At 35.8% G+C, this 72,089-nt stretch overlaps 3 protein-coding genes, 1 long non-coding RNA gene and 3 pseudogenes across 8 annotated transcripts; 5 read left to right on the plus strand and 2 right to left on the minus strand.

The window, feature by feature from the left end:
* The first annotated feature begins 7,870 nt into the window (after positions 1-7,870).
* Positions 7,871-11,988, plus strand: LOC147291737 (putative disease resistance RPP13-like protein 1 pseudogene; annotated as a pseudogene).
* A 159-nt stretch (positions 11,989-12,147) lies between these two features.
* Positions 12,148-13,894, plus strand: LOC147291738 (uncharacterized). The gene is made up of 5 exons (XR_015121293.1): positions 12,148-12,272; positions 12,356-12,452; positions 13,015-13,096; positions 13,236-13,294; positions 13,428-13,894. It is a non-coding gene; the product is annotated as an uncharacterized LOC147291738 (long non-coding RNA).
* A 493-nt stretch (positions 13,895-14,387) lies between these two features.
* On the minus strand, positions 14,388-20,291 carry LOC147291739 (origin of replication complex subunit 1B-like; annotated as a pseudogene).
* Positions 20,292-20,693: 402 nt separating this feature from the next.
* Positions 20,694-23,571, plus strand: LOC147291740 (retinoblastoma-related protein-like). Its single transcript, XM_086236014.1, has 7 exons — positions 20,694-20,937; positions 21,040-21,233; positions 21,358-22,050; positions 22,215-22,239; positions 22,350-22,462; positions 23,009-23,124; positions 23,210-23,571. Exons 1-7 carry the CDS (start codon positions 20,694-20,696, stop codon positions 23,358-23,360), a joined length of 1,536 nt encoding a protein of 511 aa, XP_086092140.1. The 3' UTR covers positions 23,361-23,571.
* Positions 23,572-35,344: 11,773 nt separating this feature from the next.
* On the plus strand, positions 35,345-39,483 carry LOC147291741 (putative disease resistance RPP13-like protein 1 pseudogene; annotated as a pseudogene).
* A 1,640-nt stretch (positions 39,484-41,123) lies between these two features.
* On the plus strand, positions 41,124-44,438 carry LOC147291742 (uncharacterized). 5 transcript variants are annotated; one of them, XR_015121292.1, is made up of 6 exons: positions 41,124-41,175; positions 42,049-42,144; positions 42,272-42,564; positions 43,350-43,582; positions 43,669-43,840; positions 44,099-44,438. XR_015121292.1 is itself a non-coding variant. In XM_086237656.1 (6 exons), the coding sequence occupies exons 2-5, from the start codon at positions 42,139-42,141 to the stop codon at positions 43,705-43,707; spliced, it is 351 nt and encodes a 116-aa protein (XP_086093782.1). In that variant the 5' UTR covers positions 41,124-41,175; positions 42,049-42,138; the 3' UTR covers positions 43,708-43,840; positions 44,002-44,438. The 5 variants fall into 5 exon arrangements, 3 of the variants coding, with proteins under 3 accessions (XP_086093782.1, XP_086093781.1, XP_086093783.1); XR_015121291.1 differs by having other exon boundaries at positions 42,272-42,405; XM_086237656.1 differs by having other exon boundaries at positions 42,272-42,336; positions 43,350-43,590; positions 44,002-44,438.
* Positions 44,439-45,096: 658 nt separating this feature from the next.
* LOC147291743 (origin of replication complex subunit 1B-like) lies at positions 45,097-48,618 on the minus strand. Its single transcript, XM_086237658.1, has 7 exons — positions 48,405-48,618; positions 48,230-48,287; positions 47,210-47,280; positions 46,600-46,695; positions 46,207-46,283; positions 45,572-45,655; positions 45,097-45,248 (listed from the first exon to the last, which is right to left on the minus strand). The coding sequence occupies exons 3-7, from the start codon at positions 47,261-47,263 to the stop codon at positions 45,185-45,187; spliced, it is 375 nt and encodes a 124-aa protein (XP_086093784.1). The 5' UTR covers positions 47,264-47,280; positions 48,230-48,287; positions 48,405-48,618; the 3' UTR covers positions 45,097-45,184.
* Positions 48,619-72,089: the final 23,471 nt, after the last annotated feature.

Here is a 72,089-nt window from a genome sequence, read left to right on the forward strand (position 1 = left end):
TAGTCATTGGATAATGCAGGTTTCCTGACTCTAGTTGATCTTCTTATGACTGTATTGCTGGTTTGCATTGAAGTTACATCATCAGAAACATGATTATCTACGATTTTTGGATCATTAATTGTTTCTAATGGTTGGTTTGGTATAGGTTCCTTGTTGATGCTTAAATCAGAGACTGCTATATCAACAGGTTTTTCTAATTCTCTTCCTCTTGCAGTATGCATGGCTATAGGCTCTTCTAACTCATCAAAAACAAAATCATTATTCTCAGATATAGCAGCAGGGTCTTCTAGGAACTTAGCTCTCCCTGTTTCAACAAACCTTGTACTGTGGTTAGGACAATAGAACCTAAAACCCTTAGTTCTATCTGGATAGCCAACAAAATAACAACTCACAGTCTTAGAGTCAAGCTTCTTCTCTGCAGGATTATACACTCTTGCTTCTGCCTTGCATCCCCAAATTTTAAAATGGTTAAAACTTGGTTTTCTTTTGAACCACAACTCATATGGAGTCAAGGTTACAGCTTTAGAGGGCACTCTATTTAGAATATAGTTTGCAGTCCTAAGTGCTTCACCCCACAGAAAATCAGGCAAGCCACTAGTGCAAGTCATACATCTCACCATCTCTATTAGTGTTCGATTTCTCCTTTCAGATACCCCATTCTGCTGGGGTGTGCCTGGGTTGGTATATTGTGCAACTATGCCATTTTGTTGCAGAAATTTGGCAAAGGGTCCAGGGTTCCTACCTTTCTCAGTATATTTTCCATAATACTCACCCCCTCTGTCAGATCTCACCACTTTAATTTTCAAATCTAATTGGTTTTCCACTTCAGCCTTGTATATTTTAAAAGCTTCTAGTGCACTTGACTTCTCTGTCAAGAGATAAATGTAACCAAAACGTGAGAAGTCATCAGTGAATGTAATAAAATATCGAAAACCATCATGTGTGGACTTAGGGAATGGACCACAGATATCTGTATGAATGATTTCAAGCAGGTTTTCACTTCTAATTGCACCTTTCTTTCTGTTATTTACCATTTTTCCTTTTATACATTCAATACAGAATTCATCAACTTGACTGTCCAGTGTAGGTAAGGCTTCATTCTTTACTAGTTTTTGCATCCTTTCATGTCCAATGTGTCCTAACCTTTTATGCCAAAGCTTAGATGAGGTTTCTTTAGGCAAAATTCTGTTAACGATAGTTGTGTTGCAGACAATATTTTCAGATTCTTTTAAGCAAAGACTAAATAAATTATCACAAACCAAACCTTTTCCAACTAAATCATCATCCTTATAGATAGAAATTCCAAATCTGTCAAATACAAACCTAAAATTGGATCTAATCAACTTGCTAATAGAAACTAAATTCCTTCTCATAGAAGGTACATAAACTACATCAACTAAATCCAAAATAAATCCTGATTCCAGCTTCAATCTGACAACTCCAATGTACTCTACTTCCACCTTGACTCCATTGCCTACGAACACAGCAACCTCATCCTTGCTTGGCACCCTCTTGCTTATGAATCCCTGCAAGGTATTGGACACATGAATAGTAGCACCACTGTCAAGCCACCACAAATCACTAGCAACATTAACCAAATTAGATTCAAAGCATACTAAAGCATGTTTCAAGTTACCTTTAGTCTTTCTCTTATCTAGCCACTTCTTATACTTGATACAATTTCTCTTAAGGTGACCAAATTTTCTGCAAAAATAGCATTGCAGTCCATTTGGTTTGGTAGCATGAGGGTTGTTGGGTCGATGTGGAGGATTGGAGGAGTTTTGATGATTGGGAAGGTTTGCTGCTGCAGCCTTACCATTGTTTCTGTAGCCATTCCTAGAGCTTGATGCCTTAGAATCTTGCACAAAATTCACAACTCTTTCAGCCTTATTTTTCTTAATCTCCTTTTCTTCATTTACACAAAAGCCTATCAATTCGTCTAAACTCCATTTCTCCCTCTGAGTATTGTAACTACTCCTCAACTGTGTGTACTCACTTGGCAGTGAATTCAAGGCCAAGTGAACCAGATAAGCATCACTCATAGGCACTTCTAATTCTGTCAGTTTGGTTCCTGCTTCAATAATGCTCATGATATGCTCTCTAACACTCTTTTCTCCATCATGTTTAGCTAGTGACAAGGTGTTCATAAGATTAGAAATTTCAGCTTTTTCAGACTCTTTAAACTTAGCTTCAATCGATGCAAGATAAGTCTTTGCATTATCTGACTCTGGTATGCCTCCTTTGACAGAATCAGACATAGATCTCTTCATGATCAGAATTGACATTCTATTAGCCTTAGTCCATTTTTCATATTTTGCCCTTGTTGATGGATCAATCCATTCATCTCCATTCTCAATTGGCTTTGGTGGTGCCTCTTCCCTTAGTGCCAAGTCCAAATCCATCAGTCCAAGAACAATCTCTAAATCAGCTTTCCACTTCTTGAAGTTGGTACCAGTCAAGGTTTGGATGGAATTGAAATTCAAGGAAGAATTTACAACTGAGAATTTAAAAACTAAGTGTTAAACTTAATCCCCAAGAAAAACTTTACTAACACAGTCGACTCACACCTATGGGCTGAGAGTAAACCATGTTATAGCACTTAGATTATGAATATACATGTACTGCCTTATAAAGAACTTCCCACATCGATGGACAGAAGGAAATCCTTTAATAGTCCATGTAAATTCATCTTCTATGCTAGCCATTACCACACTGACCACAGTGAAGTAATTATCACTTATGAGCAGATAAGTACTTCACCTGTCATGTGTTGGTCATGCAATTTGATCAACAACCTGTTGTTTTGGAGACTTCTCAAGTTAACTAGGCTGCGAGTTGCTTGCTTAATTAGTTCAAGAACCCTCCAAAACATTGATCATGCCTGAGTTTACATATATATACAATATCTCGGATAATACAATAAGATAAATAATCATTCTTCATAGGTTTTGATTTTAGGAGATATTACTTGCAACACTACAAGTTACAGAGTCGAAAATCCCAAAAAACAAAACAAACATAATAAAACTGCTGCATAAAACTGTTAGTACAGAAAAATATGATTTTCATGGCAATACAGATTGAACAGAGAAATTCGATTTCAAAAAAAAAAATATGCATACAGTGGTTTTTAACATATAATTTCTCACATATAATCAGATTGTCAATTTTATTTAAGGTTTCTAAACATACAGCCATGCTCTGATACCACATGTTAATATTATAGGCTGATATGAATTGAAACACTTGCCTGAGTTCACCATAGCAGCATCCATGTTGCAGAGCAGTAATTGGTCTAGATCTTCTTCGCACTCACAGCAGCCTCAACACTATCTACTATATGGGGAGTAGCCTTATTTGTGTGTGTGTTTGCTGCGTGCAAAGGGATCTAGTATATATACATCTTTACTGTCCTCAAGAGTTTGAATCCCATAACTAAACTCTTTTAGATATCCTAATTAGTATAGCATACTAATTCATTGTCCTTTAATGATTAGGAATCCCTTTAGCCTTTTATAACTTGTAAACACTTAATCTTATTAAGGCTACAAGGTTCAATCCATATGGAACTCGGTTAATGCTTAGGCTGCAAGTCTCCTGATGCAACTAGGTGACCAAAACCAGAATGGGGTTGAACATCAACTCCAACAAGACATGCGTATGAGATTGAGTCTACTGGTGAGTCGATCATGTCTTAATAAAAAAAGAGCTGCTATTTGCGCGTACACCTTTTTTTTTTTTTTTTCTTTTTTCACACTCTTTTCTCCTACACACCTCCTACCATCTTCTAAAATTTAAAATTTCTTTTTTACACACCCTTCCCATTACCAAAATACTCCAACCTCATTAATCTCACCAAATTTCTCAATACACACCCACCCAACCCAAACACTACACACCCCACCAACACATCCAAACTACACACACCCCACCTCAAATGTGAATTTTTAAATTAAAAAAAAACCAAAGAACAAAAGAAAAAATAAATGTTGAAACCAGCCACCCCGCAAGCCTCTGCTATCCCAGCCCCTCCCCCTCCCCCTCCCTCACCCCGACAACCTCCCTCCCTTCACTTCCCTCACTCGACCACCTCTCTCCCACTCTCCTTCCCTCACCCGACCACCTCCCTCTCTCTCTCTCTCTCTCTCTCTCTCTCTCTCTCTCTCTCCTTTGCAGCACCGACCCTCCTTTTTCTCTCTCCTCCTTGCAGTACCACCTCCTCTCTCTCTTTTCCCTGTAGCACTGACTTAAAAAAATAATAATAATTGCAGGTTCGGCGAACTAGTGCCAAACCTGGCTATTTCGTTCAGCAGGTACCCGTCGAACAATCCTCTTCTATTTGGTGGATGTTTTCCGAACGAAATAGCCACGTTCGGCATTGGTCCGCCAAACCTGTAACTTATTATTTTTTTTTTAAACGTTGGTGCTGCATGGAGAAGAGAGAGAGAGAGATAATAGGGTGGTGCTGCAGGGAGGAGAGAGAGAGGAGGGTCGGTGCTGCAGCCTGCGGGGGAGGTTGGCAAGCTGGGAGGGTGTTGCTGCGAGGAGGGTGGTGTTGCGGGGATGGTGGTGTTGCGCTGGGAGGGTGGTGCTGCGAGGAGGTCGGCGAGTTGGGAGGGTGGTGCTGCGGGGAGGCTGGTGTTGCGAGGAGGTTGGCTGGCTGGAAGGGTGGTGCTGTGATGGGAGAAGAGAGGAGCTGAAGAGGGGAGAGAGAAGCCGGAGAGATGGGAGCTCGGCAAGGCACAGTTGGGATGGGAGGGATGAGAGAGATGAGGTGTATTGGGGGAGGGCTTTAGGGAATTTTTACAATGGGGCAAATGTGTAAAATCACTAATTAAGTGATTAGGGGTGTGCAAATAACAGCTCTCAATAAAAAATGTATGGTTTCGTTTATTTATTAATATATTTTAAGAATGAACAGAGAGGTTGAGATCCAACATTGGGTTGGTGGGTGGTTTGAGAGCAATGGAGTTGAAATTAGCAGCAGTTTTTGTAGGATGCGTGATGCATGATATCTTTGGGTTTTTTTGTTTGTTTTTGTTTTACTTTTTTCTCTTCTTTTTTCCTTTGAAATTTTGTGGGTTTTGGATGTAATTGGGAAAAAAAAATTATCAAAAACATTGTATTCATTATTGAGCAATAAAAAGAAAAAAAAAAGTTTGGATTGAGACTTAGGAACTTTAATAAATTCAGATTTTTCTGTCAAATTTTTCATTTTTAGATCTTAGTTTAACAAATTTCGATTTGGATATGTTGTTCAAGATATGAAATTTTGATCTGAGTTTGATGTTCTAGATCTGAAATTTCAACTTTGGTTTGTTGTTTTATATTTGAAATTTGATGGTCAACACATGGTCAAAAAATGGTCGACACATAATTCTACAGTCACTTTAGATCATGCTGTAGCCAGTTCATCATATTCATCATTTTCTACATTTTTTCATATTTTTGTTAATATCAATTTTTTGGTTGACAGAGTGTCGACATATATGTCAACCATGTGGCGACTCAGGGGTTGACAGAGTGTCGACATGTATATCAGGACCATTTTTGTCTGAAAATGGGCCAAAGAGCCATAAAAATAAAGATAGGAGGGAAGGGTTAAAAAAGATAGAGTTTTAAAAGAGGTTATTTAATGAAATTACCCTATTATAAATTGTCACAGTTCTGCAGACGGTATTGCTCATTTGGGTCAGTTTTTGGGCGTGGGCCTATCATGAGTTTGTTGGGCCTGCTGATTGCATTCTTCCGGCCCTTGCTGAGGTCAGGATTGTGATTGCTTAGGGCCAATTTGGGGTTGAAGTGTGGTGGGAAAAAGTTTATGTGAGGTAAAGCTGCTATGTGGTGGGAAAAACTGTTGTGAGGTAAAGTGGATGAATGTTTGGTAAACTGTGTTTTTAAAAGTGTTGTGAGTGGTAAAAGCAGCAATAGAGTGTTTGGTAAATTTTGATGTAGAAGTGTTGTGGCTATATATAATGACCAAAATGGACATGATTTTATATCGTTTCATAAGTAGAAATATTAGACATGATTTTATGACATATTAGAATTTAGAAATGGTATTTTTTTTGTTGGGAAAGAGAAAAAACTAACATTGATAAAAATATTAGACATAATTAAAAATATTAGATACTTGGGATTGAATATTAGATATTAGATATTACCCATTAAAAATATTAAATATTTGGGATTGAAAATTAATGAGGGGTAGGAGCTGTCATTTCATAAATTGGCTGAGGACAATTTTGGAAGTCAGGGGTGCTTTCCCACACAACAGCTTTGGAAAGCACCTCCCTAGCTGCTTCCTCCCAACCCCCAAAAATTGCTTTCCCCAACCCTTGTTTTTTTAAAAAGTTGCTTTTGGTTTTTTCACCAAATACCTCAAGTTGTATTGTGGTGGAAATAAGTTGTTTTTTTTCACCAAACCTCAACCCCAAACTGGCCCTTGGTATTAAACATTAATACAGAGTGATAAAAAATTACAATACATTTGTCACATAATAACATTAGCGTACATTAATTAGCGTTTGATAAGTCATATTTTTAAAGTGACGTGGGTATAAAAAATAGTGTTTGAGTGTTAAATTTTAAGATTGAAGTGATGTAGTTATATATAATGACAAAAATGACCTAAAAAGTATAGAAGTTTTAATCGAAGAGCACGATACTTTCATACTCAAAAAATCTCCAACTCCAAACCAGCTGACAAATTGAATTTCGTTTGTATGCGTTTAAGATTAAGTAGCAGATCACAAATTAACTATCAACTCAAAATAAAGTTCCATTTCTCAAAAAGTAAAAACCTTTACCACCCGGCTGCTACATAACATAGCATGGGCCATATGTTTTTAATGAGTACCACTGTTTCTTTGCTTTCATCCTCCAACAGCTAGCCCACCGACAATTGCTTCTGTTATTGTAATTTGTGTGGTACACATAATTGAACTAATCAAATAAGTGCTTTGAAACTTATTGCATGGTATATCAATCAAATTAACTGTTTACTATACACACATATAAAAGAATGCTAATTAAAAGTATAAAAAAAAAAAAAAGGAAAAAAAATTAATAATAACCTAGTTTTAATTTTTGTGAAATATTTTTGCCAAGAATAATACATAATACAATAATACATAATGTAAAGTTCAGAAATGTTATTAGAATTTCAATAAAAAGAAATGTTAATTATTAGAAGTCCCAAGGCTTATGCTGGACTCTGATGGAGGATGGATCAAATGTATCTGGCGTTGCGCATTAAAGACATACTATCAGCTCCTTATTATCAGAAAAGAAAAGGCATATTGTCCAAAAAAAAAAAAAAGCAAGTCTTGACTTATTAGTTCTTGAAGGCTATATATGTACTAATTAAATCCAATAACACTGGAAGTTTTTATGCATTAGTGGATTTCATTGTTCTTCTTTATTTGAAAAGGACCTCCATTCGTCTTCGATGAGTTGGATTCCTTCATAATAGAAGAGAGAGAGAGAGAGAGAGAGAGAGAGAGAGAGATAAAACCAAAAGGATTAACCGTGTGGGATCCTTTGAAACTACTTAAACTACTTCATTGAAATCCTATCGATCCTTTGAAAAGAAGAGAAAAATGGCTGGAGCTTTGGTTGGAGAGGCTCTGCTCACTGCTTCCTTTGCCAATAATCGAAGAGAAAAATTGCCTGACAAATTAAATACATGCATAGATGAAAAAAACCAAACATGAACACCAACAAGAGGAAGCTTCCTACCCCCACCATGCATATGCTTAACCGTGTGGGACCTACTGCATTACCAAGGCAATTGCTATATAATCAATTGTAATCTTATGTGTTTGATCGGCTATTTGAAAAATTGGTTAGAATACTACTTCATTGAAAACCAAGTTGAGCTATTATATTGCTCGGTCAGTGATGGCCAGCTGCAAGAGGTCTTGGTTTAAGTGTTAGTCAAACAAGAAAAGACTGAAAGTAATTAAAAATTAGGCCAATAAGCTTCCTAGAACAAGCACATAACCACATATAAAACATTTTTTAGTCATCTACAACTAACAGCCCAAGTCAGTGTACTTGATCGAGCTATATAATCCTAAAACACTTTCACAAACTCCCCCCTTCTGCTATTTGCAAAAGTTAGAGAATACTTCTTTGAAATCATTTGCAAATTAAGAAGACAAAATGGCTGGAGCTTTTGTTGGAGAGGCTCTGCTCACTGCTTCCATCCAGGTGTTGTGTGACAGGATTGCTTCACGCGACTTCATTGACTTATTTCAGAGGAAGAAGCTCGATGATTCACTCCTGAAGAAACTGAAGATCACACTGCTGTCCCTTTCTGTAGTGCTCAATGATGCAGAGGAGAAGCAAATTGTGAACCCTGCTGTTAGAGACTGGCTTGATGAGCTCAAACATGCTGTCTTAGATGCAGATGACTTACTGGATGAGATCAACACTGAAGCTTTGAGATGCAAGGTGGAAGCTGAATATGCTCAGACCCACAAATTCACCAAGGTGTTGAACTTCCTCTCTACTTCTCTTAATCCTGTTTATCAAAGCATGAATGCTAAGATAAGAGAGTTGTTTGAAAGATTAGAACTCCTTGCAAAACAGAAAGGTGTGCTTGGTCTGAGAGAAGTTGTTGGGGGGAAGGTTTCACAGAGAACTCCAACAACTTCCTTGGTTCATGAACCTTTTGTATATGGTAGGGATGGAGATAAAGAAAAGTTAGCAAAACTGTTGTTTTCAGATGATGCAAGCAGCAATGATGTATCTGTCATCACCATAGTCGGAATGGGCGGAGTTGGTAAGACAACCCTTGCTCGGTCCCTTTACAATGATGACAAAGTAAAAGAGCATTATACTCTTATAGCTTGGGCTTGTGTTTCAGAAGACTTTGATGTGGTTAGGGTAACTAAAACCCTTCTTCAGTCGGTCACTTCAAAAAATTTTGATAATATTATGGACTTGAATCTTCTTCAAGTTCAACTAAGAGAAGAAGTTAGGGCAAAGAAATTTTTATTTGTATTGGATGACCTTTGGAATGAGAATTATATTGATTTGAATTGCCTCCAGGCTCCTTTTGCTTTTGGGGCAAGAGGAAGCAAGGTCCTTGTAACAACACGGAACGAAAACGTTGCATCTACCATCAACAATGTTCCTATTCAGTACTTGAAACCGTTGTCGGATGAAGATTGTTGGTTGTTACTTGCAAAACATGCATTTGGAGATGAAGCCCCTAGTGCACATCCAAACTTGGAAGAAATTGGCAAGCAAATTGCAGGTAAGTGCAATGGTTTGCCTTTAGCTGCAGAAACACTTGGAGGTTTGCTACGTTCCAAGAAGAAAGATTTAGAGGAATGGAATAGCATATTAAATAGCAATATTTGGGAGCTACCGTACAATAAAAGTAATATTCTGCCCGCTCTAGGATTGAGCTACCATTATCTCCCGGCCCATTTAAAACAATGTTTTGTTTATTGTTCAATTTTTCCGAAAGACTATGAATTCAAGAAGGAAGACGTAGTTTTACTTTGGATGGCTGAAGGTTTAGTTCCACAAGATGAGAATGCGAGTAAGATGGAAGAGGTGGCTAAGAGATACTTTGATCAATTATTATCACGATCACTATTTCAAAATTATAGCAAATCAAGTTTCACAATGCATGATCTTATTAATGACATGGCTGTGTTCATGGCCAAGGGATTTTGTTACAGGTTAGAAGGGGGGGAATCTCATGAAGTTCCCAAAACAAGTCGTCATTTATCATATGTTCAAGAAGAATTTGATACCGCTTCAAAATTTGAGCCATTATACAGGCTTAAGTGTTTGCGGACCTTCTTACCCTTAAATTTGAGAACATATTGGCAAGAATATTATGTAAGCAAAAGGGTTTTACATGATTTGCTGCCAGCACTAAGATGTTTGCGAGTCTTATCTTTATCAAAATACAAAAATATCAGTGAATTACCTAATTCTATTGGTAATCTCATTCACTTGCGCTACTTGGATCTTTCCTTTACTGCAATCAAAAGGTTACCTGATATAGTGTGTTCTCTATGCAATTTACAGACAATACTATTGTCAAATTGTTCCTGTCTCAATGAATTGCCTAAAGATATGAGGAAATTAATTGATTTACGTCATCTTGATCTTCGTGGAACTAACATAAAAGAGATGCCATTGCAAATGGGTAGACTAAAATGTTTGAGAACATTGACTGTATTTGTTGTTGGAAAGTCAAGTGGGTCATGCCTTACAGAATTGAGGGAGTTACGGTATCTTCGGGGAAGCCTTTCTATTCTAAAGCTGCAAAATGTAGTTGATGCTATGGATTCCTCGCACGCCAATTTGAAGGAAAAGAATGATCTCAAGGAGTTGGTGTTGGAATGGGGTGAGGACACCAATGATCCCCAAAATGAGAGAGATGTACTTGAGAGGCTCCAGCCTCCCATAAATTTAGAGAAGTTGATCATCAGATTTTATGGTGGAACTTGCTTCCCAAATTGGTTGGGAGACTCTTCCTATTCTCAAATAGAATTCTTGTGTCTCAGTGAATGTAGTTATTGTTTGTCCTTGCCACCACTCGGGCAGCTACCCGCTCTCAAAGAGCTTTCTATAAGAGGAATGAAATTTCTTACGACTATCGGTGCTGAGTTCTATGGCAATGGGTCTTCTCTAATATTTCAGCCGTTTCAATCTCTGGAGAAGCTAGAGTTTGAGGAGATGCTTGAATGGGAGGAATGGCAGCCAAGTGGAGGTGAATATCCAGATTTTCCTCGTCTCCAGGAGCTGAATTTATATAATTGTCCGAAGCTGAGAGGAAACTTGCCTAATCATCTTCCTTGCTTGAAAACACTTTCAGTGGTGAAGTGTGTGGTTCTATACGAAAGGGCCACTACAACCCTTAACATGGACTACTTACAACAATATTCTTTTGAAGAATTGAGCTTGGCTGGATGCCCGCATCTGTTATCATTACTAGGTCAGAGAACAGAATTTATGCCCTTGCTTCGGAGATTTGAGATTGGAAATTTTGTTGATATAGAGTGCTTGCCCAAGCAACTGGTGCATAGCAGCAATTGTGTTGTACACTTGACTCTCAAGAATTGTCCAGCCCTGTTGTCGTTCCCTAGAGATGCTCTACCTACTACGTTGGAATATCTTCATATAGACAATTGTAGGAGATTAGAATTCCTTCCTTATGAGATGATGGCCGAATTGACATCGCTTCAGTCTTTGAGGATAAACGACAGCTGTGATTCACTGAGGTCCTTCCCGTTGGGCATTTTTCCCAAACTTAGCAGTCTTTATATCAGAGGTTGTGTGAATCTGGAATCCCTTTCCATTGAAGGAGTTGATGAAAATCTAAACTCCTTGCATATCTGGGAGTGTCCAAATCTGGTCTCTTTTCCCCACGGAGGATTGCCTACTCCCAACCTGAGTGACTTTTCAGTCAGTGGATGCAAGAATTTGAAGTCATTGCCCGAACGAATTCACACCCTCACCGCCCTTCAATATTTGTTCATATGGAATCTTCCAAATGTTGTGTCAATTGCAGAAGGGGGTTTGCCTCCCAACCTACGTGAATTTTTAGTATATGATTGTGACAGACTGAGGCCTTCAGCGGAGTGGGGTTTGCAAGGACTTGTCTCCCTTCAAAGACTCCAGATTCAAGGAACAGACCATCTGTTGGGGACGTTGCTCAAGGAACAGCTGCTCCCTACAACTCTCAACACTCTCTGGATCTGTGACCTAAGCCTGAAATCTTTGAACGGAAAGGGACTTCAACACCTCACTTCTCTTCAAAGCCTACAAATTCGTGGCTGTCCGAGTCTCGAATACCTGCCAGGAGAGGGTTTGCCGGCGTCTCTTTCTTTTCTGAGAATCTACGGATGTTCTTCAACTCTGAAAAAAAGATATTGTGAAAATAATAAGATAGGAGAAGATTGGGCCAAGATAGCTCGCATTCCTTTCATAGAGATAGATGAGGAAGTGATCATATGAGCTCTCACAAAAAGTTCTGGTTTTCATTTCACTCTCAACTCTAAAACCAGAGTCGGGTATGTACCTACCACCCCACCGCTTGTTTTTCATCTGTTAAATCAAAGCATAGGCTTATCCATACTTTAATATTGTTTTCTGAGCTTTTGGGCTTTACTTCTGCAGAGAGCTAGAGAACTCACTGTGGAACTGTAAAGATAATTGTTGGTCTTTGAATGGAGAGGATTGACCCAAGATTGGTCACATCCCCTGCATTGGCCCTTACAATTTATCTGATTTTCATTCAGGTACCTCTTCTATTTTTAATTCTGCTACTTAATTACTTTGATCTTTTGAATTCTTCGTTAATGGGATAGTTTACTCTACATAGATTGGACCAAGATAGTGGACTGTGAAAATAAGACGAGAGAAGATTGGGCCAAGATCATGCGCTTTCATTTCACCCTCAAGTCTCCAATCAATGTCGGGTATGTGAATTTAATCCAATATTGTGGAGCAAGGAGCTACTTTTTTCCCTTCAAAATACTCATATATTTTAAAAATATATTTCGCTGGATATTTTAAAACCAATGTATATCCCCTGTATATTGTTTGAAGACAGAATTTAACGCTTAGATCATATCATTCATTATTTCTTATCAATATTAGCATTATAATATTGGTAATTATTTTCGAGTCTTTTGTAAAACCTGTCACATGCATCTGCAGAAACTTCCATGGAAGCCAAATGAGTTTGAGATAAAAGAAATCTTAATCTAATTTTAATATATTTTTTTCAATAATATAATCACAAAACTTAAACAAAACAAAGTTGAAAAATTGAACTATGTTCTTGTGTTCTTGAGTTCTTGAGTTCTTGGCCCCCCAAAATCACCAAAGTGCTTAATTTAAGCTGGCAATCTGTATTTTGAATTTTTCCTAACCTGTATATAACAAGTTAATTTTTTATTTGTGGTTGCTGCTTTCATGTTCATTTAGCAGTTTGCTAATTTATCTCTCAACTTTTCTGTTGCTAATATTTGCTGTCAGATTAAGAAAAGGGGTCATTAAGTGTTGTTAACATACCCTAAGGTTTAACAAGAGGGCCAAAGTCATCCAATGAAACTTACTTGTAAGTCCTTTTGCAGTCTTATTATAATTTGAAGTTATTGGCTAATATATTTGAAAGAAATTGGGGTTTGTTTTCCTCATTTGGGTTTAATTTTAGCTTCACTAATATTAGTTATTTTCTTTTACTCTTCTTTAATCAGTCCTGGTGGATGGCTTACAGATATGTGCCAAGAGAGATGTGAAGTTAGGAAGAAGAAAGGTAATTAAGAAGGTACTTGGATTAGACTTTGTCTGATTTGCAGCATCCTCTTCTTCTAATTTTTTATTTTTTTGGGCTATAAGCATTCACATTTTTATGTTTGGTTAATAGCTTTTTCCTTTGAGTGATGCAGAGACCAGGAGGATTGAAGGCCATGGAGACCATGGAAAGCAACCCAGAGTGATTCGAATTTGAATTTTGCTGAAGCAAAAGACAGTTTTCTCTGTGATCTCTATGGAAGAAGATAATGGAGGGATTTGAATTTCTTTTAATAAATGATTTTAAGCAAAATATTAAAGTTCAGTTACAACCCCCTCTGATCAAGAGCCAATATGGAGGACAAGAGCTGAAAGAAACTTGCTGATACAGCATGGAAACGTTGCTCAGAAACAGCTGCTTCCTACCACTCTCAACTCTCTTGAAATCTCTACACTGAATCTGAAATCTTTAATGGAAAGGGACTTCAACATCTCACTTCTGTTCAAAAGCTAAATATTAGAAGGTGTGACCGTCATGATTTCCTGCCAGGAGTGGATTTTCCAGCATCTCAAAGGCTAGATATTGATGAGTGCCCGACTCTGGAATTCCTGCCAGGAGAGGGTTTTCCAGCATCTCTTTCTTTTCTTCCTTGAAGTAAATATACCTTGAAAATAAAACGGGAGAAGATTGGAACAAGATAGCTGGCATTCCTTGCATAAAGATAGATAAGGAAGTGATTATATGAGCTCTCACAAAAAGTTCCAATTGTCATTTCACTCTCAACTACCTAATCAGGATCAGGTACCCATATGAGCTTGTTTTTTATTTTTATTTTTTTTATCTGTTAAATGAGAGCTATATGGGAAATGGGTAGTGTAGTCCAATATGGTGGATTCAATGCAGCTACTTTTTCCAACAAAATACTTGTATATTTTCAAAATATATTTCGCTGCTTTTCCAAGAATTTACTTTCAAAGTATATTTTGTGTGTTCTTGTACAATCTTGGACTTGATACTGGGAATTAGGTTTAAGAAGCTGCAACAATTTCTTTTCAATAAAGCTATTCAATTATGTTTCTCCATATGTATGTAGAAATTAATATTATAACGCGTCTTACCGAATTTTTAATAGTGTGTCATGTCCAGGAAATGATTCTCCGTTTTTTGTACAGAGACAGGAGATTGCCATTGCTAACTGCAATCCAAAATATAACTTCAATAAAAACACTATTGCATCACAACTTAATTTTAAACCTCCAGTAGTAGAAGTAAACAGTGAAGGGCATCAGAGAGAGTGGTAAACCAAAATCAAAATACTCTGGTTTCTACTTGAGATACACTATTGTGAGGGAGAATAGTATTTTATTAGTCATTATGTCAATCGTCGTCAATGTTTCTTGCCTAATCATTATCACCTTCTGTGTTAAATACTAAAATTTAAATACAAAAAAATCTGAAAGCACCGAACAAAAATGTAAATACACAAATCATTCAGGGAAGCTTGAGAAGTTCACCTTTTCAAAAGTAGTTTCACCCATTCCTGTTTTATAGAGTTCATGCACCACAGCAGTCAAAAAGATTTTGCTCAGTTTTGGACAAGTTTTCATCACCTGGAAAGGAAAAGAAAAGGAAGAATCAACATTAATATATCTCTCAAGAAGGTAAAAAAAATTATTTTCCATCTTACAAATGCAAAATAATAAATAAAAGTAGTATTGAGTTAAATCTTATCTGTGCATAAATTCAAAAAAAAAAAAAAAAAAAAAAAAAGGAGAAAAAAAACTTAAAACCAGCACCAGTGATTCAGTTGTTAATGCTTTATGTTAATTTGCTCATGTAAGCCATTTATTCACAAGCTATGTTCTTTACAAGAGTGGCAGCTATATAAGATTTAGAAAACGCCAACTGGCCACCATTTTCATCTCTTTTGTAGGCACCATTAAAAATGTGCGGCCATCTTGATCTCATTTATCTCATGTTAAGATAGCAAATTATGCAGTAGTCACTGTTTTATTCAAGAGCTTTGGTTCCCTCTTCTAAGAAATAACTTCATTAAAATAAATGAATTAAGTTTCAACTTTCAACAACAGATAAAATAAGTATTTATTATCAACATAAGATATAATTTGACTCACTTGCCTCATCCTGGAACATTTCTTGTATGGCTGCTTCAACCTCTGCCATACCAACAACTGTTTCTCCTGCAAAGTGGATACATATATAAAATGACAAGAAATGAAGTTTCAGGAACAAAAAAAATAACACTTCTAACAAAGCAAGCACATATTTTTTAAGCTACATGAGATGTTGGTGTTTTCTCATACCAATGCAGCAACAGAGTACATATTTGAAATTTCAGGTTACAAGAAAGAAGAAAAGTTAATAATTCTAATTCTTTGGTTTAAAGAAGAGCTTCATTTTGGAAAGCAATGAGAAAGCTATTGAATTAACGTAACAGGTTGCATGTGTCAAATGAACCAGAGAAGGATTAGGTATCAAAATTTTAATATTTGTAGATGAGGAATAACAAGCACTTACTAGTTCTATCTGGTGATAAAACAAAAATTGGTGGAGACTCTCAGATAAAGGGTGCTTCTTTAAAAAGAAAAATGAAAAACAAAGCAAAACCACAGTAAAAAAAAAAAAAAAACAAGAGATGTTTTAGTATTTAAAGTAGATCTTCCATGAAACCTAGCTCTAATTATGGGACAGTTGATTTTTTTCCAATGAAAGGAAAAGTTAAATACGAGACCAAACTTGAACAAATTTACAATGCTTCAATATTTTAGACCATGATGTTAAAAACAATGAAATTGGACATCACAAAGAAGGGTCAATACTCTGATCAAGTCCCAATATGGGGATGGTGGAGGGGAGAGGCATAGCCAGAATTTCCTTGAGCAAGAGCTGGTATATTTCTAGAACAAAATAATTCAAACTTCAATGCCCCACTGAACATCTAATATGGGCCTTTTATCTAAAATGGACGCAAATCAAGACCGTACAAAGTAATTCAGATTTCTAACTCTTGCACATGAATAGTTTACATATCTTCCCAGTTCCCAGTTTCTAGTAATCAATGAAAGAAGCAGTTTTCAAGTAGAAAGATAATAATCACAATAAGTAGTTTTTACTACCCCAATATCAAGTGATGATCATGGAAGTTTAAATACATTATCTCATGTTTTGTTGATGTGGTCAGGTGAAATGGGAAACCACGATTTAGAACTTGATTTGGACAAAATGAAGGCAACCAGTCATAACAAATAGCTAAGAGAGTTCGAAGGTGTGAAGTATGATTAGAAGCAAAACATTCTCTTTTTTTTGTTGGTAAATAAATGAATACATTAACCAAGAGGACAACGAGGAAGAAAAAAAAAAACACACAAGCCAATACAGGCCATAAAACCAGCACAAAAGCCAGTCCACGTGAAAAAACCCAGTTAACAACAAGCCAAAGCCAAAAACAAACAACAAGACCCAAACTAAACCAAACAAGCAGGCATGCAAGCCTAAAAAAAATTACAACACACAAAGGAGCTAGACAGAGGACTAAGCTAAACAGCAAAGTGAACATTCCATTTTTGGGCAATTGCAAGACTGGTAGGAGAAGGCTTGGGACAATTGCTCTAAAAACTTACCAAACATGGTGATACAATTTAAACAGTCGTTTGAATCAAGTAATGATCATTCAAATCTAGTTTCCTAATTTAAAGGGGTTGTCCCCTCATTATTTCTTTACAGCATTTTGTGACGGAGTCCGTCTGGAAAATCAATTGTAGAAGTTTGTATACCTTGAGAAGCATTATTGGGAGCTGAGGTTAATTTCTTCAATTGATAATCCGTGATTTCTGCGGCACGCCTACATATCTCCAATGCACGTTGGGCATCTCCTGAAATAGCTGCTACCTGAATATGTGTTCAAATAATATCAAAGGCGTGCACAGTGCGAGCATCCACTATGGCCAACTAATAAACAGAGAAACAAAAGTTAAAATTCATGATGAAACAAATAAGATATAACTTACCTTTCTGGAAGCAAATTCTATAGCTTGTTTTTCAAATGCATTAATTCCTTTAAGGCGACTCGAAATGATTTCTTGAAGCTGCTGGTAAATTATAGGGGCCAAAGCGGAGCCTTTGGATTCCCATACGACTTGAAATACAAGGAAGCAACTTCTCTGGAAGATCCATGGTATTGGCTATGCCTGAATATATATATTTATCACAAAGAGGTTAATGTTGCAGTCATCAACGATCTCATTGTCGTCATCATTGTTTCTAGTAGAACCATTTTCCCTTTTCCTTTTCCCTTTTTTGGTATTCGAGAATCCCTTAATCTCAGAAAAGAAACATCATTGTGTGCTGAAAGAATGCAATCATCATTCAATAAGGAAGGAGACATATTGAAGAGAAAAGTATACCTATTACAACTAATTTTGAGTGTGGCTTAGTAGGCCAGTCAAGAATGTTGTATAGATCCTGAAACCAAGAAGGGACTACAAGTATGAGAACTATGTATACTTAACAAATATTCATAGTAAAACTTTGCATATTTTTATAAAACAAATGACTGGAATAGTTGTTAGCAAATACTCACATCACAAAATGCACAGGGTACCAACTGAGACAAATGGGTTACCGACTGGTTTCTAGTCACAAGAAGATCAAGTTCATCAATAAGAAGAATACAAGGCTTGTCATCTTCTTTGCCAATTTTCTTTCCATCAGAAAATCGCTCATTTAGCAAGTGAAGAGCCTTTTTCCAACCAACTCTGTACCCACTTAATGCTTTGTATATAACCTGTGCAAACACAAGGTGTATTACAGGGCTACAAAGGCATGCCATCATGATAAACATAGAGCATCAAATTTAAATGTAATTTTACCTGATAGATATTCTCTGGTGATGCCAACTATAGACCATTTATCTCCACAAAACAGTAGGGTCTTATACTTCCTGCATCAACTTCAGACCTTAGATTCCTCATTACTGTCAATACACTCATTGTCTGCAGTTATACAAAGATAATGGAAGGAATAAGTAAATTTCAGTTCATGCATGAAAAGTACATAAATGAAATCTATAGGCTATCTGAATTAACACAGCTATCTGTTAATAAAAAAAATAAACAGATTGTACCTTGCCAGTTCCAGGAACGCCATGAATGTACAGACAATGTCCCAGACATTTATCATCAGAGATGGCACCTTTGATAAATGCAGTTATCTCCAACATTTCTCTACATAAAAGCAGGTCTACGTGATTAAAATGTTAAAATAATGCACATCAAAGAAAACTTTTAATGGACTGATTCTAACATACTTATCCCTGCAAGGTAAAGACTTTGGCAGTGATGACAACAGAAGTGTTGCCTTTGCTCTCTCAAGAGCAGTCTGTTTGTGGCATCTTACATGCTCTGGGATTTTCTTCATTCCTTCTTTTGAAGTCCCAAAAACCGACCCTTCTGTGAATTCTGTACATACATAATTGACTACTTTAATTTTGGGCAGAAAACAAACTAAAGCCACAAATATGAGATAGAAAGTAGTGGCCATACTGCAACCAACTCATGAGTTTGAGATGGTTTAGCTAGTAATTTTTGAGACTCTCCTCTTCATAGTCCATGTCTTCTTCTGCATCAAAGTCTGCGTCTCTGAAAAGTTTCCAGTTTTCATCACTTCCAGCTTCATCATCATCCTACCAAATGGTTAAAAACCCATAGATTTCAACTGAATTTTCACTCCATTTGGAATTTTGCAGAATTTCAAATACTGATTCTGATTTCATGAAATGCTTACCTCTTCACCATCATCAATTTCAGCGAGACACTTGAAACTGTGCCAATTTATAAAACTCATTCAACTCCATTAAACTAAGAATTAATCCTATTTCTTCAGATTTGGCTATATCACATGAACAATGATACATATTTTTGTCAATTTCTTTCTGCTTCTTTTTTTTACCCTTATGCTAAACATATCACATGAATTCTTATTTTCTTAGTTGCTCTTTTTAATAATTCTAAGAATTGATTAGGAACAGAAATTCACATTCACATATACATCATTACTAACAGAAACAAAATAAAGAATTGAATACAAAAGGTATGATGTCACCATTTCTTGCATGTGATTCTGAGAAAATTATTCTTGCATGCAGGACAATCTCTGTGTCCCATAATTGACAAATTTATTCAAACAGAAAAAGAACCTTTCTTTGAAATGAAACAATCATAGTTATAATCATTTCTTTGATAAGTAAATGAACAATTAAGATATATCATCTATCACCTCAATGTCAGAAAAATCATTTGTGCGATAAATCTCTCTCCTCAAATTATGTGGTTGTCTTCCGGCCGCAGTCTCTTCGGGAATTATATACCAACGTACCCGACACCAATGGCTACCATCCACTTCTTTCCATATACTGCACACCACCAAAAAACAAAAATTAACAAAATCCAAATGCATTATAAACAAAACAACAAAAGCACACATCATTTCAAAATTAAGTCAAAATAAACATCCACCTTTCGATGCGGGCAGCCCATAAATCACTGGAGAGAAGTTTCTCCCTCAAGGTTCTAACCCGTTTCTTCCCATGTGGAGGTGTTGGAAGCTGGACCTCTTTACCCAATTTGTGAGCCTGGCAAAACCCGCAAATCCAATCTCCTTGAGGAACCTCTTTCAAAGGAGGTTTCAAGCATTTCAAATGAAAGTTTCATTATGAAACCCACCTAAACAATCATCACACTCAACCATCACAGCTTTCCCAGACTTAAAAAACACCCTGCATTCCTCCACTTCAACCACTTCATCATCAGAGCTTACAAGCTGTAGACCGTGTAACCACCACCGTCTTCTCGCGGCCCCTCTTCCTCTTCTTTGTCTCCGATTGCTCCGGTGACACGGGAGAGAATGCAAGTTCAACCTGGGTCAAATTTTCCTCCTCTTTATGCTTCTTCGACTTCTCACCCTTGTCAGCAGATTTTGGGGATTTCGCAATTTCCCCCATTTTTTGTTGAATTTGATAACGTGTTTTTCATCTTGGTAAACATTGTAGAAAAAGCAGAGTTATATAGGAGGAAACGACATTAACTAAGAACCATCCTAACTGGCTAAGAACCAATAGACAATGTACAAAGTCCATCACCACTAATCTCTCCTAACTATAAGCCTTAAATTTAGGCCTTGGAATTAATTACAAAAGAACAGAGCTGTAGCCTTAAATTAAGGAACCACAGCTAACAGGAAGAGTATGAAGGTGGTTAATCACAACCCTACCCCTAAGCTAGCTAAGGTGGTGATAACAACCTATATACGTTTCTTCAAATACTCCCCCTCAAGCTGGATCAAGGATATTCATGAGATCAACCTCAAGCTTGATTACCTTGGATTGAACTTGATGTCGAACAAAATGACAATCAACCTCAATATGCTTTGTTCGTTCGTGGAACACAGGATTAGCAGCAATGTGCATGGCAGCCTGATTATCACAATGCAGATGTATGGGCTCGTTGCATTCAACACCTATGACACCTCAGAAGATGAGTTGAAAAAAACAATGGAAAAAATTAATGCTTTAATAGTAGACATTTTAAAGAAGAAGCCTTGTTCAGCATCTGAGTGTAAAAATGAAAATCTAGAGAATATGGATCCAGGTTTGTTTGAAAATTCTCCCCTATTTACAGTGATTGAAACAAAATCCCGGGTTCTTTCGTCATTTTATTAATGATTCTGATATCTGATCCTGTTTAATGCAGATGGTTTGACCTATTTTGAAGGTCTTATGGAGGAACCATCTCTTTCATCCAGTTTAGATATTCTAGAAAAAGATTATGATGATGCAATTCGGAATAAGGGTGAACTGGATGAGAGAGTGTTTATCAACGAGGAGGACAGCTTACTTGGTTCAGGTAGCTTGTCCGGAGGATCCATGAATTTATCTGGTGTGAAGGTATGCTTTTAAAATTGCACTATTCAGGAACATACATGTGGCATTTTAAATGTTTTTTTTTTCCATTGCTTCTGTTTCGTGTAGAGGGAATTTGTTGATAGTTTCATTTATTCTATTATGTTAGAGGAAGTTTGATTCAATAGCCTCCCCAACAAAGACAATTACAAGTCCACTCTCTCCCCATCGCTCTCCTGCATCTCATGTTAACGGTGGTGCTAACTCAAAGATCGCGGCTACACCTGTAAGCACTGCAATGACAACTGCAAAGTGGCTTCGGACCTTTATTTCTCCACTTCCGTCGAAACCCTCAGCCGAGCTGGAGGTCTTTCTGGCATCATGTGATAGGGATGTTACTAATGATGTGATACGTAGGGCACAAATAATATTGGAGGCCATATTTCCAAGTAGTGCCTTGGGAGAGCGATGTGTAACTGGTAGCCTGCAAGGTGCTAACCTCATGGACAACATCTGGGCCAAACAACGAAGATTGGAAGCACTCAAGCTTTATTATAGAGTTTTGGAGGCAATGTGTAGGGCAGAGGCTCAAATACTGCATGCAACTAATTTGACCTCTTTATTAACTAATGAGAGGTTCCATAGATGCATGCTAGCCTGCTCTGCTGAGTTAGTCCTGGCAACACATAAGACCGTCACAATGTTGTTTCCTGCAGTATTGGAAAGGACAGGTATTACAGCTTTTGATCTTAGCAAGGTGATAGAGAGCTTCATTAGACATGAGGAATCTCTCCCAAGAGAGTTGAGACGACATCTGAACTCATTGGAAGAACGACTTTTGGAGAACGACTCCTGGCCTCAGGTAACCTGAAATCAAAGCTGCCACCACCTCCTTTACAGTCTGCATTTGCCAGGTATCAGTCTCAAGTCCCAGAAAGTTGTAAATCTAATTTCTTTGTAGCAACTTGCTGCTTCATCTGTTCTCTTTAATGGCATTATACATCTGACATTCATAAGTGCAGGTAACCTGAAGCTAACAACTGCAATGATGGTATGCTTTTGTTAAAACTCATGTGTAACTGCTACATTGTATTTCTGGTTTGTTTTGAAAAATTCATTTGTATAATTCCCTAATAACATCTTGTTTTACTGGCCAATTAGCTCAATGTCCTGGATCACCTAATGTATCCACTTTCCCAAGTCTCCCTGATATGTCTCCAAAGAAAGTATCTGCAGCACACAATGTTTATGTCTCTCCATTGCGATCATCTAAGGTACTAGTTTAGTTTAGTTTTTTTGAGTCATCGCTATTCCATTTTTTTTTTTCATTGTTCACAAATATGTTGATTCGTATATATGACTTGCCTCTTAGAATAAAAGAAGTCATCTTTTATGCTTAATGTAAAGTTATAATAATATAGATTCAATATATGCTCTAATCATCAGCTTATTTTCTCCACTGTCTCATTTTTACAATAATAACCATTTCCCTTCTCACATTTTGACACAAATAAGATCTCTATGTATTTATGTGTTGGAACTGAATGCTTACTTTATCTTGCTATGGGCTTTTGTGAAGCTCAGTGACATGTTAGCCAATTGTTTTACACAGGCAAATATGTGATGTTAACCAAACAGACTTAGACATGTATTTCCGTTGGCTATAATTTTCAAGTTCTTTTCTTGATATGATCAATGATAATGTAGTAACTATAAGATCCTCTCAATGCATTGGCATTACATTTGATTACTTTCTGTTAAGAACTTCATTGTTGACTATGAAGTTTTATACTGTGAATCTAATTTTGAACCGTCTGCAGATGGATGCTTTAATCTCACATAGCTCAAAAAGCTATTATGCTTGTGTTGGAGAGAGTACTCATGCATATCAGAGCCCTTCAAAAGATCTCACTGCCATCAACAACCGCTTGAATGGGTATGCTTTTTGTTTATCCATGATATTAACCAAGGTATTTTGTGCCAATTAATGATTTCCTCTGATGCGTTGTTTTCTTTTTCAGTACCCGAAAGCTCAGAGGCACACTCAACTTCGACAACGTTGATGTAGGCTTGGTTAGTGATTCTATGGTGGCCAATAGCCTGTACCTTCAAAATGGGAGTTGTGCATCCTCATCAGGTGCACCATTGAAAACTGAGCAACCTGACTCATAATCCAACGGCAAACAGCTGTATAGTTTTCCTCTGTGTAAATCTAGTTTTTTGATTTTTCATATTTCTTCTACACTTTATGTTTATGACACGGGGTACTGAATGAGCGGCGAGTTATTGTAGAATGGCCACCACAGAGCCCCTTTCCCATGTCCTGATGTATGTTAGAGGTAGCAGAATGCTGATTCAATAAAAATTTTGTTTTTCCCTTTCTTGGGTTTCTGTAGTCAGTAATTGTATGGTCATCCTTCTGCTTTGCAAATTTGAATGTTTTACGTAGGAAAGCATTTGAATGCAAGATCTACTACTTTACACAACCTTTAGCATGATAGATACCACCATTAATAATATCCATGGCAGCACATATTCCCTCAACAAGAAACACTCGATTTTAAATTAGTCAGTCTGAATAGGAAAGCATTAATAAGAAGATTAGTTAAAAATAAAATATGAATATAAATTTTGTGGCAATAATAAATCTAACTTTTGAAGATGACTGACCAAAAGACAAACAAATACCTACTTGTCTAGCTTCTTTTCTTACCTTTACTATTAAAAGACTTGGATTATCTGCACAAAGAAAAAAGACTTAAATAATGGGATCAATCAAGAAGAATAGAGCAAATAACCAAGGATTTAATCCAAATGACAAACCTAAGAATAATAATCATGAAATCAAACGGAAATTGAAAGACAATTGCAGAGAATTAAAATTTACATCAAGGAGGACAAAAATAAATCAGTAGTCAGAGAACTTGTTTTGATATATATGAAGAGAACTGGTTTTTAGCAAAGAAGAAATGAGAAACAGAAAGACATCGAGTCTAAATATTCGCTTGAGAGTTTGTGTTGTCATTTCCTTCTTTTCTGATGGAGGCTCTCTTATTTATAGAGTCAAATCTCTTTTGGTGATTAAGCCGTTTCCCAATTGCATCACATCTCTAAAGATATTTATCTTAATTTTAATGATAATTGTATGATTAATATTTAATTAAAATCTCTAAATATATCGATAATATCACTCTAATTGGTTTGTTGATAATATCACTTAAATCTTGATTTGATCTTTAAAATCTCTAAATATATCGATAATATCACTCTAATTGGTTTGTTGATAATATCACTTAAATCTTGATTTTCTTGATATATCTTAAAAGATCTATCAAATTTTCATTTAATGACCTAAAATTACCTTAAACCTAAGGTGTAAAAAATAGGGATTTGGATCCTCTCTTAAGCTTGCTAATCTCCTAACCTGACTAACCTTTTAATTATAAAGTGACATGTGTTTCTTGTAACATCATATGATTTACACTTATTTAAAACTATAATTTTAAATAAAAAATTAAATTTAAGCCACATGTGTAATTAAAGGTTTTGTTGAACACTCTCTCTTCTCCTAAAATCTCTCACCTCCTCTCTGGTGCTCAGAGTCTTTTTTTTTTTTTTTTTTTTTTTTTTTTTTTTTTTTTTTTTTTTTTCGTTCCCATTTCAATTGGGATTGTAACCAATTGAAAATAATTTTTATCTATTTTGCTTCTCCCTGCTTTGGTTCTTTTTTTTTTTTTTTGAATTGTAAGACATGGATGAATTTATGAAAAACAAACAAGATGGAGGAATAAAAACTCCATCTTTGCAAATAGAAGAACATTCAAGAGATTGACTCCATAGATTAATGTATAGCAGTGAAAAACAGTCTCATTCGACGCCGTTTGGGAAATCAAGAAAGGATGATGCTCTACACTCAGTTTTCAACCATAAAGATACTTTAACCAAACACATTGTCGCTTTTGTTCCTAAAATCTTTGCATTCATCTGCTCCATATGCGTATGTAAATAGCTCAAAGTAAAATGATATTTACATGAAATCTATATATATCCTATATGAAACCTAGTGCCTTGTGCGTTGGAGGATGTTATTAATTTTCATTTTTCAGTTTCATATGAAGACTGTGTACAGAGAGAGAAGGGGGGAGAGATTTTACGGGAAGAGAGACCAACAAAACTTTTAATTACACACTTTTCTTATATTTAAATGTTTATTTAAAATTATAATTCTAAATAAGTGTGAACCATACAAGAGACCTATGTCACTCTATAATTAAAAAGTCAATTAGGTTAGAAGATTAGAAAACTTGGGAGAGGATCCAGATAGTCATTAGGTGCAAATTATGGCTCAAACAAAATGGCCAACAACACTGCCAATGTCTCCACCATCATCAACTTCACCATTATCGTCATTGTCAACGCTAACGTTACAATTGTTCTATTTGTCATATTCATTATATAATACAATTATATGTAGCTCGTCAAATGTGGCTTGTATGTTTGAGGGAAAGAAATAAAAGGATTTATCCATTAGTTATTGAAATCGTTAGTACATGTACTATATTCCAATGACATTGGCCTAGGTTGAGGAACATGAAGACATTTTTTTTGGGCCAAAAAGACACTAATGATCCCTATAGTTTGACCGAATTTACAATTTCATTCCCATAATTTATTTTTTGTTATTTTCGTCCTTATAGTTTCATTATGTTAAGGCCCCGTTTGGGATTGCGGTGGAGGACCCAAAAACTGCTGTAGATGACAATTCTCAATTACGTACAACAGTTTTGGTGTTTGATAAAAAAATAAAAAACTGTTTTTTCCCACAGCAAAAACAGAAAACATGTTTCTAAGTGCTTTTGAAATCTGCAGTGACTCACAGCAACAATGAATATTTTTTTTTTACCCATAATACCCTCATTGATTTCTATAATTTTTATTTGTTTATTTTAAATTAAAAAATATGTCTATTGTTAGTTATATTTTATATTGTGATAATTAATTATGATATTTTATTTATACGATTAAAATTATAATATACTTAAAAAAATAATAGGCATACTTATTTAATAATGTTGTTCTTAGAAAAATTAATGCTAATAAAAATTTGTAGCCAAAAATTTCAAAAACAAGTAAAAAAAACATTTTATTTTTACCAAACAAATAAGTGAAATGCACTTTCAGCATTATATCCATTTTAGTAATTATACACAGTCACAACATTTTTATATTAACATTTACCAAACACTTTGATACTGTTTTTAGCACTCACAGCACTTTTGAAAACATAGTTTACCAAACACTCAACTGCTTTATTTTACAGCTGACTTTACTTCACAGCAATACTAAACTGGCCCTTAGTCCAAATTATCAACTGAGTTTATATTAGTTTATTTTTGTGGTAATATAATGAAATTATGAGGACAAAATGATAACATAATGAAACTGCAAATACAAAACTGACAACAAAAGTGAACGGAAATGAACTTGATCAATTCATAGTTTGGATTAAAAGTGATAAAGGAATGAAGCTATAAGGACGGAAGTGACAAAAGAAAAACTATGGAGATGAAAGAGTAAGTCGGGGAAACTTAGGGTGTGTTAATTTGGTAATGCTGTGAAAATAATTAGTTGTGAAGTATAACTAGTTGTGAAACAAAACAGTTTAGTGTTTGGTAAATTGTGTTTTTCAAAAGTGCTGTGAAGCAAAGCAATAGTATTTAGTAAATTTTTATATAAAAGTGATGTGGATGTTTATAATGACTAAAATGTTCATGTTGTAGTTGAAAATGCTTTTTACTCATTTGGTAAAAAAAAGTGCTTTTCACTTGTTTTTTTTGTTTTTTGTTTTTTTTACAAATTAATATTAACATTCATTTTGCAAAAGAGAAAAAGTCAATAAAGATGTATGCCTATTATTATTTTTTAAATATCACGAAGGTCCATTTTGCCTCATTAATTTGAAGGTCCATTTCATTATTAATTGATTCCATCCTAACCCCTTCATATGCACCATGTCTATATGTGAGCCATACCACGACATCTTTTTCAATTTAAAATATTATATATGAAAACATAACTATATAATATTATCTGACCAAAGTCTAAATGGATGCACGAATTAAACTTGTAGCAATGTTATTTCTCAGTTGCTCCATCTCTTGTGCTCCCGAACCTTGGGTAATATGATAATCCTCAATTTGATCTGCCTCCTCACTTAGGATATCATTTGGGCCATCCTCACTTTCATTAAAATGTATATCACGGTCGGCATGTCTTCATATGTAGTTATGAAGTGCCATAGTTGCAATGACAATTTCAACAGTACCAAGTTTGGGATTCCACCAAACTTCCCTGTTAATTCTTTCCAATATTTCCATTGTTCTTTAAATACATCCCACTTATTTTTCAATTGCAATTTAGATAATTCTTGCCCAGTCTCTTTAGCAAAGTTAATCCTCAAACTTTCTCATCCTTCATTTTCAAAGTGAGTAGTAGGACGGTGTCCTACCTCTACCTCCTTGATACAAAGGTCACATAATACAGGTATATTATGCTCATTCCATACAGCCTTAACTCCTGAGTCATTCTTTTCTCTCATCTATGTATAAGTACTTGGTTAATAATTGACTCAAATTCTATGTAGGAAAGCTCACAGATCAGACAACAAACACAAACTAGTGTTAAAAGTGATGATCAAACATTCTTCCGAAAAAGTGCCTTTTGATTTTCTTTTTCTTCCGAAAAGGAACAGTAGTAGTACTTAGGTTAACACGTACTACTTATGGTTTTGATCCAAGATCCAAGATCAACACGTACGTTAAAACAAAAGTCATAGATCTTGACTTGTGGTTTTGATCTTGACTTGTTAATGGCAAATGTGAAAAATTGCTAAGCATCAACAAGTTTATAAGTGCTGCAACTGCTTTCATAAATACATGGCCTTTGAGTTTGATTATCCTCTAAACCCAATCCATTCCAAAAACCCAAATCAAAAAAGGGAAAAGAAAGTTGTTTTTTTCTTTGAAAATTTAAACCCTCATCGATCGTCATCACCAGCCAGGCTTTTGTTTGATTTTTGCTGCTGTTTTCACAATTTTTTACTCCACCACAGAGATCAGATATTTTGTTCTCTCTCTCTCTCTCCCACCCTAGAAACTCAGATCTGATTGTTGTCGAATTTGTGGTCGACACATGGTCGAATTTGTCTCAGATCTGATTGTTGTCAAATTTGTGGTCAACACGATTGAAGTCTATTTTTAAAAATCTACTATCATACAGCCCACCTTTTAAAAAAACCGGTGCTACATTAATGGTGTTATTGTAGCACACTACAATGTTTTTTAAAAATGCCACTTTTTTTCCTTCTTCAATTTTTTTTTTCTTCATTTCAGTGCCAATTGGTACACAAACTACCAAAAAAAAAAAATCATAATTTAGGTAATTTTCATTCCATAAACATGTTAAATAATAACCAACATAAAACACAAAAAATCAAGATGAGACATCCATAATCTTTTGCGTTTTAATAGTAAATATAATTGTTACTATCAAATAGTAACATTTATTGTTACTATCAAATAGTAAAAATCACCTATTGTTACTGCCCGGCAATGAATTTGAAATCTAAGGATTTGAAATACATGAATTTGAAATCCAAATCCAAATCCAAATCCCCAATCCAAATAGGCCCTAATATTCTCATTCACAACTAATTATTCTCATTTACAGCTAAACTAAACTGACCTTAAAAGTCTGCAAAAGTCTTGTGGCATTCAATCATGTCTTATAGAAAGTTTATAAAAGTTTTGTGGTATTAAAAAAGTCATTGACTTTTATGAATTTTATTAATTGTGAAGTTTTGTAGACTTTTGGGTGTGAAGTAAAAATCTCTATTGTTTGTTCACCATTTATCCCAAAAAACTTTCCACAGACTTTTCTCTCCTAACCAAAAAATAAAAATAAAAATAAATAGAGTAACAAAAAATAGCACTGCAGTATTTGTCTCGTCTCGACATGATGGTATTGGAAAGGCATGAAACTTTCCACAGACTTTTCTCTCCTAACCAAAAAATAAAAATAAAAATAAATAGAGTAACAAAAAATAGCACTGCAGTATTTGTCTCGTCTCGACATGATGGTATTGGAAAGGCATGAGCATTTGTCTCGTATTAACATCAATGACTGCCATTGTTGAGTAGCCCAGTTGGAAGGCCCGTAGAATTATCCACAATGCATCCAAGTTCGATCCCCCTCCCCCCAAATAAAAAAAAAAAATCAATGACAACAGAGTAGCATTGCAAATTGGAACTGGTTCCTTTGATTAATTAACCCCCATCTTTCCCATTCTTTCTTCTTCATGCTTCTCCATTGGGCTTCTCAATTTTTTGAAAGATCAATCTTCTATTAAAAATAAAAACAAAGAAAAAAATATCTGGAGGATATCTGGTGTTTTTTTTTTTTTTTTTTTGAAGATTTATCTGGTTGAAGGATGAAAAAATGTGGAGAAGCTATCAGTCTTTGAATTGTCTACTCTATTGGGCTTTCTATCTTTTTTAACCCCTTCCCTCCCAGTTTTATCTTTTATGGCTCTTTGGCCTATTTTCGGACAAAAGTGCCCCTGATATACATGTCTTTTCTCTCCCCCTAAATTTTCAAAATTCTCTCTCCCACCCACATCCTCTTCAGATATTCTTCTCCACAGATCTAAGATCTAAATCCACCCACCCACCCACCCACCCACAAAATCTAAACTAAGAAGACCACCGTAACTGGAGGAGAGCCCCAACCACTGCCTCGTGGAAGGTGAAGAGGAAGAGCGTACGCATTGGTCGGCGAGTGGGAAGAGCTGGATAGTCCGGCGGCCATCATAGTGATCAGGGTCATTGGCGTTGTCCGCGGCGGAGTTGAAGCTTCCAAAGCTTTGCATGTTGGTGGAATTGGAGCAGAGGACGGAGAGGTTGAGATGTCCAAGGCATCCATACCAAGATATAGGAAGATAAAAATCTCAGCAACAAATGACAAGGTTGCAAAATCATGCCTGTAGACCAAATTTGATTTGAGTGGTCTCTTTGGTTGCATTAACTTAGACATGCGTATGAGATTGAGTCTACTAGTAAGCCGGTCCTGTCTTAATAAAAAAAGAGCAGCTATTTGCACACCTTTTTTTTTTTTTTTTCCTTTTTGCACACTCTTTTTTCCTACACACCTCCTACCATATTCTAAAATTTAAAATTTCTTTTCTACACACCCCTCCCATTACCAAAATACCCCAACCTCATTAATCTCACTAAATTTCTCACTACACACCCACCCAACCCAAACACTACACACCCCACCAACACATCCAAACTACACACACCCCACCCCAAATGTGAATTTTTAAATTAAAAAAAAAAAAAAAAACCAAAGAACAAAAGAAAAAAAAAATGTTGAAACCAGCCACCCCGCAAGCCTCTGCCATCCCAGCCCCTCCCCCTTCCCCTCCTTCACCCCTACAACCTCCCTCCCTTCCCCTCCCTCACCCGACCACCTCTCTCCCACTCTCCTTCCCTCACCCGACCACCTCCCTTTCTCTCTCTCCTTCACAGCACCGACCCTCCTCTTTCTCTTTCCACCTCATAGCACCACCTCATCTTTCTCTCTTCTCCCCATAGCACCGACTTTGAAACCCAAAAAAAAAATGGCAGGTTTGGCGGATCAGTGCCAAACCTGGCTGTTTCGTTCGGCAGGTACTCTTCGAACAATCCTCTTCTATTCGGTGGATGTTTGCCGAACGAAATAGCCACGTTCGGCACTGTCCGCTGAACCTGTAACTTCTTTTTTTTAAAATGTTTGTGCTGCATGGAGAAGAGAGAGAGAGAGAGTGATAAGAGGGTGGTGCTGCAGGGAGGAGAGAGAGAGAGAGAGAGAGAGAGAGAGAGAGAGAGAGAGAGAGAGAGAGAGAGAGAGAGAGAAGAGAGAGAGAGAGGAGGGTTGGTGCTGCGTTGGGAGGGTGGTGCTGCAGCCTGCGGGGGAGGTTGGCGAGCTGGGAGGGTGGTGTTGCGGGGAGAGTGGTGCTGCAGGGAGGGTGGTGTTGCGCTGGGAGGGTGGTGCTGCGAGGAGGTCGGCGAGCTGGGAGGGTGGTGCTGTGCTGGGAGAAGAGTGGAGAGAGAAGCCAGAGAGATGGGAGCTCGACAAGGCACAATTGGGAGGGGAGGGAGGAGAGAGATGAGGTGTATTGGAGGAGGGCTTTAGGGTATTTTTAAAAAGGGGCAACTGTGTAAAATCACTAATTAAGTGATTAGGGGTGTGCAAATAGCAACTCTCAATAAAAAATGTATTGTTTTGTTTATTTATTAATATATTTTAAGAATGAATAGAGAGGTTGAGATCCAACATTGGGTTGGTGGGTGGTTTGAGAGCAATGGAGTTGAAATTAGCAGCAGTTTTTGTGGGATGCATGATGCATGATATCTTTGGGTTTTTTTTTTTGTCACTTTTTTCTCTATTTTTTTTTTCCTTTGAAATTTTGTGGGTTTTGGATGTAATTGGGAAAAAGAATTATCAAAAACATTGTATTCATTATTGAGCAATAAAAAGAAAAAAATAGTTTGGATTAAGACTTAGGAATTTTAATAAATTCAGATTTTTTTGTCAGATTTTTCATTTTTAGATCTTAGTTTAACAAATTCCGATTTGGATATGTTGTTCCAGATATGAAATTTTGATTTGAGTTTGATGTTCTAGATCTGAAATTTCAACCTTGGTTTGTTGTTTTATATCTGAAATTTGATGGTCAACACATGGTCAAAAAATGGTCGACACATAATGCTACAGTCGCTTTAGATCATGCTGTAGCCAGTTCATCATATTCATCATTTTCTACATTTTTTCATATTTTTGTTAAAATCAATTTTTTGGTTGACAGAGCGTCGACCAAGTGGCGACTCAGGGGTTGACAGAGTGTCAACATGTATATCAGGGGCATTTTTAAATGAGCCAAAGAGCCATAAAAGATAAAGATAGGAGGGAAGGGTTAAAAAAGATAGAGTTTAAAAGAGGTTATTTAATGAAATTACCCTATTATAAATTGTCACAGTTCTGCAGATGGTATTTCTCATTTGGGTCAGTTTTTGGGCGTGGGCCTATCATGAGTTTGTTGGGCCTCCTGACTGCATTCTTCCGGCCCTTGCTAAGGTTAGGATTGTGATTGCTTTGGGCCAGTTTGGCGTTGAGGTGTGGTGGGAAAAAGCTGCTGTGAGGTAAAGTTGCTATGTGGTGGGAAAAACTGTTGTGAGGTAAAGTGGATGAATGTTTGGTAAACTGTGTTTTTAAAAGTGTTGTGAGTGGTAAAAGCAGCAGTAGAGTGTTTGGTAAATTTTGATGCAGAAGTGTTGTGGCTATGTATAATGACCAAAATGGACATGATTTTATATCGTTTCATAAGTAGAAATATTAGACATGATTTTATGACATATTAGAATTTAGAAATGGTATTTTTTTTGTTGGGAAAGAGGAAAAAACTAACATTGATAAAAATATTAGACATAATTAAAAATATTAGATACTTGGGATTGAATATTAGATATTAGATATTACCCATTAAAAATATTAAATATTTGGGATTGAAAATTAATGAGGGGTAGGAGCTGTCATTTCATAAATTGGCTGAGGACAATTTTGGAAGTCAGGGGTGCTTTCCCACACAACAGCTTTGGAAAGCACCTCCCTAGCTGCTTCCTCCCAACCCCCAAAAATTGCTTTCCCCAACCCTTGTTTTTTTAAAAAAGTTGCTTTTGGTTTTTTTACCAAATACCTCAAGTTGTATTGTGGTGGAAATAAATTGTTTTTTTTCACCACACCTCAACCCCAAACTGGCCCTTGGTATTAAACATTAATACAGAGTGATAAAAAATTACAATACATTTGTCATGTAATAACATTAGCGTACATTAATTAGCGTTTGATAAGTCGTATTTTTAAAGTGACGTGGGTATAAAAAATAGTGTTTGAGTGTTAAATTTTAAAATTGAAGTGATGTAGTTATATATAATGACAAAAATGACCTAAAAAGTATAGAAGTTTTAATCGAAGAGCACGATACTTTCATACTCAAAAAATTTCCAACTCCAAACCAGCTGACAAATTAAATTTCGTTCGTATGCGTTTAAGATTTAGTAGCAGATCACAAATTAACTATCAACTCAAAATAAAGTTCCATTTCTCAAAAAGTAAAAACCTTTACCACCCGGCTGCTACATAACATAGCATGGGCCATATGTTTTTAAGGAGTACCACTGTTTCTTTGCTTTCATCCTCCAACAGCTAGCCCACCGACAATTGCTTCTGTTATTGTAATTTGTGTGGTACACATAATTGAACTAATCAAATAAGTGCTTTGAAACTTATTGCATGGTATATCAATCAAATTAACTGTTTACTATACACACATATAAAAGAATGCTAATTAAAAGTAAAAAAAAAAAAAGGAAAAAAAATTAATAATAACCTAGTTTTAATTTTTGTGAAATATTTTTGCCAAGAATAATACATAATACAATAATACATAATGTAAAGTTCAGAAATGTTATTAGAATTTCAATAAAAAGAAATGTTAATTATTAGAAGTCCCAAGGCTTATGCTGGACTCTGATGGAGGATGGATCAGATGTATCTGGCGTTGCGCATTAAAGACATACTATCAGCTCCTTATTATCAGAAAAGAAAAGGCATATTGTCCAAAAAAAAAAAAAGCAAGTCTTGACTTATTAGTTCTTGAAGGCTATATATGTACTAATTAAATCCAATAACACTGGAAGTTTTTATGCATTAGTGGATTTCATTGTTCTTCTTTATTTGAAAAGGACCTCCATTCGTCTTTGATGAGTTGGATTCCTTCATAATAGAAGAGAGAGAGAGAGAGAGAGAGAGAGAGAGAGAGAGATAATGCTAAAACCAAAAGGATTAACCGTGTGGGATCCACTGCATTTCTCAAAGACTCACAGTCAACAAAATTGAGCTATTTCCTTACCTGGTTTTCCAACTTGAGCTATTTACATATTAAACTACTTCATTGAAATCCTATCGATCCTTTGAAAAGAAGAGAAAAATGGCTGGAGCTTTGGTTGGAGAGGCTCTGCTCACTGCTTCCTTTGCCAATAATCGAAGAGAAAAATTGCCTGACAAATTAAATACATGCATAGATGAAAAAAACCAAACATGAACACCAACAAGAGGAAGCTTCCTAGCAGCACCCACAGGTCCCACACCATGCATATGCTTAACCGTGTGGGACCTTACCAAGGCAATTGCTATATAATCAATTGTAATCTTATGTGTTTGATCGGCTATTTGAAAAATTGGTTAGAATACTACTTCATTGAAAACCAAGTTGAGCTATTAAATTGCTGGGTCAATAATGGCCAGCTGCAAGAGGCCTTTGTTTAAGTGTTAATCAAATAATCAAAGACAGAAAGTAATTAAAAATTAGGCCAATAAGCTTCCTAGCACAAGCACAACCACCATATAAAACATTTTCTAGTCATCTACAAGACTACAACTAACAGCCCAAGTCAGTGTACGTGATCCAGCTATATAATCCTAAAACACTTTCCTAAATCGGAGTATAGTCCAAGTCGCTGATTTGTAAAAAAGTCTTTTAATTAGTTATAAAAGTCTCAAATGTATGGTCTAAATATCTTTAAGAAGATCGATTTATATTGTAAGAGAGAGTACTTTGGAAATGAATGAATGAATAATCAGTGATGAGAAAAATTGAATGAATTATTAATGGAGCCACTGCATTACAAAAGCAATCGTAAAGACACTGAGTTATAATCTTAGGACACTTCTGTTTTTCCAACTTGTTCGCCTAGTACTTCATTGAAATTTTGACCAAAAAAAAAAACGTACTTCATTGAAATCCTATCGATCCTTTGCCAAGAATCGAAGAGGAAAATCGCCTGACAAATTAAGTACAAGCATAGATGAAAAAAACCAAAGATGAGCAACTTCCAAAAGCCTTTTATCTTACTACCACTAAACACCAACAAGAGGAAACTTCCTAGCAACACCCACACCATGTTTATGCTTAACCGAGCGGGACCTACTGCATTACCGAGGCAATTGTAATCTTAAAAGACTTCTGTATTTCCAAGTTGATCAGCCATTTGCAAAATTAGTTTAGAATACTACTTCATTGAAAACCAAGTTGAGCTATTATATTGCTCGGTCAGTGATGGCCAGCTGCAAGAGGTCTTGGTTTAAGTGTTAGTCAAACAAGAAAAGACTGGAAGTAATTAAAAATTAGGCCAATAAGCTTCCTAGAACAAGCACATAACCACATATAAAACATTTTTTAGTCATCTACAACTAACAGCCCAAGTCAGTGTACTTGATCGAGCTATATAATCCTAAAACACTTTCACAAACTCCCCCCCTCTGCTATTTGCAAAAGTTAGAGAATACTTCTTTGAAATCATTTGCAAATTAAGAAGACAAAATGGCTGGAGCTTTTGTTGGAGAGGCTCTACTCACTGCTTCCATCCAGGTGTTGTGTGACAGGATTGCTTCACGCGACTTCATGGACTTATTTCGGAGGAAGAAGCTCGACGATTCACTCCTGAAGAAACTGAAGATCACACTGCTGTCCCTTTCTGTAGTGCTCAACGATGCAGAGGAGAAGCAAATTGTGAACCCTGCTGTCACAGACTGGCTTGATGAGCTCAAACATGCTGTCTTAGATGCAGATGACTTACTGGATGAGATCAACACTGAAGCTTTGAGATGCAAGGTGGAAGCTGAATATGATCAGACCCACAAATTCACCAAGGTGTTGAACTTCCTCTCTACTTCTCTTAATCCTGTTTATGAAAGCATGAATGCTAAGATAAGAGAGCTGTTTGAAAGATTAGAACTCCTTGCAAAACAGAAAGGTGTGCTTGGTCTGAGAGAAGTTGTTGGGGGGAAGGTTTCACAGAGAACTCCAACAACTTCCTTGGTTCATGAACCTTTTGTATATGGTAGGGATGGAGATAAAGAAAAGTTAGCAAAACTGTTGTTTTCAGATGATGCAAGCAGCAATGATGTATCTGTCATCACCATAGTCGGAATGGGCGGAGTTGGTAAGACAACCCTTGCTCGGTCCCTTTACAATGATGACAAAGTAAAAGAGCATTATACTCTTATAGCTTGGGCTTGTGTTTCAGAAGACTTTGATGTGGTTAGGGTAACTAAAACCCTTCTTCAGTCGGTCACTTCAAAAAATTTTGATAATATTATGGACTTGAATCTTCTTCAAGTTCAACTAAGAGAAGAAGTTAGGGCAAAGAAATTTTTATTTGTATTGGATGACCTTTGGAATGAGAATTATATTGATTTGAATTGCCTCCAGGCTCCTTTTGCTTTTGGGGCAAGAGGAAGCAAGGTCCTTGTAACAACACGGAACGAAAACGTTGCATCTACCATCAACAATGTTCCTATTCAGTACTTGAAACCGTTGTCGGATGAAGATTGTTGGTTGTTACTTGCAAAACATGCATTTGGAGATGAAGCCCCTAGTGCACATCCAAACTTGGAAGAAATTGGCAAGCAAATTGCAGGTAAGTGCAATGGTTTGCCTTTAGCTGCAGAAACACTTGGAGGTTTGCTACGTTCCAAGAAGAAAGATTTAGAGGAATGGAATAGCATATTAAATAGCAATATTTGGGAGCTACCGTACAATAAAAGTAATATTCTGCCCGCTCTAGGATTGAGCTACCATTATCTCCCGGCCCATTTAAAACAATGTTTTGTTTATTGTTCAATTTTTCCGAAAGACTATGAATTCAAGAAGGAAGACGTAGTTTTACTTTGGATGGCTGAAGGTTTAGTTCCACAAGATGAGAATGCGAGTAAGATGGAAGAGGTGGCTAAGAGATACTTTGATCAATTATTATCACGATCACTATTTCAAAATTATAGCAAATCAAGTTTCACAATGCATGATCTTATTAATGACATGGCTGTGTTCATGGTCAAGGGATTTTGTTGCAGGTTAGAAGGGGGGGAATCTCATGAAGTTCCCAAAACAAGTCGTCATTTATCATATGTTCAAGAAGAATTTGATACCGCTTCAAAATTTGAGCCATTATACAGGCTTAAGTGTTTGCGGACCTTCTTACCCTTAAATTTGAGAACATATTGGCAAGAATATTATGTAAGCAAAAGGGTTTTACATGATTTGCTGCCAGCACTAAGATGTTTGCGAGTCTTATCTTTATCAAAATACAAAAATATCAGTGAATTACCTAATTCTATTGGTAATCTCATTCACTTGCGCTACTTGGATCTTTCCTTTACTGCAATCAAAAGGTTACCTGATATAGTGTGTTCTCTATGCAATTTACAGACAATACTATTGTCATATTGTTTCTGTCTCAATGAATTGCCTAAAGATATGAGGAAATTAATTGATTTACGTCATCTTAATCTCCGTGGAACTAACATAAAAGAGATGCCATTGCAAATGGGTAGACTAAAAAGTTTGAGAACATTGACTGCATTTGTTGTTGGAAAGTCAAGTGGGTCAAGCCTTACAGAATTGAGGGAGTTACGGTATCTTCGGGGAAGCCTTTCTATTCGAAAGCTGCAAAATGTAGTTGATGCTATGGATGCCTCGCATGCCAATTTGAAGGAAAAGAATGATCTCAAGAAGTTGGTGTTGAAATGGGGTGAGGACACCAATGATTCCCAAAATGAGAGAGATGTACTTGAGAGGCTCCAGCCTCCCATAAATTTAGAGAAGTTGACCATCAGATTTTATGGTGGAACTTGCTTCCCAAATTGGTTGGGAGACTCTTCCTATTCTCAAATACAATTCATGTGTCTCAGTGAATGTAGTTATTGTTTGTCCTTGCCACCACTTGGGAAGCTACCCGCTCTCAAAGAGCTTTCTATAAAAAGGATGAAATTTCTTACGACTATCGGTGCTGAGTTCTATGGCAATGGGTCTTCTCTAATATTTCAGCCGTTTCAATCTCTGGAGAAGCTAGAGTTTGAGGAGATGCTTGAATGGGAGGAATGGCAGCCAAGTGGAGGTGAATATCCAGATTTTCCTCGTCTCCAGGAGCTAATTTTAAACAAGTGTCCGAAGCTGAGAGGAAACTTGCCTAATCATCTTCCTTGCTTGAAAACACTTTCAGTGGTGAAGTGTGTGGTTCTATACGAAAGGGCCACTACAACCCTTAACACGGACTACTTACAACAATATTCTTTTGAAGAATTGAGCTTGGCTGGATGCCCGCATCTGTTATCATTACTAGGTCAGAGAACAGAGTACATGTCATCTCTTGGGAACCTTAAGATTCGAAATTTTGTTGATATAGAGTGCTTGCCCAAGCAACTGGTGCATAGCAGCAATTGTCTTCAAGATTTGTGGCTCTATGATTGTCCATCCCTGTTGTCGTTCCCTAGAGATGGTCTACCTACTACGTTGAAATCACTGTCTATAATAAAATGTAGGAGATTAGAATTCCTACCTTATGAGATGATGGCCGAATTGACATCGCTTCAGTCTTTGAGGATATACAATAGCTGTGATTCACTGAGGTCCTTCCCGTTGGGCATTTTTCCCAAACTTAGCTATCTTGATATCAGAGGTTGTGTGAATCTGGAATCCCTTTCCATTGAAGGAGTTGATGAAAATCTCAACAACTTGCAAATCTGGGAGTGTCCAAATCTGGTCTCTTTTCCCCACGGAGGATTGCCCACTCCCAACCTGAATATATTTTTTGTCTGGCGATGCGAGAATTTGAATTCATTGCCCGAACGAATTCACACCCTCACCGCCCTTCAATATTTGTACATATGGAATCTTCCAAATGTTGTGTCAATTGAAAAAGGGGGTTTGCCTCCCAACCTACGTAGATTTTCAGTCCAATATTGTGACAGACTGAGGCCTTCAGCGGAGTGGGGTTTGCAAGGACTTGTCTCCCTTCAAAGACTCGAGATTGAAGGAACTGACCATCTGTTGGAGACGTTGCTCAAGGAACAGCTGCTCCCTACCACTCTCAACACTCTCAGGATCTCTGACCTAAGCCTGAAATCTTTGAACGGAAAGGGACTTCAACACCTCACTTCTCTTCAAAGGCTATTCATTGTTCGATGTCCGAGTCTCGAATCCCTGCCAGAGGGTTTGCCGTCATCTCTGTCTTTACTGTGGATCAAGGATTGTTCTCCAACTCTGAAAAAAAGATACTGTGAAAATAAGACAGGAGAAGATTGGGGCAAAATAGCTCACATTCCTTGCATAGAGATAGAAGAGGAAGTGATCATATGAGCTCTCATAAAAAGTTCTGGTTTTCATTTCACTCTCAACTCTAAAACCAGAGTCAGGTATGTACCTACCACCCCAACGCTTGTTTTATATCTGTTAAATGAGAGCATATGCTTATTCATATTTTAATATTGTTTTCTTAGCTTTTGGGCTTCTCTTCTGCAGAGAGCTAGAGAACTAACTGTGAAACTGTAAAGATAATTGTTGATCTTTGAATGGAGAGGATTGACCCAAGATTGCTCACATCCCCTGCACTGGTAATTATTTCCGAGTCTTTTGTAAAACCTGTCACATGCATCTGCATAAACTTCCATGGAAACCAAATGAGTGCTAGATAAAAGAAATCTTAATCTAATTTTAATATTTTTATCAATAATATAATCACAAAACTTAAACAAAACAAAGTTGAAAAATTGAACTGTGTGCTCGTGTTCTTCAGTTCTTGGCCCCCCAAAATCACCAAAGTGCTTAATATAAGCTGGCGATCTGTATTTTGAATTTTTCCTAACCTGTATATAACAAGTTAATTTTTATTTGTGGTTGCTGCTTTCATGTTCATTTAGCAGTTTGCTAATTTATCTCTCAACTCTTTTGTTGCGATTATTTGCTGTCAGATTAAGAAAAGGGGTCATGAAGTGTTGTTCACATACCCTAAGGCTTAAGAAGAGGGCCAAAGTCATCCAATGAAACTTACTTGTAAGTCCTTTTGCAGTCTTATTATAATTTGAAGTTATTGGCTAATATATTTGAAAGAAATTGGGGTTTGTTTTCCTCATTTGGGTTTAATTTTAGCTTCACTGATATTAATTATTTTCTTTTACTCTTCTTTAATCAGTCCTGGTGGATGGCTTACAGATATGTGCCAAGAGAGATGTGAAGTCAGGAAGAAGAAAGTTACTAATTAAGAAGGTACTTGGATTAGACTTTGTCTGATTTGCAGCATCCTTTTCTTCTAATTTTTTATTTTTTTGGGCTAATAGCATTCACATTTTTATGTTTGGTTAATAGCTTTTTCCTTTGAGTGATGCAGAGACCAGGAGGATTGAAGGCCATGGGGAGCATGGAAAGCAACCCAGAGTGATTCGAATTTGAATTTTGCTGAAGCAAAAGACAGTTTTCTCTGTGATCTCTATGGAAGAAGATAATGGAGGGATTTGAATTTCTTTTAACAAATGATTTTAAGCAAAATATTAAAGTTCAGTTACAACCCCCTCTGGTCAAGAGCCAATATGGAGGACAAGAGCTGAAAGAAACTTGCTGGTACAGCATGGAAACGTTGCTCAGAAACATCTGCTTCCTACCACTCTCAACTCTCTTGAAATCTGTACATTGAATCTGAAATCTTTAATGGAAAGGGACTTCAACATCTCACTTCTGTTCAAAAGCTAAATATTAGAAGGTGTGATAGTCACGATTTCCTGCCAGGAGTGGGTTTGCCAGCATCTCAAAGGATAGATATTGATGAGTGCCCGAATCTGGAATTCCTGCCAGGAGAGGGTTTGCCAGCATCTCTTTCTTTTCTGAGAATCTACAAATGTTCTTCCTTGAAGTAAATTACCTTGAAAATAAAACAGGAGAAGATTGGGACAAGATAGCTGGCATTCCTTGCATTAAGATAGATAAGGAAGTGATTATATGAGCTCTCACAAAAAGTTCCGGTTGTCATTTCACTCTCAACTCCCTAATCAGGATCAGGTACCCATATGAGCTTGTCTTTTATTTTTATTTTTTTTATCTGTTAAATGAGAGCTATATGGGAAATAGGTAGTGTAGTCCAATATGGTGGATTCAATGCAGCTACTTTTTCTGGCAAAATACTAGTATATTTTCGAAATATATTTCGCTGCTTTTCCAAGAATTTACAAGTATGTAGCACTTCTCTTCAAAAGCTAGAATTCATGTGATGCTTTATTAAACTAGTTATACTCCTCATATTCAATGGAAAGTGTTCCACTTAAAACAGAAAGTTGGGAAATTTAAGCCACCCTCTAACTGTCTCCCATCTGTTTTAGACTGTTGATTTCATAGTCGAAATGCATAGACTCGTTTAGCTGAAAATTGAAATTTAAACTTCAAAAATTGATTTCAAATCTTCTTGAAGCTTAGACTTCAAACATTGAAAACAAAACAAACACATCATGGATTGCCCAAGTTGTATGTTCAAGTAAATCTATGTTGTTAACTACAACTGAACCACTACTCATAAATTTGATGATTCCAATTTCAGCATAACCTCAAGGAACTAGATGTGTGCTCAAACACCTATGCAGAAAATTTGATGCTTAATTTAAAGTTTTAACACACTTGATAAATGATAATTGAATACTTATCCTTTGGTGCCATCACCTTGACTTTATCTCTTTTATGTAGTTTGCATATCAATTAGCTAGGTCCCTTTTTAATTGTCCAATTTCTGTGTTCTTGTACAATCTTGGACTTTATACTGGGAATTAGGTTTAAGAAGCTGCAACAATTTCTTTTCATTAAAGCTATTGAAATCACTTTTTTTTTTTTTTTTTTTCTCTAAGATCAATATATCAATTCTAATTTCTTCTTCTTTCCATTTAGGATACCTGGTTGAGCTGAGATACATAAAATAGCTTTGAGAAGAAACAGGCTTTTCACAATTTGATTTGGAATAGAAGTGTAAGAAAACACATGAAGGTAAAGCTCTATGTATAATTTCTGAAGGACTCTGAAATTTTGGCTTTAGCAAAAATTACAGTTGCCATTTACTATTTTTCTATAAGATTTTGGCCATTCTTTAAATCCTTTCTTGTTTTATGGGCAGATATCAATATTGGGGGTCTCTAAACCATGGAACTGTCTTCTAATATTACACTTTGAGGCTTTAGGGTACGTTATTTGAGGTGCTAGTTCTGAAATCATGATATAGAGTGGTCTTAAACTCTGAATGGACATTCGGTAATTCTTTCCAGTACATTATTCAATGAACTTTGTGTCATGCATGAAGGAAGCTTCAAATTTTCTTGCCAATTTTCCTTATGAGGTTTTGTGGAGCTACCAGCTACTTTTCCAATATATTGTCAAAATATATTTTGCTGCTTTTCCAAGAATTTAAAAGTATGTAGCACTTCTCTTTAGTTGAACACTGCGGCAGATGAGCTTTACCTTAGTTGTTCTTTCTTTCTCATCAGCATTATTCCTAAAAGAACTGAAGATGGGATCTCTCTTTCTTTTTTTTACATTGATTATATGATATAAAGAAAAGGTCCAGATTGTCAAACTGGCATGCATAATAAAGTGAATAGCTCATGTAATTTGATGATTCCAATTTCAGTCCAAACTCAAGCACCTAGATGTGTACAAAAACACCTATGTAGAAGTTCTGATGGTTCATTTTAAGTCTTAACACTTGATAATTGAATGTACATCATTTGGTGTCATCCCTTCTCTATATCTTGTTTATGTCTGTGTTTAATTGTTCCATGTCTGTCTTCTTGTACAATGTAAGACTTTTTAGTGGGAACTAATTTTTAGCTACAAGAACTAGGTTTCGTTAAAGCTGTTAATCAGTTTGCACGTTTTCTTCGATCAATCAGAATTTTCATCATCTTTGCATTAGGATATTGTTATGTAAGATTGTGGTCCTACAACTTGTACGACCACAATCTTACATAACGACAGTGAATTGTACGGTACAATTATTTGAATTCTTTCTTCTTAATAGGCAGAGGTCTGTTTTGGAGACCTCTAAGCAGTGCTAACTTTGTCAGCTAATATTACATTTGATGCTTGAAGGGTATGTTATTTGTCAGCTAATACGATTATTAAGTGGTCTGAAACTCAGAATGGACTTTCAGCAATATTTCGATCCCTTATTTAATAAATTTTATGTCATGCATTAGGTCTAACGTGAAGGAAGATCCAACATTGTTGTTTGGGCTGCATTTAGTGGATTTTTGCTGCTGTCATCTCTGTGGTATCCATCTCGCAAAGAACTCATTGCCTCTTGGATGGACTCATCTCCCACACTTTCAAGAGGAGGGTCTATTGGCAACCACTCCTACCTCTCTCACCATCTTTCCTCTCATTCCAATTCTTTTATTAAAGTCCAGTGTTGCCAAAGAAGAGTTTGTAGGTATGCAGGTTTTCCTCGCATTGTTTATTTATTCTTTCATTTGAGTATCAGATACAATCATGAGATTTTAATGTCTAATATGACAGGATTCGAATTCTCATAAAATGGGGCTTCAGCATTATTAGTGGTTTGATTATCCGTTCATTACTTGGTGGAGTGAAATTTGCTAGCAGACTCTGTTTTTGAATTCCCTGTAGCAGCAGAAAAAAATACATTTGGAAACTTTGACACCAAAGAATCATCCAGAGAATCTTATACGTAAGTCCTTTTGCGATGCTTATAATTTGAAGTTATTGGCTAATATATTTAAAAGAAATTGGATTTATTTTCCCCAACTGCCTTAGTTTTAGCTTATATGTTATTGATCTTTTATTCTTTCCTTTTGTTTGGGTGGGCATTGGTGGGTGGTAATTGGTCAGTCCTGGTGCATGAAGTTAGGAAGAAGAAAGGCACTGTCTGATTGCGGCATTCACATTTTCTTATATGGTTTGTTGATTTTTTGTTTGGGTAATGCAGAAAAGGGAGCATGGAAAGCGACTTAGAATGGAAGATGTAATTCATATGAATTTTGCTGAAGCAAAAGACAGTTTTCTCTATTCTCAATGGAAGAAGATAATGGAGTGGTGGCTTTTCGATTAAAAAATTATAGGTAAGTTGTTTCAAGCAAAATATTAGAGATCAGTTACAAGCCCCTCCGATCCTGCCCCATAAAACGAAGAAGCAAATCTGGACAACAACAGTCCCATACAAAGGAGCTGAAACCCCTAAAGCGAAAGCTGCTCGATTATGATCTCTGCCAATGTGACTGAAAGAAGAATGGTAAAACAGTACAGCTGCGATTTGTACAGAATATTTATAAGAACGTTGCAATTTACAAAGAACATAGTTTTTTTTTTTTTTGTTTACTTTTCTCTTTACAGTTTGTGTTGACCAGTATTTCTTTTAATTTATATGATCAACTGTGATTTCATATAATTAGATCTTCCTCTTCTGTATTTCCTCTCACTGATTGATTGTGCCTCTGGTCCTCTCCCTAAGTGCAATTGGGGAAAAAAAAAAAGCATACCCAACAAACACATAAAGATTTCGACACTCACGTGACTAAAGATCTGGCATATCACCTGCCACATAATATGGTTCACTCATGTGACTTGAGATGTTCCTTTATCGTTATCATTTCTCATTTCTTTCTTTGTTTGCTTTGCTCTTCTTCATTGTTCAAGATAACACATCATCTTATAAAAATTGGCAAGACAATTAATTTATTGAAATAGAAATTCAGAGGATGGAAATCGAGGAAATCAGCCAAGATATCAAAATTTGGTGAGATGAGATGATTTTTGTTTTCACATTTGTCTTTGAGAAACTGGCAAATTTGCTCTCAGGCTAAATAGTAGCACCTTGTCTTTATTTTTTGTTAGAACTTCTGAAAACTTCAAATACAGAATACGTTTAATAAATTCAAACTGTAATCAGGAAGAAAGACAAAGACGGTGATGTCCAGGCTGGAATGACATAAATTTATGACGAGAATGTACAATTACAACAAATGATGAGTCAAAACCGTTGCTCCAAATAAATTGAAAATGATCGAGTCTAGAATCATAGATACTTGGCCAACCAAGGTAGTTCCTTGTTGTCCTTCAGTGCAAATGCCACATCGTCACTGAAACAGAGCCCATATAAACTCATATCAGATCAATGAATGGTCCAAAGTTTTCTGATAAAACCTCAAAAGTTCAAAGTAGATTTCACTTTTGGGTTAGGGTTGAGGGGAATTCTAATAAAAATCAGTAGCTGCAGTTTTGGGAGAGAGGGATGAACCTATTGTGGTCGCGGTCTACCACAATAAGTTTATTATATGCAAGATGCTCCCTTAGACTTATAAATTGACAACTGGTATGATACAATTAGTAAGATATGCAAAACCGGCGGAAAACAAAGTCTAATCAGTCGCTGCAAGGACTTCACACTTGAAGGGGAACAAACCTTGGAAAGTTGAGCTGCAACTTCTGCAACCTGTGCTTTTCTCCTGATTGACATAAGATTATTCTACATTCACCAAGCTTACAACTGCCAAAACAATAAAACCAAGAAATCATGTATTCCATGTTAAGATCAAATTATTTAGTATCATTTCCAGAAATTATCCTCTAAACGTTCTCACTATCTATTCTTTAAATAAGGCAATTGTAGACACAAATATTAGCCTGTTCCAAATAGTCACTACAGCCGCAATTGAAAACCAAGGACGTGAATTAAAGTAAAGCCATTTGACTTGCACCTTACACCCGCCTCAGAGAGAACATAAAAAGAAAAGAGGCCATCACTTAAACCATGCAATATATTATATGAAAAAATGCAACAGCAATTAAAACACTTATTTTAAATGTCACCAAGGAAAATAGAATTGTATTTTCACCATTGTTTCCAAATGACATACCTACAAATAGGCTTAGATTAAGATAAAAACTTTGTCAAATCCTGAATCTTTTCTTAGTCAAAAGCCAAACACTCCCATGTTTAACAAGATAAAAATAATGAACAGAAAAGATATATAGACCATGTTTAGGGTTTATGTTTCTCCATATGTATGTAGAAATTAATATTATAACGCATCTTACCGAATTTTTAATAGTGTGTTATGTCCAGGAAATGATTCTCCGTTGCTTGTACAGAGACAGGAGATTGCCATTGCTAACTGCAATCCAAAATATAACTTCAATAAAAACACTATTGCATCACAACTTAATTTTAAACCTCCAGTAGTAGAAGTAAACAGTGAAGGGCATCAGAGAGAGTGGTAAACCAAAATCAAAATACTCTGGTTTCTACTTGAGATACACTATTGTGAGGGAGAATAGTATTTTATTAGTCATTATGTCAATCGTCAATGTTTCTTGCCTAATCATTATCACCTTCTGTGTTAAATACTAAAATTTAAATACAAAAAAATCTGAAAGCACCGAACAAAAATGTAGATACACAAATCATTCAGGGAAGCTTGAGAAGTTCACCTTTTCAAAAGTAGTTTCACCCATTCCTGTTTTATAGAGTTCATGCACCATAGCAGTCAAAAAGATTTTGCTCAGTTTTGGACAAGTTTTCATCACCTGGAAAGGAAAAGAAAAGGAAGAATCAACATAAATATATCTCTCAAGAAGGTAAAAAAAATTATTTTCCATCTTACAGATGCAACATAATAAATAAAAGTAGTATTGAGTTAAATCTTATCTGTGCATAAATAAAAAAAAAAAAAAAAAAAAAGGAGTAAAAAAACTTAAAACCAGCACCAGTGATTCAGTTGTTAATGCTTTATGTTAATTTGCTCCTGTAAGCCATTTTTTCACAAGCTATGTTCTTTACAAGAGTGGCAGCTATATAAGATTTAGAAAACGCCAACGGCCACCATTTTCATCTCTATTGTAGGCACCATTAAAAATGTGCGGCCATCTTGATCTAATTTATCTCATGTTAAGATAGTAAATTATGTAGTAGTCACTGTTTTATTCAAGAGCTTTGGTTCCCTCTTCTAAGAAATAACTTCATTAAAATAAATGAAGTTTCAACTTTCAACAACAGATAAAATAAGTATTTATTATCAACATAAGATATAATTTGACTCACTTGAATATGAGCTGCCTGGAACATTTCTTGTATGGCTGCTTCAACCTCTGCCATACCAAAAACTGTTTCTCCTGCAACGTGGATACATAAAATGACAAGAAATGAAGCTTCAGGAACAAAAAAATAACACTTCTAACAAAGCAAGCACATATTTTTTAAGCTACATGAGATGTTGGTGTTTTCTCATACCAATGCAGCAACAGAGTACATATTTGAAATTTCAGGTTACAAGAAAGAAGAAAAGTTAATAATTCTAATTCTTTGGTTTAAAGAAGAGCTTCATTTTGGAAAGCAATGAGAAAGTTATTGAATTAACTTAACAGGTTGCATGTGTCAAATGGACCAGAGAAGGATTAGGTATCAAAATCTGAATATTTGTAGATGAGGAATAACAAGCACTTACTAGTTCTATCTGGTGATAAAACAAAAATTGGTGGAGACTCTCAGATAAAGGGTGCTTCTTTAAAAAGAAAAATGAAAAACAAAGCAAAACCACAGTAAAAAAAAAAAAACAAGAGATGTTCCATTTAGTATTTAAAGTAGATCTTCCATGAAACCTAGCTCTAATTATGACAAGGAAGCAACTTCTCTGGAAGATCCATGGTTGGCTATGCCTGAATATATATATATATATATATATATATATTTATCACAAAGAGGTTAGTGTTGCAGTCATCAACGATCTCATTGTCGTCATCATTGTTTCTAGTAGAACCATTTTTCTTTTTCCTTTTCCCTTTTTTGGTATTCGAGAATCCCTTAATCTCAGAAAAGAAACATCATATATAAATATATATATATATGTATATATATATATTTATCACAAAGAGGTTAACGTTGCAGTCATCAACGATCTCATTGTTGTCATCATTGTTTCTAGTAGAACCATTTTCCTTTTTCCTTTTCCCTTTTTTGGTATTCGAGAATCCCTTAATCTCAGAAAAGAAACATCATTGTGTGCTGAAAGAATGCAATCATCATTCAATAAGGAAGGAGACATATTGAAGAGAAAAGTATTACCTATTACAACTAATTTTGAGTGTGGCTTAGTAGGCCAGTCAAGAATGTTGTATAGAACCTGAAACCAAGAAGGGACTACAAGTATGAGAACTATGTATACTTAACAAATATTCATAGTAAAACTTTGCATATTTTATAAAACAAATGACTGGAATAGTTGTTAGCAAATATTCACATCACAAAATGCACAGGGTACCAACTGAGACAAATGGTTTACCGACTGGTTTCTAGTCACAAGAAGATCAAGTTCATCAATAAGAAGAATACAAGGCTTGTCATCTTCTTTGCCAATTTTCTTTCCATCAGAAAATTGCTCATTTAGCAAGTGAAGAGCCTTTTTCCAACCAACTCTGTACCCACTTAATGCTTCGTATATAACCTGTGCAAACACAAGGTGTATTACAACTGATTATCAACTCTACCCAGCATTCTGTGTTTTCTATATTCTCAGATGTATTATCAATTTCTTTGACACTGATTTTGATTACAATGCTGAAGTTCCCTTCAATGAATTGTTTTCACCTTGGTATTGCTCCGTTAATTTTTTTCCTTTTTGTGGGATATGTGGGTTTCCAAAAATTCAGAAAATCCTAAATATATGTTTTTCTATTGCCATTTGATCATTAAGACCACATACCTCAATAAAACGAGTTAAAAAAAATATGAAAGTTATAAGGCACCCCATAATGTGGCAGAAGAAGCAAAAATAGAAAAATATCAAATACAGAAGAAAAAAAAAAAAAAGGACATCTTACATATGAAGCTGCCTTTGGAAAAGAGTCTGAATTGAGTAAAAAGTAATATCTGGGGCTGGTTTCTCTTTTATGCTTTTTAATTCTTGTGTTAACTACAGCACAATTACTTACAAAAAAAAAAAAAAAAAAAATCACCTACGAGGCTACAAACCAGTAAATTATGGTTTGTGTTAAAAATGCGAAAAAGCACATAAAAAGAAATCAGTAAATTATAGTTGTCGCAATTTAGGGTGGCAAACTATTTATTTGTATTTGAATTTTGAAATTGGGGTTTTGCTTCTGATTCAAGCATATTGGTTGTGGTTTTTCTGATAGTTTTATTTTATGTCACCAATATATGTATGAGAGGTTGATTCACAAGTTCCAATAAACATATTTCCAAATAGGTAATCCGGCACCAATTGGTAAAAAAAATAGGAAATTATATGCGGTTCATTTGTTTAAATGATTTTATGTTGCACTACCATTGGCTAACATATTTTGCATCAAATGGCGTAATTTGTATTTGTCAATAGTTAATTTGGGAATTTGTATTGATTGTTTTTGCTTTTTTTCCTGCCAGTTTCTTTTACCTTTAGTTATATTTTAAGCCAAACTTGAACTTGAAGCCTTTGTGGTACAATTGTACCACTGTCAGCAACCTGCCCTAAAAAAATAAAACAAAAAACAAATAAATTAACTTCGACCAACACCTTCATCAACGAACTACAAGTTGTATGTTTCTACAATCTATGTTTTCACATTGTCATTTGTTTTACTTTGCACATTGTTGTCCTTACTTTTCCCTGTGTACTTTGCTAATTTTCTACTTTCTATATCTTTGCTAAATTTATTCTCTATGTTACTTTCTAAATAGTTTTTCTCTTTGTTTTTCTATTTTTGATTGACAGTAGTTGTACTCACTCATTTGAAGAATTTGGAGTCTTGGTTGGCATGCAGCCTAATAAGTTCGAGCTTCATATAAAGCTTTGGAGTAATTTATGTGAAATACAATTTTAAAGCTTATTTTAGATTTTTTTTTTTAATTCAAGTCCTAATTGTATTTGAGAATCTTACTTGAACCCTCAAACATAAATCTATTTCTTACATTGAATGAATTTGATGTTCACAACAATTGGAGACCTGGTCGCCTCACACTAATGTCCTATACAATTTTAGAAGAAATTTATAGTCATACTGCAACTGTATTTCATGAAAGTGGCTAACTAAACGAATGTAATAAAATATAGTAGAATATCATGTTAAACGAAAAGACGATTATTAGAGGTGGCATTCGATCGGTTACCGAACCGAGAGCTCTCAACCCGTCAACCGATCGAGGCCAGCCGGAATACCAACCTGCCAACCGCATTTGATCCGATGGTGGTCTGTTTTCTACTGTGTCGAAGGCGGTCAATAAGCTTTGGAGGCGGTCGGAGTCAGAATAGAGGTTTGAGAGAGAAGAGAGAGATGCAGGGATGAAAGAGAGATGCATACATAGACAGATCGAGAAGAAGAAGATGATGCGACTCACCAGTCACTGCTGCACCCACTCCCTGGAGCTTCGCCGCTGCCAAGCCCGAGCTTACTGTCCAGTCGTCCCTTCGGGGAAGAAGAAGTATAGAAGAAGATCTGAAGAAGAATAGAAGAAGAAGAAGCAGCAGTAGCAGCCAGCAGCCAGCAGCAGGAGAAGAAGAAGAAGATGATGAAGCATGTCGGTCGGTATCGGTGTGCCGAAGGTTTAGGATTTCCAAACCTCCACCGACATGCGTCAGTTCGGTAGAGAACCGCCTCCGTCGGTGGGAAATCCGACAGTTCGGTTGTTTCCAGGTTTTTTCTCGGTCGGTGCTGGTTTGTCGGATCATTTTCCCACCCCTTATTATGTTGCTAAAGCGATTCTTTCATTTAATTAATGTGGCATGGTAAATAATTAGAAAACTATTGTTATAACTTTTAGGAAGACTTAAAAGTTAGCGTATATTTTTTTTTTTTAAATTCAAAAGCCCTAATAATATGTTGACGAACTCGTGTCTACGTTTTATCAAAACAGTGTCAAGCTCTTGATACTGCAGTGCAATTTTTTTTTTTTTTCCTATTTTCTACATGTTTTTTTTTCATTTTTTTGTTGTTGGGTCTTATTTGAGTGTATTTAGGTATGATTTAGTATGTTACTATGGTTTAGGGGATTTATGTGGTTAAGATTTAGAATTTTGATTTTTTACAAAATTGTGTAAGTGTAACTGCACTGCAAATAAGTGCTACTGTAGTGCAGTATTGAGTGTTTGACACATTTTTTTGTTTTTAAGCGTGAAAATCCTCCATATGGTGGTTTTTGAAGGGGTAAAATATAAATTATGGACTTTTTAGTTGAAAACCCTTAAATAATTCATATTGCATTGTTGACAAATAGTCATCATTGTTTAAGTTTATTTTTTGGTAACCGAGAGTGTCATGTGTCAGCTTTCGCGCACCAAACTAATCCATTGGGCCGATCAAAGGCAGACAATCTACGCCGGACCTAGGGTATTCACAATAGATTTTACCTCCTTTGCTGCCTGACTCCAAGGGTCAAAGTTTAAGTTAATCTTATGATTGAGTTTGTAGCTAGTGTGTAATTAACCAAAACCCTCTGTAGTGATTATGTAAATGATAATTCCCTTCCAGATATTCATCACAAGACCTTACAAAAAAAAAAAAAAAAAAAAACACAATACAATACAAAATTCAAGTAATTAACCATTGGCATATGAAGGTTTGATCCATGCATCAAAATAATATCAGTCAATTAATTTACTATCGGATATGAAAACTTTCGATTGTAAAATTTTAAATTATGTTGGTATAATTGACACTACTATCAATTTATTAAATTTTTAATATTGTGTTATTATAAGAAATTGTCTCCATTATTTCCAAAATAATTGGTTTTACAAATGACCTACTAATTTTTCAAAGGGGTTTTTTTTTTCTTTTTTTTTTAAGTCCAGTTGAAAAATAAGGTTGATAACTCAGTCTATTGTCACGTCCCAATCCAAGATTAAAAGTAAATCTCATATTAAGATTTGAATCACACTCTAATTATATAATTAACTCCTATAATCAAAATGTGACGGAGGAAAAAATATGATAAATAGAAATAAATTTCGTACTATTTTTCTAGAAAAATTTCAGATTTTCCAATTTTAAATCAACTTCAATTTCCTTCGATTCTAACACCCCAAATAAGTTCCAATGACTAAGAAATGATGAAATATAACTTCTTTGTCAATTAAAATCGAAGAAAACACAACCCAATAAATTGAAATTCATAAACCCAAAATCTGAAAATGGATCACTATACCCCAACACGAAACCTCCTTCACTTCTCCTTCAATTCCTATGTGTTTGTGATCCTATAAACTTCTCTAACCTTCATGTGAACCTCACCAAAACCAGAAAATTAATCAACCTCAAATTAAATTCTAAAGAAAACATAAGGTTCATGGAAATCCATCTTAATTTACCTTCTTCTTCCTGTTTTTCTCTCTCGTTCTCCTTCTCTGTGCTCTTCTCTCTCTCTCTCTCTATCCTTCTTCTCTCTCTTTCTCTCTTGGTTTCTCTTTCTTTCCTTCATCTTCCTCTCTTCTTTTTCTCTCTGTTTTCGGTTTAGTCTAAATTGAGCTGCTCTAACTTTTGTTTAAAAATCCCAGCCTTATAATATCTCACACACACACACTCACACTTCATTCATTTTTTTTTAACTAAATATATATATATATACATAATATACATATAAACATAACTATAACTATAATTGTAATTGATATAATTAATTAAACAATTTTTATTTTTCAAAAATCTAGGTTATTACACATTTACACCCACGCACTACAGTGCGCTCCCAACCCGGTCCACTTTAATGAAATGCGCACAACACAGAATCTATTGAGCGCTCGACAGCTTTCATAGAGTACTCGATAATTACCACTGTGCAACAGTAGCTATTTGAACTGCATAAAAATAATATTTTTAAATATACGTATGTCTTTTCTTACATAAACATGTCAAAAACTAATGAAACTAGCATAAAACACAAAATTCAAGCTTATGAAGTCACATCCACTTGTATTATAATGTAAAAATAATTGTTACTAATTCACCCGTGTTAATAATTGTCACCATCTGACATCAGCAATTTGCCTAGTCTAAAAAAAAAATACGCCAAGTGCTCGGCACAAAAAACACAAAAAACGTTATAACGTGGGCTTATTTGTCAAAAATTGGACTTATTTGTCATTGCAACATTTTATGTGGATTTATTTATCGTTAAAGGGTGTAAAATGAACTTTAAAATCATTTACAATTTTTTAGGGTTTTTTTTTTAAAAATCATTTACAATTTTTGGTCAACACAATCTGTGTCGACTACACTGTCCCACCAAAAAATCCACGGCCGAATTCCACCACCATGTCCATCGAAAATTCCACATCTGCAATTTTTGTATCTTCTTCTTCTTCTCCATTGAATCCAGATCTAGTTTTGAGAGATCGGGGGAGGCCATGGACGAAATTGAGAGAGAGATCAGATGTAGAACATATAGATAACACCCAACAAGTTAAAAGAAAAAATAATAGATATGGTTTTTGTTCATCAAAGACCAGATCTGCTCGCGATGGCAATGGTTTTGGGCAAAGCTATAGATCTGGTTTTTGTTCATCAAAGAGCTATAGGAAATTTAATTTTTGGGCAAACCAAATCTATTCTCTTTCTTTTAATTTCTTTTGGTTTGAGCTATATTTAATGAGCTATAGTAGCTTTTGTTTTGTTTTTTGTCAAAGCTATAGATCTGGTTTTTGTTTATCAAAGATCCATTGCGAGGGAGGGAGGGATGGAGAGAGATGTGGACTTTCTGGTCTATTGGTGGAATTCTGGGTCTATAAAGTATATATATAGAGGGGTATTTTGTTCACATAAAATACCAAAGAGCTATTAAAGTAGGGGGTCAAAAAAGCTTGAGTTTGATTAAATGGGGATATTTAATTAAATTACCCAAAAAATTTAAATAAATAGTGTCACACCCCCAATTCCAGGCCTAGAGGAATCGAACTCGTGGCAGCTGGTGTACTCCTCAATTAACATGAGTCTGACCGTCACGCCTGACACCTCAAACTCACATTAACCGAAAAGCAGAAGCCTTAAGTTTTTGTTGACTACCCTTGAACGCGGCAAGTAGGCAGAGTTAACTAGCGGGACGTTCACTAAACAGTGAGCCTTTCGGAAGGTGTGTTTCTAATTCATTTATTAAAATTAGGCCTAAGTTAATTAATTAGTAATCAATTTACCAAAATTTCAGGATCTAAGTAACTCGGTCAACCAAGGTCAAAATAGTCAAAATACTGGGGTTGACCCTGATAGGGGTATAAGAACCCACCAAATGACTAGGCCACCCAATGCTCAACGATAACATTTCCAAGCTGTCTAGCAAATCATGGATAAGAAAGCATTATGTAACATTCCTTGTAATATTCTCTTACAAAACTTTTCAAAATAAATCTTGGAAAAATACGGGGCCTCACAATTTAAAACGGAGCATTTTAAACTAAATAAACTTTAAATAACGTAAAAAAATTGATTTCGGTGAAAACATCGCATAAATTCTCAAAAACTTCTAAAGAAATTTAGAAAATTTTTTCCAAAGTCATACAACTAAACTTCCTTTAAAGCCTGTTAAAAACCAAAGTTAAATAAGAATTGAAATTTGGGTCGGGTTGTTACACCTCGAATCAAGTTAGTGGTTCAAACACTTAATCATCATTAGCGTAATCAATTTATCAAATATTGATTTACATGCTCAATGCCATGCCAATTTCTAATGCAATCTAGGCAGCATATCCAATAATCATCCATATAACCAATTCATTATTTATTGATTATCATGCTCAGTTGCCATGTCAATTTATCATGCAATATAGGCAACAAATCAATCAATCATATATCAAATTATATCTTTACCCAACGTGGCACATTCTTTGTGTCATGGATCGAACAACTCAACAAAGATCTATATAGATATATAAACAATAGTTCTCTAATAGACATTAATTGTTTTTTTTGAGTAACTATTTAGTCAAATTATGACATCCAATTATGAGATACAATAAGATCACACGCACTCAACAAACAAGAGCTTACGTGAAGTCTTTAGAGTGTACCCTAACTCATTTTAATTCATTAACAAGTACAAGAAACAACCCTTTTATTAATCCGGTTATTAAGTGTCTTATCCAATTCATTTTCATCTTACCAAGAAAGTAAGTTAAAATCAGCAGTTATCACCTTAACAATAGAGAATTTCAACAATGATAATGAAATTCATAACATAACTTGAAAATTAACAAGTTTAATGCCAAGTCAATGGCCAATAACTACACAATAATAAAACATCTCAAACGAGCATTACCGACAACTAAACGTGCCATCACAATCAACTTGTGTACTGTTCGGCTACGGTACCATTTAATTGAACAATAACAGTTCACCATATCACACAAATTAGACAACAAAGGTCTAATAATAAAACCACAAGACCAAGACCAGGAATCACCTGTTTGGATTCCGAGTAACCTTAGTCAACTTGTACACCACACCACCACCACAACATGAGATCCACCGTCTAACTGTTCCATTCCTCGAGGGTCATGTAAAATGACTAAACTACCCTTATGACTTAACCGAAAGTCTAGGGTTTACTCAAACGTTAACTCAAAAGTAAATCGATTAGATTTAGCGGAATGAACACGAATGCTCTCGTTGGTAAAGTACCAAACTAGAGTTTTGGGTTACGGGTTTGACAACCAAAAGGGCATCGGGTTAAGGATTCCCGAGCTAACATACCTGTTAAGACCAGACAATCAACCATTAATAACATAATTCACAAATTAGCCGTTCAACGGCCATAATAAGAGTCGGCCGCCACATACAATTTTCAACACAAACAGAAGCCAAAACTCACCAATCGACCTCGGAAAGTCTCTTGGAGGTTCAATTGAGCAACAATGGAACAAACAACCACCAACCCGCCGCCACAAGTGGCGGAGCCGATGGTGGCAGCAGTGGCACAACCTAGAAATCAATAATTTTCACAATTTCTCAGCCCAATTACAACCTAGACACTTTAATTGGATCAAAACAACTCTAATTGGCTCAATTCAAGGTAAACCCGAAATGGGCATAAACCCCTAGAATTTCAATTCACAAAATTCCACAAAATTGAGTAACAATACCATGGGGAAATGAAAGCCCATAACAAGCTAGGAGAGAAAAACCCACCAATCAATTTGGTGATCGGACCACCAGAGTGGCCGGAATTGACAAAATTGGTCGGCGGTGGAGCTGGGCTTCTCCAGTGATTTCTGTGCATAGAGGTGGCTGACCGACAAGGGGGAGCTTGGGGAGTGATGACCGGCCTCTTTAGATCACGCCGATGGCCTTGCGCCGCCACGAGGTGGTTAGAATGGTTGCCTTCGGTGGTGCAGCCATGCGCGCAGGCAGAGCGAAGAGAAAGAAGAGAGCACGGGGAGAGAGATAGAAAATGAGAAATGAATAAAATCATTTCTGATTTTGGGTATTTAAAGCCCTTTGATGCAAAATTACAAAAATGCCTCCCACTTCAAACACCCGTAACTCTCAAACAATAACTATTGACGCACGGTTCGTGTCTACACGCTTGTGGGCTCGAGACCTATCCAACCAGTCCAAGTTCGAAACCAAAAGCCCAATAAATCAAAAGGTCAACCTTTGGGTCAAACTAATTTTAAAACAAAATTTAAAATTAACCCAAATCCTTTAATTTCTCAAATAAATTCTTAAAAATCTCAAAATAAATTTCCAAATAAAATTTGAAAGATTTACGGGGTCTCACAGCTAACCTAGTCCTCATAAAGCTCACCAAAAAAGACTACCTCCTTTAGAAATCATTATTCACACTAGTTTTATTAAACTATGTTATGTTTGATATTGTTGATGGAACTAAGCCATGTCCACCCAGTTCCTCCTTGACAAAAGTGGTCAGTCCTCAAAGACCACAAACCCTGCTTATACCTTTTGGATAAAGAAGGATAGGACTTGCAAGATTTGGATTAATGCATCTCTCTCAGAGTCAATCCTCCCTTATACTGTTCGATGTCAAACTTCTAGAGATCTGTGGGCTAATCTTGAGAAGCATTTTACAGCTATTACGAGACATCCACATCCTACAACTCAAGGCCAAACTATTAGCCTTAAACAAGGGAGATCTCTCTATGCACGACTATCTCCAAAAACTCAAAGAAATTGCAGATGGCCTGACAACTGCAGGTGTGTCTCTTGATGATAGTGATATAATTGCTCATACTCTACATGGTCTACCTATAGCAACTCAGATTTTTCATCATATCTTGTGTTGACACATGTTTTTCAAAAACTCTTTTGTACTTAGAAGTTTAAGGTTTCTTAAAGGAAATGGAGTTTCCTTTATCTTTTGTTTAATTAACTTGTACCATTAATGGTTTAGAGTTGAGCTCTAGTGCCCTTGTCAACAAATTTGGTAATTATCAAGTTGAAATTAATTTTTCAGAATTAAATTAATTGGAGTTGAATTTTTCTTAATTTTTCTGGAAGATAAATTATCTTTTTGAGGCTATAGAAAATTAGTACTCATTTTTACGAGTCCGTAGGATTTTTCAGAAAATTATTTGGAGTGCTGAGCTATTTTTGGTGAATTTACAAAGTTTGAAGAAAATAGAAAATAGGAAGAAAAAAAAAAAACTGACTGGACTGACAACATGATGCGTGGTGCGCTGCCATTCGTCCAAACGCGTAGAGTAGGCAAGCTGACGTTGAGCTGCGTGAGACAAGTTGCAGCCAATCTGGCCTTACCGTGTTTTAATCGTGAGTGTTGAAGCTCATTAAAGCCAAAGAGATTTAAGCCAATGATCTCGCATAAAACTGGTCACTAGGCAACCATGTCATCCTTGACTTACATGTCTTCAATACAAGCAGGCTTGCCCGTTTTGTCTCATGAAATGGGTAACCCGCCAGACCCATTGTGTTTTCTCCCTTGTTTTGCAATTTTTAGGTGTTTAGTCCCATATTGAAAACTTACAACTTCTTCTTACCTTCTAGTGCCTATAAATAGAGACCCTTGTACCTTATTTTCACTTGCACCACCAAGTAAAGTTTAAGATACTCACTCCTTGGTTTCTTTGGGCGTCTCTCTAAGAAAAGACATATCAAAAAAGAAGAAAATTCTCATAATTTAAAAGTTTTGGAGAGCAAGCTCTAGGAGGAGGAGTCTAGCTAAGGAGGTCTACAACCGGGTAAGTGTTCTAATCTTTCTTATTTAATTTTAGGTTTGCATGCTTAGATTAATTAAGTATGATTTATTTATTAATTAAGCACACCTAGCTTTATTTTGGAGATTTAATTATTTATTTAAAGGTTATTAGCATGCTATGATTATCAAGTTTCTATTGTAAAGGTTAAGTTTGATTAATCTAAATTATTTTATGGAATTTCTTTGAGTTAAAGCAATTAGTCAAGTGGTTTGACTTTAAAATAAAACTTGAAACTTGTAAACCCTTAACCAGTTTCGAAATAGTAGAGTTTGGTCCACCTAGGACTAGTGACTAGTAACATGTGACTCAAGATAAGGTCATAACGTCTTTCCTTATTTGTTGTCGTCCCCTAACTTAGAATTTGTTCTCTTTTGTCGCAATTTTCTTTTCCTGGATTACCCAGTTGCCCAAATCGTTAAGAGGTTAAAGTTACTATTGTGATTAGTTGCTGAAGAGTTGCCAAGATAGGACCGGTGCACCAATGTGGAAGGCGGTGGAAGAGAATACGTGAAGAGCATAGGATTCCAGGTAGGAGGATTTATCCTATATTACATTCCAGACTATGGACTTTGTGTGTGTATGTGTAGTTTTTAAACTGTTATAACATGTTATTTCTATGTTTATTATGATTGTTTTGAGAGTAAAGGTAGCATAACTTGTGACCTTGAGTTCAAGTCCCTAAACCTTCTAGAAGAAATGATCATTAGGTTTGGATATCATAAGTTGCGAGTAAGAGAGGAGGACATACCTAAGACCACATTTCGTACTCGCTAACAGTAATGTCTTTTGGATTGGCTAATGCACTAGCCGCATTCATGGACTTAATGAATAAAGTGTTTCGACCCTATCTCGATATGTTAGTGATAGTCTTCATTGACGACATCCTAATCTACTCAAAATCTTATGAGGAGCATGAGAATCACTTAAGAATTGTTTTAGCAGTACTGTTGGAGAAGCAGTTGTATGCCAAAAAGTCTAAGTGTGACTTCTGGTTAATTGAAGTACAGTTTCTTAGACACATTATTTCCGAAGGGGGAATAAAAGTTGACCATAGTAAAGTCGAAGCTATAATGAATTGGAAGAAACTAAAGAACGTCACCGAGATACGAAGTTTAATTTCTTGGATTGGCAGGTTACTATCGAAGATTTGTTCCGGATTCTCTAAGCTTACAAATCCGATGACAACATAGACAATGAAGGGAGTTAAGTTTGAATGGAACGAGAAGTCCGAAGCTTCAATTCAAGAACTTAAGAAGAGATTGACTTCATCCCCAATACTAGTGTTACCAAATGACAAGGATCCATATGACGTTTACACTGACGCATGTAAACAAGGACTTGGATGTTTTTTGATGCAAAATGGAAAAGTGGTTGCTTATGCATCGAGACTACTTAAGACCCACGAAGCAAATTAATTATCCGACTCATAACTTGGAATTAGCCGCAGTCGTGCATGCTTTAAAGATATGGTGTTATCTTTATGGAAGCAAATTTTCTGTATTTTCAAACAACAAGAGTCTCAAGTACATATTTACACAACATGACTTGAATTTAAGACAAAAGAGATGGATGAAATACTTAAAGGATTATGATTTTGATCTGCAGTATCATCCTAGAAAAACAAACAAAATAGCCGACGCTTTATATAGAAAGACTAATGGGAAAGTAGCCCAGTTACTTTTGGCTGAAAGAGAGTTGTTTCAAACTCTAGAGGATTATGACATCGAGATGTTATCAAATTGTATACTTGCCAGTTTGAAGTTAGGATCATCCTTAAATGAGGAGGTCATTCAAAGACAAGACGACGATTCTGAACTTCTGGGTACAAAGAAAAGAATTATGTCTGGAGAAGTATTGGATGGATAGACACTTCATGTGGACCATGGATTGAGGTATAAGAAAAGGTTAGCTGTATCAAAAGATAAGAAACTTCGAAAGAAGATTTTACAAGAAGCACATCAATCTAAGTTTGCCATACATCTTGAGAGTGACAAAATGTATGAAGACTTGAAAATGGTGTATTGGTGGAAAGGATGGAAAAGAGAAGTAGCGGAATTTGTGAGCCAATGCTTGACTTGTCTGCAAGTCAAAGCTGATCATTTGAAGCCTGCATGATTACTTCAACCATTATCAGTTCCCGAGTGGAAGTGGGAGAATATTACCCTGGATTTTGTTATTGACTTACCAAGGACAACAAAAGGTAACAATTGCAATTTGGGTAATAGTGGATAGACTCACAAAGTCTGCACATTTTTCTAGCAGTAAGGATGGACTCGCTAGTAAATGTGATTGCAAAGATGTATGTCAACGAAATTGTTCGTTTGCCTGAAATACCAAAGACGATTGTTTCATATCGAGATTCCCATTTTACTTCAACATTTTGGAAGAGGTTACAAGATGAATTGAGAACTTGAATCTATTTGAGCATTGCTTATCATCCTCAGACGGATGGATAGTCTAAGAGAGTCGCCTGCAATTCTTTAATCTTGGTGACCTGGTTTGAGATTTGAGAATTATAAGTGTTTATTACCAACTGCAAGACATTGTCAGAGTCCTAAGTTGTTGCTCAAAATTTTCAAACTTTCCATCTACTTCACTTTTTTTCCAAGGCATTCATTGACTCATTACCCTGACTAGCTATTAAAGTCAAACAAATGAGAAGCATGACATAATTGGTAGAGATATAATCAGAGTGTACCATCTTTCTAAGATATTCTACAGTAAGCTCATAACACACTTCCCTTAGAGACATAATGAAATCAGAGACTTACAAAGAACTTGACTGGCCTATAAATGAACCGTCTAGTTGAAACCAGAGATAATATATAGATAAAACGATTGAAACCATCTATAAAATGAGAAGGTTAGAGAAGCAAGAGGAGAAATAATAGTGAGATAGATCTATACCGATAAATGACAAAAAATTGATGGGACGCGCAAGTTTTATTTGCAATAAATGAGAAGGGGGAAGATTTTCTTCGCCCAAATCAATGGGCTGTATATTAGATGTATTATCAGTAAAAAAAAAAAAAAGATAATATGTTGTTTTCATGTATTATCTGTAGTGGGAGAGCTGACTCTGACCACTTTTGTTGAAAAACTATCTACACAAGTTGCAGATTTATCTGACAAATTTGAAGCAATGGCAGCAACTAAGGAAAAACTATCTACACAAGTTGCAAATCTATCTGACAAATTTGAAGCAATAGCAGCAACTAAAGAGAGTACTCCACCTCCAGCTTGTCGCCCTTGTTTCATTGTAATAATGACATTATTTGTGTACTTCTTCGCGTTTGCATTCCTTCACCTTCGTTAGTCAAATATGAACACTATGACATTAAGTTGTTAGTTTATATGAACACCATGACATTAAGTTGTTAGTTTTTGCAATGTATACTATTTGTTAGCGGATGAGGTGCCTTACCTGGTTGAAACACAGCTCCAAGCCCCTGCTGTAAAAGTCAGTATACTTAATCATAAACACGCCACAATCAAACTTGTTAAAAGTTCAGAAATACATTTCCTTTATTAATTAAGTTCACAAAGAAAGAAAAAAAAAAAAAAAAAAAAAAAAACCTTTTCTAGCAGTAAGTTTCAAAAGGATATAATGCTTAAGAGAAAAATGATGCCTACAAATTCTTCTGCTCGGGAAGGTCTTTAACAAATTCACGTTTTCAAGACACCTCTTTGTCATTATTAATAATAATTATTAATAACATATTTGTAAGAATGTATTTGGGGGTGGGCATGGAACGGGGGGGTACGGGACTGACCTCATCCCGTTCCCATCTCATGAATAGGGTTCGGGATCGGTACAGGACGAGATGGGGGTTTTGGGATTATGGTACCATCTCGTCTTGTACCAAACTGGTTCGTTACAGGTTCGGTATCATCCCGATCCCAAAAAAAATAATAAAAATTCAATTATTCAATTTTTATTCAAAATTCATCTTCAACTCTTCAAGTAATAACCTGTAAATATAACCTATTTTTATTCAACTATGCAAACTTCAAGATTGAAGATTCATCTTCATCTTCAAGCGTTCAACAATTCAAAATTCAAAATTCAAAATTCAAATAAACAACAATACATCAATCTTAACCATCAGTGTCCAAATAAAAAAAATGGAAACTTTTGAATAACTCCCAAGAACTGGAAACCTCCTCCAAAGGAACACCTGCTAACCCAAATGACAATATTATAGGCCAGGCTAGCTAGCAACAAGCAATATATTTATTGCAAATATCATAGAAATGAGACAAACTTTTATTCAAACTGAGCAAACAATCTCTTTGCCACCAACAAAGCCAATTCTTGACTATAAACAAGGTGCTCGATTTCAAAAAGAAACTGATGACCCCTTTTCGATTTCGAAAAGAAACGTTGTTGACTTTGGCCTTTGGGAGTCTAGACCTCTGGGTCCTTTCGAAAATTCATAAATTAGGAAAGCAGGACCTCTAGGTCTTCTGGATGTGATTGGGTTTTTGGGTGAAAACTTCTCAAAAAATGAATTTGGCTTTGTATTGTTCACTTATTTGGGCCTATAATCTAAAATCATATCATCATGTTCTCAATAAACGTAAAATCCTAACTAGGACCTCTTATTACGCAACCCCTTGTGCCTCCATTTATATGCAGTTAAGTTACATATTGGGTGCCTCCATTTATATGCTTACATTTTTATGCAGTCTAGTTATCTATCAATATTGGGGTAACTTCGAAGCTATGCAGTTAAGTTAATGAAATGTTGAATTAGAAACATAAAGGATCAAACTTATTTAAGTTAATCAATCATAAAGCATCAAAATTGTTAAGTTACATATTGGATACACATTTCAAAATAATTTATAAATTGTTCCTTTGTACCATCTCCCAATTCTCCATCCAATTCTTCATAGCCTCCTTACCATCCGATGAGATTATTTGCAGCAACTACGCCAACCTATGCTCCTCACTCATTTGAGGGAACCACCTGAGCATCGTTTTTTCCTTAAGCAATGGCAAAGCCGCAAAATATGTGGAAAATGGCAGGCCAGCAAAGGATTCCATAAGTTGTACACACTTATCAATCATTGTTCCTTCCACTGGTCCACATTATTGAGTGTCATTGTTTTGAGTTCTGCACATGTGGAGTCACCCTACAAGTGGTACAACAAGCCAAATGAGACTATGGTAAAGAAACAAATGATAACATAAACTTTATTAAAGAATAAGAAATGAGGATATGGTAAAGAAACAAACAAATCCATGTAACTACCAGGCGGAGAAGGATGCAACAAGGCACTTCGATGTTTCGTCAAATTGGAAGTCAAGTCTTAGTACCTGGAGGAACTTGCAGAATATCTAGCAGCATCTTCAGGTGTTCCTCATGCATTGTACATGCAATCTTTTATCACAATCAAGACATGCAAAGACCAAAATCAAAACAATTTACTCGAAACCCACAGACAACAATCACAACACAATCTTCTTTTGTTCTAACAATTTTTATCCAAAAGAAAATAACAATCCTAATCAACTACCCAGATTTTTCATATTCATTATCAATTTTCATGTAACCAAATAGTGGTAAGTTGATAAAAAAATATATCAAAAAACGTTTGTTTCAGCTGAGCTTAGTTTAGCAAAGTAGCCAGATTCATCGATATTTCTTGGAATTGGAAAATCAAACTTATTCCTTAAAACACAAGTTAACACAAGATTCATCAAAATCTTGGAATTGGAAAATCAAGATTGTAATTTTAAGAAAACTAAGTTAATAAGAGTAATATGCAAAATACCACCCACAAAGTTTTTCATCTGACATAACCAAGGCAACTAAGCAAACACACTTTTGAAGACATGCATATATTCACACCACTAATTCCTTCATTAGTAAACACAAAATTAAAATTTTTAGGTTTCTTCTAAACTAATAGGTACTGGTGATGAACATTTTCAGTTTGTTTGCACCATCTAAATCACAGTATTGTTATTGTTATTGATAGATCCACATAATACTCCTTGTTTCTGGAAAAGTTGCCTCGAGCCACTTTTGGCAGATTCGCCCATCCCTAATTCAGAACCCATCCCTAATTTAGAATCCAAAGTGTAGTTTCACAGTTTCAATTGTCTGGCATACTCATAACATAACAAATGCATACTCATAACATAATTTCTAAACAAAAATGGAAACGAGTTTAGAAATAACAAATGAGCTGAGTATTTATAGAAGATGAAGTGTCTTTTGAAAGGGTTATGCCTGTTAAGAAAATGTAATAATAGTACCCTTTTGTTTTAAAATACACTCATTCACAATCATTCCAAGTAGATGTTATTGAAAGAATAGGTACAAGTGCACATTGAAAAAATTAATATTCACTTGTACAGGGTTAGGCACCTGATCATTGCATTACTCTCTCTCTCTCTCTCTCTCTCTCTCTCTCTCTCTCTCTCTCTCAAATTCAAGTAATGTTGAAGTTAATGTCTAAACTGATATTAACACAAAGGCAAAAGTTCTGAAAAATGTGGCTCAAGCCAACTTCTCCAGAAAACTGGAAGTTAGGAGGACAATCGATCGTCAAGCCAACTTTGACAAAATATTTTTTACTGTTTTGCTTTATTGCTAAGTCTTATATCTTTGAATGGTAAGATCATCAAGAACACAAATAGATGGCTGAGATCATTACCTTAGATATTTTGTTTTAAAACACTTTATGCTTCCTTAGTTGTTAAGAAATCAAAGTAGGAAGGTTTGATACTCAAGCTCATGTAATTAGCTGAAATAAACCTTCTCAAGATATTTATGTTGTCAAGTGCTTTATGCAAGCCGGTAATATACAAAAGGTCCATGGTTCTGGATAAATGTCCATGGCTCAATTCCATATTCCTCCTTAGGCTTCTTTTTATGCTCCAATGTTAGATAAAAGGTCTGATCATGTATGGGATGAATAACCTGTTGCAATGGACATGCAACAATATATGTGTCTAAATTCCTTGAAGTGCTTTCTGAGATACTCCTCTAGCTTAGTAACATCTTCTCTCCAGAAAATGTCCCATAAAGCACCTCCCTCAGCTACATTTGACCTTTCCATTTCATTTTCACTGTCACCCTTATTACTATCAGTATTGTCTCCAAAAATTTCTCTTTAGTCTTGCTCAAAATGTTTTTTTTTTTTTTTTCCAATTTTTCAAAGTATTAAGTTGTCGTCTAGTAAGGGGCACTTCAACCATGTGAGTCAACACATTCACGTATTCATTAGACATTTGGACTAATTATATTCATGTGCATTTTGTGGTTCTATAAGCAAGTTGTTTTAAGCTAACTTACAATGTAGGACATTAACCAACCAATCATGTGATTAATATGGAGATTTTGGAGCCTTGATTTTGTGTTAGTAATTTTAAAAAATTCGAAGAAAACCTCATGGTCAGTAAAAGTGACTCACTGATTTTTGGGTTATGGCTGGTTAAGTGATGTGTTCAAGTAATCAATTGATTTTAGAATTACCAGAAAATTTTATGACGCGTTGGTCTTGGAGTCTAGTATATGTCTATTGAATTTTGGAAATTTTGAAAACTTGAATTGTTTTCGGTGAATTTTAGACTATGCTGCTGTATGTGAAGTAGCTTTATGCTATCAGATAGTTGAGTTACGTCTTAAGGAAGTAAAGGACCGGTAAATGACGTAGGTTTGACCCCAAATTTCTAGGGAGTGTTCCCTAAGGTGTCTAGGGAGCCTCTGTTAATTTTCATAACTCTTTGTATTCTAAGGAAATTTATGAAAGGCATGGACTCACTAAGGGTCAAATTGAAAGTTGTCAAGGCAGGTTATGAGTTTTGTTTAAGGATCTTGAATTAAGTGTGAATAGGCTGTATATTAGATGTGGGTGGTTCAGAGTTGCCTGTAATTTTTTAATCTTGGTGACCTAGTTTGAGATCCGAGAATCATAAATGCTTATTATCAACTGCAAGGTATTGACAGAGTCCTAGTTGTTAGGTCAAAATTTTAAACTTTGCATCTACTTCGCTTTTTGCCAGGGCATTCATTGACTCATTACCCTGACTAGCTATTAAAGTCAAACAAATGAGAAGCATGGCATAATTGGTAGGGATATAATCAAAGTGTACTGGCTTTCTCAAATATTCTACAGCAAGCTCATAACACACTTCCTTAAGTGACATAATGAAAACAGAGACTTACAAAGAACTTGACTGTTCTATAAATGAACCGTCTAGGTTGGAACCAGAGATAATATATAGACAAAACAATTGGAACCAAAACCATAGCCGGTATGCTCCTCCTGATAAATCACATTCAACTCAAATTCATATATATGTCTTCCGTTGTGTGGAACTATACAAGCCACACCTTTCATGGCGGCTGCCCTTGACATTCATGATACCTACCGTTTACACAATCCTAAATGTGAAGTATCATGAAGCTTAAGGGCCTCATGGGTGTCTTCAACTTGGAAAACAGAAGAATGAAAACTTCAATCATGCATTATCTAGCTTTGTACCCTTAGAGCATGTACAATGGCATGACTAAATGCTATGCTATATGCTAAATATAGCAGAATTGATAAAAATGCTCACTACAATAGTATAGCTAAATTTATCATTTGCTATGCTATTACTAAATTTTCCATTATATATAGCAGAAAATTTAGCAATTGTTATTGAGGAACTCAAGAAAAAAGTGGGTCCACCATCTGAAAAATATGGGTAAAGAAAGAATAAAAAAACCAAGTGAAAGATAAGTGATTGGTTGAAAAAGTGATGGGTCCCACAGAGAGAGAGAGAGTAAATGGTATTCACATGGGGAAGGAAAAGTTTGCAGCAAAAGGCATGAAGAATTGAAGATGGGGCAGCTGTCATGGCTTGATTGGCCATGTATTAAAATGTTGAAATGTTAAATTATTTGGGCTGGTAGTAATGGCTCTTTAGTGAGCCTATCATCAGCTTCCATGTGACTTCATTTCAATTTTATGCTATGGATATTTAGGCCTTTTTGGTGCAACGGTCACATTTGTTTAACTTTTCGACCGTTGCTGCTATTCCATCAATTCATTTTTTTTTATCTTACATTTCATACTACTATATATATGTGTAAATTCAATCCATTCTCTCCACAAAATTTTCTCCTTTTATTAGTATATTTGTGTGAGTGTTGTTTTTTTTTAATTCAAATTTCTTTGTTATTTCTTTGGTTTATCACCAATGGAAGGTGAGAGTAAGAAATGTTCAAATTTTTCATCGGATAAAAAAATCACTATATACCGAGCTTATGTAGAGGTGTCGCAAGATCCGATCGTTGGTGCGGAACAAGTTCTACCTATATTATGGCAACGAATTCATGAAAAGTATACGGAAGCGACCGGCGACATGCGATCACTCACCTCTATTCAAACCTGAAAGTTTGTATTAAGTGATTTATCTACCTAATTAACTTGATTAAAACCACAGTCAGTAATCGGACCCCAATTTTTGTTTATGTGATGACTTAGGGATTAATCAAACAGACAAAACTCTGACGACACAATGGCAAAAATCTGAAAACACAAATTGACACTTGTAAATCAAAGATAACTTTTGTAAATCACACAAATCAAACACACCAAAGGATCAAGTGACAACCTATACACTCAGAGGACCCATCATAGTAGGCATCCCAGTGTTATCCACAACTACAGTGGTGTGTGATTAGCTAAACAGTTCCATATGACATATAGCAATATCAAGCATATAAATTTAATGCAGATTTGTGTTTAAAAGTTGAGTGAGTCAGTAAACATAACAATACAAAATGGAGACGAAGGCACACAAGATGTTTACCCAGAAAAACCACAAAGAGTAAAAACTGAGGGTCTTTTTCAGCTGACCGGGCAATCCACTATATAGGAGGTTCAATACAAAGGGAGCATACAGCACACAAGCTCAATCACTAAGTCCTAAACTTAGTGGTAGCTTCTTACCCCTTTGTGCAACTTCCAAAAGCAAGGCAATCAGTCAATCATGAGAGAAGGCAGCTCAAACTCCAAGCTCATCAACCCATGACACCGATTCATACGAAGGCACAACAGATTTTTCAATGTATGAACATGATATGTAGATTTGGATTCTTTAAAAATCAACTTTCTCAAGCAAGAGACATGAAAAGGCTAATGGAGAATCCTAGATATAAAATGTAAATGATAGTGTTTATGAATTTGTGAAAAGTTTTAGAACACACTCAATACATTCAGATTTTAGAGGGTGAAAAACAAGTTAAGAAAATCATTTAGTTTTTGAAAATCAAAAGCATTTCTTACTTGAAAAGATGAGCACACACCCAAAAGCACCAAGCATTCATGAAGCAAGCATGCCCATCTGAAATTCACGTCACAAAGAAAAGACCCAGACCAAGGACGCCAAAATACTCACGACGCACACACCCATTGTCTGCCCATGCCACGTGGAAGCTGAGTAGTGGTTGTCCACAAGAGACAAATGAAGACATATTCTTTTTGTCCTAGAAAGGAATCCTAGTACAGCAGAAAATAAGGATGTAGAGCTGTAAATTCAATAATATCCTCATTTTGCAAAAATCACAAAAGAGCAAGAAGATGAATAGTGATGTGAGTGTGTGAGTGAACAACCAGATCATGTGCAGTGCACATCCTAGTTTAAAGAAAGAGAAATGAGCTTTAATTTGAATGGGCTTTAAGACCCAAGTCACGAAATGGGCTGCTGATCTGTCAAAAATTATTCAAGTGATAAAACTGCAAGTGCAATACACGTGTGAAGAAAATTGTTCTTATGATCAGTGAGTAACTAGTCAAATATACACAAAACTGTTTTTCGTGAACTACATGAAGTCTCTTATACCTTAGGGCCTTTTTCCTTTCAGCTTCAGACTTGATTTCTTCAACACAAGTGATTTTGATCTTTAATTCTAGCCTAGAGCTTGTGAGTGAATAATTAAGAAATAAATATAATGATTTTGACAAGGAATAGCCAATACAAAATCCTAAAAATTAACAAAACCCAAATTGGAAGAATAAAGAAGAACGTCACTTATTTTAATAGTTTGCTTACTCAAATCGACAATCGTGGGCATAGTGGATGGACTCAAGCCAAGAAGGTATTTATTTGCAATATTTATTTTATATGTAATGATTTGTAATCGTTTAATTTATTTTTAATATTTATTTCATATGTAATGATTTGTAACCGTTTAATTTATTTTTAATATTTATTTTATATGTAATCATTTGTAACAGTTTAATTTATTTTTAATATTTATTTTATTTATTACAGTTTATGGAAGCGAGAAAGCTCTTTGCAGAATGGCCAAAAGGGAAGAAGTCCTTCAAGTTCGATGGTTGTTAGGAAGTTTTAAAGGATTGTCTCTTCATAATGCCTAAACCAATCCGTATGGGAGAACTCAATGTTTCTCAATTTCATGAGGTTGAAGCCACTGATCTTGGTTGCAACTCGGATCCGGCCGAACCTTTTCCTTCCCTTTCTTCAAGTAAAAGGCCTATTGGACGAAAAGGAGCAAAAGAATCACGCAAGAAGATGTTCCAAGATGATGCCGCTCGACAATTTTCAAACGAAGCATTGATGGAAATGAGCAAGGCGCAAAATCGTTTAGCAGAAGCACGTGAAGCAAGGCGTGAATCTGACATGCGAATGACCCAAATGAATGCCAACACTACAATTGCACAGCGTGAATCCGACATGAGAATCTTGGCTATGGATACTTCTAAACTGAATGAAAGTACAAAGGCTTTCTTTGAAGAAATGAAGCGAGGCTTGATGGTAAAATACTCAACCAATGCATCTGGCACAACTACATCGGGATCAAACTCGGATGGCTATTATCCGACCTTCTCTCCTTCAAGTTTTTTATTTGCAATGTATTTCTTTCATGTTTTATGTTTGTTATAATTTCCTTTTATGTTTAGATGGAGATTAATTTATAAATTTAAATTTTATTGTCTTTATAAATTTATGTGTTATATAATTAATGCACAACCCGAAAACTCATTATATGCAAAATGAAATACATAATTTGAAACATTGCAACATGGTAATTAAAACGGTATATGAAAAATGAAAGACAATAAAAATAGAAAAACAAGATAGGCATAAACTAATGACCATCACCCTTTCGCATCCACATATGCTCAATAAGATCATTTCGAAGACGGTAGTGTGCAATTTCATTCCTAACATGTCTATAACGCGACATAATGATTGGATGCCTTAGCGAAGTAGAACGCTCTAGATCTGGTGATGGATTGTTACTTGGTGTTCCTTCAGGTCGATCGAATGCCGTTTCTATATCTTTATCATCATCCGAAATGGCTTCATCTTCAACTATCATGTTGTACATGATGATGCAAGCCCTCATGATGTATACTATGTCGTCCTTGTCCCAATATCGAGTAGGCCCTCAAACGATTGCCCAACGGGCTTGTAGAATCCCAAATACTCGCTCCACATCCTTTCGAAAAGCAGCCTATTGAGTTGCAAAGTAGGTATGCTTCGGGTTGGCTGGCTGTGTAATGGTTTGGACAAAAGTTGCCCACTTCGGGTAGATCCCATCTGCAAGATAGTAAGCCATATCGTATTGACGCCCATTGACTCGAAAATTAACAGCAGGAGCCTTCCCTTTATATAGGTCATCAAGGATGTTAGACGCATACAATACGTTGAGATCGTTGTTGCCCCTAGGCATACCAAAAAAAGCATGCCATATCCACGTGTCATAAGAAATGACTGCCTCCAAGATCATTGTTGGTTTTGTGACATGCCCTTTATATCTTCCTTGCCAAGCGGTTGGACAATTCTTTCATTCCCAGTGCATGTAATCAATGCTACCAATCATTCCTGGGAACCCACAACTTTCATGCTTCTGTAGCAGCTTCGCGTATCAGCTGGTGTCGGTGTGCGGAAGTAATGCGGTCTGAACACGTGGACCACTGTAAAATAGAATCTCTTCAAGCATTCGAGCATTAAGATTACTCTCATTCTACAAGTCTCGTCGTAAGCGTTACCAGACATGCCATATGCGAGTTGACGCATGGCACACGTCATCTATTGCTCTATGGATAACCCATCATGGCCAGCGCGCATCAGAACGTTGGATGATGTATGAGTCGAAATTAACCACGCCCTGTTGAATCTTATGAAATAGGGCGGGAAACATTTTGTAGCGCCTCCGAAAGAAATGCTTATCATATGTTGGTGTAGGACTAAAGTAATCTAGATGAAGTCGTTGAGCACCTTCGACTAGCCGTCGGTAAACGTATTTGCGCTTTTTCTTCTCTTTTGGCATCTTCCTTCTTAAGCTTTCTTCCTCCATATGGGTGTACACAACAACAAAATTTGCAATATTGCAATCTTCCTCGTCCTCCCAATCATCCATCGGGATGGGTGTGGGAGAAAAAAGGTTCATTAAACTTGGAGGAGATGGTGTTTAGGATGATAGGAGAGTTGTAAATGTGGAGGTGGTGGATGGAGGGAGTGTAGTGTGGTTCTATTTATAATAGTGGGAATGAGAGGTAAATGAGAGTTAGTTGGTAGATGAGAGTTGGGTGATAGTTATTTGTAGGAGGTTAATGAGAGTTGGTTGGGAGTTGAGTGAGGGTTAAGTGTAAAAGAGGTACATGAGAGTTGGGAGTTGGGAATTGGGAGTTGGGAGTTAGATGGTATAAATTCATAAATTTGACTTTGACATGAAAAATAATAAAATATTAATTTGGGTATTAAAATAATAATATTTAAATATATTTAATATTAGG

The sequence above is a fragment of the Dryas octopetala genome, chromosome 3 (assembly GCF_963921425.1).
Source record: "Dryas octopetala chromosome 3, drDryOcto1.1, whole genome shotgun sequence".
NCBI classification, from domain to species: domain Eukaryota; kingdom Viridiplantae; phylum Streptophyta; class Magnoliopsida; order Rosales; family Rosaceae; genus Dryas; species Dryas octopetala.

Coding starts and splice junctions, on each gene's coding strand:
- LOC147291740 (XM_086236014.1), top strand. CDS start 20,694: ATGACAATCAACCTCAATATGCTTTGTTCGTTCGTGGAACACAGGATT. Junction 20,938..21,039: donor TCTAGAGAATATGGATCCAG/GTTTGTTTGAAA, acceptor TGTTTAATGCAG/ATGGTTTGACCTATTTTGAA. Junction 21,234..21,357: donor TGAATTTATCTGGTGTGAAG/GTATGCTTTTAA, acceptor CTATTATGTTAG/AGGAAGTTTGATTCAATAGC.
- LOC147291742 (XM_086237656.1), top strand. Junction 42,337..43,349: donor TTACACTTTGAGGCTTTAGG/GTACGTTATTTG, acceptor GTCATGCATTAG/GTCTAACGTGAAGGAAGATC. Junction 43,591..43,668: donor AAGAGTTTGTAGGTATGCAG/GTTTTCCTCGCA, acceptor CTAATATGACAG/GATTCGAATTCTCATAAAAT.
- LOC147291743 (XM_086237658.1), bottom strand. CDS start 47,263: ATGGCAGAGGTTGAAGCAGCCATACAAGAAATGTTCCAGGCAGCTCAT. Junction 46,696..47,209: donor TCCAGGCAGCTCATATTCAA/GTGAGTCAAATT, acceptor TTTCCTTTCCAG/GTGATGAAAACTTGTCCAAA. Junction 45,249..45,571: donor TTGCAGCTCAACTTTCCAAG/GTTTGTTCCCCT, acceptor GCTCTGTTTCAG/TGACGATGTGGCATTTGCAC.